Below are 72,089 nucleotides of genomic sequence, written 5' to 3'. Positions count from 1 at the left end.
CATTTTTAAAATTCTTCTTTTTAAAAACCTTTTTCATACACCATAACACAAAAACAGCACAGAACAGACACACAAATAATCATTAATAGTAATACAGTAAGTTAATTTTGTATTATTATAGGACATGATGTAATAATACTTAGTTAACTTAAAAATATTTAATGATTATTTGTACACTTTTACATGAAAAAAGTTTCAATTTAAATTGTACCCTGTTCAAAAATTATATTTAATTTTGTAAATAAATAGTAGTACATTAGTTGTAACATTTAGAAACTTTTTTCAAGTAAAAGTGCCTGTAGGAAGGAGGATGGTATGAGGAGGAGTCTTAGGGGAGGAGGATTGGTATCTAAGACTCCCGTGGTTATATGGCTTATGGCGATGATTCCACGGTTTTTTTTTAGATTATTGTATAAAAATTCTAATTGATAAAAATGAATCAATAATAATCATTTTGTTTACAAATGCATGAAGTTTAGAACATAATTCATTTTTGCCAATAACCATAATTTTATATAATTTGATCATGTCATGAAATTATATGAAATTATTGGTAATTTTTATACAATAAAATAAAAAAAAACAAAAAAAAATCAACGCGCCTAAAGTACATTGTATTATGACTAATAAAATGTACTTTTGACGGTACCCCTTGGGTGGTGTGAAAAACTGTCTCTTTATTCTGTCTCTCTAGTTCTGTCTGACTACTCATATTACCTGAAAATTCATCGAGGTCTTTGATCTCGCTTATCTTGTCCATTTTGTTGTTTATTCAATCAGTGAATCATCTATAATGATTATACTTTCTGATGGTTCTTTGAGTTCTTTGAACTCAATTATTCCCTAACTTATTTACACGTTATTAATAATTAACTTTAATCTTATAACTTAAATAAAATTAGAGGTAGATCTTCAATATCTGGTTCTCTTGGAACTGATACTTCTTACCTTAACCTAAACCTTAATTCTATTTAATATTATCCAATTTAAATCTATTTAATCATAATATGTTATAAATTTGTATTTAATTGGACTGTTAATGCGGCCTTATTTTACTACGCAATAGCGTTGTGAAAGTATGACGGTCTCAAGCCCGATAACGCAGAGAGCAGTCATGTTATTTGGTGGGGGGGGGGGGCGATGGGGGGGTGGTGGGGGGTTGGTGGGGGGGTTTTTGAGATTTTCGAAAATAACAGAAAAATGAAAGAATTTTACGTGTTTTGGTGGGGGGGCCAAGGTGGGGGGTGGTGGAGGGGGGGGGTGGGGGGTGGAGGGGTGGTGGGGGGGAGTCTTGCCAAAATGACTATGTAATATAGGAAGATATATATATATATATATATATATATATATATATATATATATATATATATATAGACACACACACACATACACACACACACACAATTGTAAGCCGTCAATTTTCACTATATAAAAGCGGTGTATAGTCAAGCAGCAGTTCACGTGCTCTTGAGGGCGAGCTCAACAGCTGCTCTGCGCTACGCACAGCAATGTGCGCATGTATAAGTATCTAGCGGCCGGCTCGAGACATGTTCACTCAAGAGTCACGACGTCCGCCAGTGTGCTTGTTTTGATATTTTAAAGCGTCCTCCGCTCACCACGATAAATTATTCGGATCGGCTTTTGAGGTATAACTATTATAATCACGTCATGTGGAATGACAGCGACGACGCGATGCAAAAAACTCTGATCTCGTTCGCGGATCGACTGCTCGCGGGTTTTATTTATCTTAGTGCAGTACAAAAAGTATCAAAATAGTGGTGCACGCGAATGATAGTGACGATATGATGTGTTAGTGTTAGTTTGTCAAGGAGCGCTGCAAAAGGGGGAAATATTTAACAAAAGCAATAAGAAGCTTTAGTTATCGCTTGGAGGTTATGTCTTGTTTGACTACTCTTACTGTTGCTAATGCTGCTACTGCTACTATACTGCGTCGATACCTTCTTCCTGGATGCATAGTCTGGATAAGGATGGACCATCATTGCTTGTACTGCTGTACTGCGATACCTACTTGTTACAATCTGTCGACGTGAAGATACACCATCGCTCAAGATCCACGACAGGTGTATATATATATATATATATATATATATATATTTATTCTTGCGTTTGTTATTTGTACCGTAGCTATTTTTTCAGCATTGAAATCAATAAGTATGTAATTGAGTGATATGTTTGTCGAGTTGAACACTTCACTTGAAACTGGATTCTCGCTATTTGGTGGTGCTGTTTAGTGTTTTCGGGTAGTTAAACCATTGCACTACGATCCTGAAGCTAAATTTATGTTGTCTGTTGGTGCTAGTTGATGTTGCTGACTACTGCAATCGCTTAAATACGATTTTGGAGCTGAATGCATCATTGCTTGGGATCACTGATTGGTTTTACTATCTTATTAAACTTTATAAAATTGAGTCTGCAGTATAAATTGACAGCAAACAGATCTTCAACTACAACTGTAATAGTGTTTAATGTTGTAAGTACATTCAAAATATTATAATGACTTGTTGTACATACATTATAGTATACTATGCAACAGGTACAGAAAGACTGTAATTTCAAAACGAGAGTGCTATAACGAGTTTTGAAAATACAGTCTTTATGTACAAGTTACACACGATATTTTATACCATGAGAGCCGAAAATTCACATCAAAGTTGTGATTTTGAGGTTAGAACTGTATAAAGTTAAAATTGTGTTATTTGATAAGGTTAGCAGTCAAGTACTAATTACATATTCTTAGTGCAACATTCAGTTTTGTATTTGATAATACTGATTTTATAAGTAAAAATAATATCTAATCAGAATTTCTTATCAGTTGCAGATACATTTTTAGAAATTGAGTCAACATCGCACCAGTATCAAGGACATAGTGTAATACATCATCGACAACTGCTGCACATGCAAGGCCAGCTGTACATTATCAACAATTTAGTAAGCGTAACATCAGACTGTGTTAGTCCTAGCGTGGCATAAATCTGCGGTATTTTCAGTTCAGAAAGGGATAATTACTTTGTCGTTTACCTCAGTATATGAATAGACAAGTATATAAAAGAAACTGTCAATTTGAAGTATCATAAGAGATACTTATTAGCAGATTTATTATATACTGAGGTAATGGGCAAACTAATTATAACTTTCTATACTTATGAATATAGTATAAAACAGTAATATGAGTCCAGTGAGATAAGTGGTTTTAATACTAATTTGTAAGTCTGACATTTTTAATATATTTTTCTGTGCGTCTAGGTGAACAAGCAATACTGCATTTGATGGTATAATTGTCTGCGGCATGGACTGAGGTACAACTACGGATAGTGGAGGTGTCGATGATGAAGCTATCAAAATCTTGCAGTCGTAAGGAAGCATCACTCAAGACTTTGTCAGTACTGCTTTACAAGTGCATCAATGTTTTTATTAGACACTTTGATAATTAATATTGTTTGTGAGTACAACCATTTTTTAATGTAATTTTCTGTTTGTCTAGGTGTACAATCAATTTTGCATTTGTTGGCATCATGGTCTAGTAGATGTAGAGGAGTAGGTTTGAGAAAAAAGGCCATATGTCTAATAATCCATCACACTGGATCTTAATAAGTGTATAAATTTCAGGAGCTATATGCTCTATATAATTAATGTAATTTCATGTGATTAATATAATTAATGTCTTTACAGGTACATTGGTTATAACATGCAGGTTATACGGATATGCAATCATGCATTGAGAGCATTGATTTGTCGCGCGCGAAATATTCTGAGGCGAATATTCCCGCTTTTTACGTGTGTGTTCGAGTTTGCAAGGAGTGAGGTGTGGGAGAAATAAAGAAGTCGATTGAGCGAAAATCGAGAGTATTTAATCGCGCTCAAATTGAGAGGGGAAAGCCGTGAGGCATAAAACCCCTCTCGAAGATTTTACAAGCTGCGAAGAAAAAGAAGAATGTGTGTCGTGTTCGTGTGTGTGTCGTGTTCGTGCGATTCTCAGAGAGAATCTTCGCTTCGTGTCAGTGGCGCAGTTCCACAGACTCAAGTCGGTAGCGCAGTTCTACCGACTTGCACGTTTCGAAGCGCGCGAGATACGATTCGCGGAACCGGGCGCGAGCCGAACGCGAGTAGCAGGCAGCGAAAGAGACAAAGGAGAGAGATTTAGAGAGAATGAGAGAGAGAGATAGAGAGAGAGAGAGAGAGAGAGAGAGAGTAGCACAAGCACCAGCACCAGAAACACTCGATGGACGTACGGACGGATTCGCAAGAGCCAAAGTGTCGTTCGATCGTTCGCTAGCTTGACTGCACGAGCTGTCAAGCTTGGCGTCTTATCGTCAACTGACTCGGCGCTCGTCCGGCCGCGCGCGACACGGGGCCGGCGGCGCTGCCGGCGAGCGCGGCAAGTCGCGACTCCGCTTGTTCAACTCGAGCACGGGAGATGGAGCCACATGCTCTACGTCGACCTCGCTGAGTTCGCTCGACACCGTTTTCACGGCGGAACTTACACCTCGGGTCTCGACGGAACAAGCATAGAAACTGTTTTTTCTTTAAATCATTTGTACAATTTTTATATAGTTTTAATTGTATTCTATTGTACTTTCAGATGAAAAAATATTGGCACGCCGTTGCAGCAAGGATTTATAACTTAAAGAGGATAGTTATTATTACTTGGAATTAATGCATTAAAACACCGAAAATGCATATGAACATGTACAGTCAAGACTTCAATGTCGTAATAGGATTTAATATAGAAAATCGATTTTTTTAAGTATGTCATAGTTTAGAGGGGTGTGGCAGGCTTTTCCAAGACTTTTTCCAATGTAGGGTATTTCCATCATTATTAATAATCGTACTAATTCAGTTTAAAAATATCATTCGCAATACGTGCGTAAATATTACGAACACTGTTTTTGGGGTTTTATCGTGCATTTAAGTATTCTAAAAAATTATTTGCTACCTTATGAAGTTATGTTTTAATAATATGTGCAAGTTTCACGTTTATTAAATTCATATAAAATGCATGGTTAAGTTTCACTGGAGTTTCATGCAAAAATAATTCGTGAAAGTCTTGATGCAATACTGGTGTCAGAGCAGAAAACAAAAAAAAAACTTAATATAATGCATGTTATTAACAGATTCAGCCCTGTAAGGTGCTTGTGTGTCATAAATTGTTATGATTTTATTGGAATTATAAAACAATGTATAATTAAAATATTAAAACCATTGATTTTAAGGTCAATCTCATTACTTTTTATAATCTTGAAAAAAGATAGAAGGACAAATATTTAATTAAACATTCGTAACCCTGGTAGAAAATAGTTGTTCGATCTAATGCTTATTAATTAATAATAGAGTCATATTAATAATTTATTTGAGCAGGCATTGATAATTTATATCTTTTTGTACGAGTTTTAAAATTGGATAACCGTTGACCAATGGATAGTGTAAAAGCGTGACGAAATAAGCGCGTCAGTTGATCAACGGTTGGCGGAACTGTTGGCCAAACTTCATAAAATTGGTCAATCGTTGGTGAATGGTTTGCGAACGTTTCTACCAGGGAAATGTTTCTAGTTTGGTAAATTTAAATGTAAACTTTCTTGCTATTCACAAAGCTAATAAAAATGGATATATACATTGTCACCGTTGAACCTGTTGATATTGGTTTATAGTAGTGCATGTTTAACATCATTTGTTTTTGAATATAAGAAAAAAAAAGAGAATATAAATAACTCAAATTTATATGAAAAAAATAAAATTTATATAAAATAATATTCAAAACTAAAATAAAGTAATAATAAATTATAACATAGTATAAAATTCTAAACGATACTCATAACCTAAGTAACACTTCTGCTCGGCGTGCAAAAGAGTTCTACTTAGGTCAAATGTATTATAATATACTATTTCATAATATCATAATATCATATTGCATGATGTATTGCACTTGCTTACATTTTATATTTCTTGTCATGCATGCTTTTCTGTTGTCCGCATGCTTATTCTACAATTATACAAAGAAATTATGCAAAGGAAAAGAAAAAAATAGAAGTTATGTAGAATAATATTCAACACTGAAAAAAAGGAATAAATTATAACATACCGTAAATATTAATTGCATAATGTATTGCACTTAGTTACATTGTGTATTTCTTATTATGCAAGCTTTTTTGTTGTCTGCATGCTTATTCTAGAATTACAACTTATTGTAGAAAAGTAATTATAAAAAAGATACGAAAAAAGTAGAAGCAAAATGAAAAACATAAAAAAGGGTAACAGTCTGAATATTTTAATAGCATACTGTAGTATAATTAATTAATAACATTTTATGTATTTTTAGTGCATGTTTATTATTGCATTGAAATTAAAAAAATTAAATGAGTTGAAAAGAAACGCAAAAAAAAATTCACAAAGAAAAAGAAAAACGATGAAAAGCCCAATAATAAAAAAAAGAAAAATGTATGCATAATATATACATATAACAGAAAATTTTTTTTTTAATTTATCACAAATTTTTGACCACGCATTATACCAAAATTTCATTGAGGTGCCATCTGTCGGCTTATCCTTCTTAAGACAGATGGTGCCACTAAACAGACGTAGCTATCACGTGACGAGCGGCGGAACCCATAATTCGCGTTTTCTGGCTACGACATCCCCTTAATGTATTTTTTAAATATTTTTTATGTATATATATATATATGCATCGCAAGTTTCCGGTCATATTTTTAGTATACAAGACGTGTTTCCGGGATTTTTGGACTTTTCCGGGTGTGCCCGGAAAAATATTATATGCAAGACAGGTTTCCGGGATCCCGGAAACAGCCAAAGTATAGTTTCCGGGATTGCCAAGAAACTATATCCGGGATCCCGGAAAAAATCTTCTTCTATTTCCGGGATCGCAAAAAATTCTGTCTAGAATCCCGGAAAAAATACTGTGCAGTTTTATAATGATTTGTTATGGTAAGTCATAAATTATTTTAACATCTTTTTTAATTATCAAACATTAAACTATTTTTTACTGATTTAGAATAATTTTTTTAGATGAAGGCCATATTTTATAAATATTATCGAATAAAATAAAGAGAAATATAGTTTATATTAAAATGTTGGAAATTAAATGGATTAAACTTTCTATTTCCATTGAATGCCTTGTTATCCACAAATCCAATGATTATTCTTTTGGGTATTTGACCGAGAATAACGTTGTCCAGTGTATCGCCAAGAATACCTCTATGCATTGTAAATGCCTTCACCTCCACACGATTGATTGGGTATTTAGCAGTGGCTTTTGTAAGTGCATTAGCATGAGCTAGTATAACACCTGAACTCATTTTAACTCGACGCACAGTGAAGCTTCCTTAATGCGTATAGTAAATTTATCATCATCTGTAAAATCCATCAAACAAAAAGTATCCTTACTCCTAACCAATCGTTATCGCAGTTCAACACCATTTAACAGAAATTTATTTTGATTAAAAACATCGCAATGCAAATGACCGAGTAAATCGACAGTTTTACCATTCTGGGTAACATACTGACGGTTACACTGACCAATATTTGCATTTACATCAGTACGCTTGGTATTGGGAGGCGCTGCCCATTTTCCAGGGGTATCCGCATACCAGAGTCTACTCGGGAGATGTGATTCCATACTACTCTTTGAATAATTTAACAGTGTTTCGATGTAAGCTCGGTAAGGATAAGCATTGTTTGGTGGTGAAACCAATTTTTTATTAAAGAAAACGTCTATTTGGTTAAATAGCGAATGTAACGTGTTATTTATTGCTGCTACCTTCGGATACTCTGTAGCTTTAGCTGCTTCTGTTATTTCAACATTTGGCTCTATCTGCATACGAATGCTTAGCATTGTGTGTGCAAGATCGAGATAATCACTACCAGCTGGAACGACGAATTCCAACGGTCCATCGTCTGTTAGCGAAGAAACTGGTTTATAATGTATAAATTGAGAGCTTTCCACCGAAGTCTGTGTAGGTGGTAATGTAAATAAATCTAATTCTGATTTCATGCATTCGCATGAGTGTAGAAAAGCCATATTAAATAATATCTATGTAGATCCCAAAAATATCGCTCACACTGCGTTGTTTTCTCTTCTTCCTTGGCTTATTCTTACCCGCTTTCTTTTTCGTAGATTTGCGAACACTGACACGGATCTTCTTCTTCTTCTTCTTTACACGGCCACTTTTACTGCTGATGCGCACAGCTGAACTGTTCTTGGACGATTGACGCTTCCGCTTTTTAGCGCGTATCTTATATCCTGATCCCTTCATCATAGCGGCAATTTTATCAGCGGCTTTATGCTTAAGATTTTTACCGGACTCACGCATGCGCATATTTACAGCTTGTTTAAAATTGCTTCCGTGATTTCCCACATCATCTAATACATGCATTCCTGCTCTGATAGCTTCTTTTCCAACGGCTTTAGCACCACTCGTAATGTAAGGTAAAACTCTTCGAAATAATCCACTCAAAAAGCTGCCGATTCCACCATGACCTCGCTGATAAGTTGAACCTGCAAACACTCGACGTACTCCTCCTCCACCATCACCACCATCGATTTGATCGGCATAGTATTCTGCGTAGTAAGCCATTTTTTTTCTCAGAGAATGCGCTTGAAATGTAGTGTTACGGTCAACGTCCCGTACTCGAATGGTATATGATTCCCATTTTCATCTCTTATATCTATTATTATATTCTGAAATGTGTTATTTAACAAAGGTAGATAAATTCCCGGTGCAAATTGTTTGACCACTCTCGCACCAAATTTATATTTTGAATTATCGAGTGTTACTATGCGCAAAAGGGATGCTTGAACGTCACCGACTGTGTACGGAATACAAATATCTGAGTAAACGAAAAATTGATCAGCTATCGCTCTTGCCAAACAACCAGGTCTGTTTCCTACCAATGTTGCATTTTTTTCGACTCTACAGATGGAATCATGGGTATAAATTCCTGATTTCTATATTTTTCATTCTCAAAGCCAAATATTCGTTTGACCTTTTCGCTCAAGCTGAAAAAAATGAGTTTCCTTACATTCACACTTTTTATGTAAATTGTAATAACCACTTTTTTTCTTTGCCTGTTCAATACGTAAGTGAGATTCAGGTATATTGTTTATAGCTTCTGTGAGATTGTTGAGATTCTCGTAAACACCTGGTGGAAATATGGCATCGTTGTGTTTGTCCTTTGTCCAATTCGGTAAATATTCAGATATGTCTCTCTTTCTTGCAACTGCTATTCTACGTGCGTTAACAAACTTTATATTACATTCGTGTTTCTGAATATGCATCATCGTGCATGGTATGCTGATTTCCATGAGAGCAACACTCCACTTACCATGCAGACGTACTTCGTGCGATAAGTGCGTGGTGAAGCAAGATGTTGTATTTTCAGAAAAATATTTCATACTACTGTTACTCGGTAATATTAAATAAAATTCGTCCTCAGCCATGTTTAAAGTGTAACAATTTCGCTTGCTTTAATCCACGAATTAAATTTATCAGAATAGCCAAGCCACTTTACAAAAACTTTTACACCACGTCCCCTACTCTTGATCACACGTTCCACTTTGAATTCCTTATTTTGTGACAAACGATCATCGCCAACTCGAGCTAGTTCTTCGGGATAAAAAAATCCGTCGATTATTTCACCTTCTAAATCAGTCAATTCATAGGTGAAGAGATTTTGACGACGTGAGACACGGGTAATCTTAAAGATCTCTTCACTGTAATTCTTTTCGTAACCTTTATCGAAGGTGCCTTTCAACCGACTGATGCGAACATGATCACCCACGCTGTATATATGTGCTCTAAACTTTTTTCTCTGACTAAGAGCTCTTTTTTCTAAATTTTTTCTTGCCTCAACTGCATTACGAATATTTACAACTACCGGAACCATTTTAGTACCACTATGCATAGTGTGATTATACGCGTAAACGATATTTTCAATAACATCGATATACCTATGAGTATTTTTGTGAGTAAAATATCTGAACATACGTTCTTTGAGCGTGCGATTTAGACGCTCGACGACGGCTGCTTTAACATCGGGATTACGTGCTACTCGAAAATTAATCTTGTGTTGTTTTATATAATTTTGAAAATCTGATCCGACAAACTCTTTGCCTCTATCAGTTTGAATAAGAATTGGGCGTCGCCCATCGGCTCTTTTTAAGATTTTGTCGAAAGCAGCTACAACACTTTTTGTACTTTTGTCACGTAAAGGCTCGACCCAAGCATATTTACTGAGAACATCTATGACTACAAGTAAATACGCAAAATTATCGTTATACGTTTTAAGAGATTGCATGTCGCACAAATCCATTTCCCAACAATCATCCACATTAGTGACATTGTACATCAATCTAGGAAATTTTCGTCTAATAGGTTTGTGTAGTGTGTATGCATCTTGATTACTTAACCATTAACCTCGCTTTTCTTCTTCTTATTTTTACCATTGATTCGTAACAGATTACGTGCACCAGCGTATCCAGTCTCGTGTCTAGTGTCAAAGTATTGATTTTCATAAGACATGTTAAATTTTATAAGCCAGCCACTTGTATGCTTTTGGCGGTATGGTTTGAAGGAATTTTGTTTAATGCACGTTTCAAACTTTCACTAATTTTTATCACCTCTGGATTACTTATTAATTTGGGTGGAGTGTCAGTTGTTGCTATAAAATTAGCTAATTGAAATCTTCCTACAGGTTCTTCAACAGGTCTACTCCGTACCACGTCTTCTAGTAAATCTAGAATATTTGAGTGTGGTGCTTTATCATTAATGCTAACTGAACCTGAATTATCCCATTTAATACGATGCGATGCTGATTTCCAATGTTGAAGCAATAAACGTGCTTTTCTCACATAACCCTTGGAAATGCTTGCAAGTATCGCTTCATCGGACAATGGACTCGATATATCTTCATTTTCATTCTCTACATCAAGTATATTTGCATCTGATAAAAGTTCCTGACGTTCCAAATTTTTAAAATGAAGATAACTTCTTAAAATTTGTAAATATTTTTGACATTTTTCACGTTCATCGGTGATACTTTTTGAAAAAAGTATATCGTGCATCTCAGCATCGAGACGACTTAAATTATCACCCTTTGTCTGTATCGTTGGCTCTAAAGCATTACTCGACTCTTCTACTATATGTTGTTGTTGTTGTTGTTGATGCTGTTGCTTCGTTACTCTCTCGTACGTTTCCTCTGGTACAATGACCATTTTACGAGCGTGCTCCATATTTTAATTTCCAGAGACTCCAAATATTTTTGACACAAGTGCACCTATAATTGGTGCAAGTAACATTGGTAAAAAAGCACCACCGTTTTGAATAAGGACGCGTTTCTTTTTTTTCCACTCTTTTTCACTGTTATTACTACTGGATTTATTTGATAATTCTCTCAAGACACTTTTATGTTTTTTTAACTTTGACTTGTGTGAGTTTTTTATTTTAACGACTCCGCGCAATACATTTAACACGCACTCGCATATGCTTTTAATGAGTTTTTTATCAGCTACACGTAACAGTGCTAAGCGCTGTTGACTATCTGCATGACAAAGAGCATTCAATACTGCAACACACTTTTTTGTAAAATGCTTTGGTAGGCATCCACTCCTTGTATCTTCTTCTTCTTCTTCTTCAGTAGCAGCAGCAGCACCACCACCTCCACGCTGTCTTCTACGCTGTCTACGACTATCGATTCTCGCAGACGCTCCTCTCCCTGCCATTGTTTCAATCAGACTGAAGCTTTAATCATAGAATCCTCTACTTTTATCGTAATTTCTTATTCTTCTTCGGTACATATGCGTAACTCAATTTATCATCGGGAAAAACAGAGGTACGGAAACGAAATTCATCCTCGGTCGACTGTTTCAAATCCAACAAAAGATAGCCATGAGAAGTTGACGTACTATCGAGATACGCTTCTTGTAAAAATTTTGGGTCTTCGGGATAGACTTGACGCGCTAGATATTGTATTTGCGAACGATCACGTGGAGTTTTAAAAATAACGAGGTAATTTGCATTTAATGAGATACCGCGTTGACCAGCTCCTTTGTGAAAAAGATTTTGTGTAATAAAAATCACACTTAAATTCTTATGATGACTTCCCTTTGTAAAAAAAACGAGAATAATGTTATTCGAAGATTCTCTCATTAAATCATCGATAATTAATAATTTTTTCTTTTCGTTGTCTTGAGAATAATCTGAAGGCTGAGGTAATCCCTCGTGAAATTCAACAATTTTTTTTCTACTCTCCCTACTTATGCCTCCTGGAAAAAAGTCTGTCTCATACGTAGACTGCCACTCGGCATAATAGAGTAATATCCGATCAAAAGTTACACTGCACATGAGTGGAAGATGTCGAAGAAACCTTTTGACAAAAGCTGTTTTACCACATCCCGTGGGTCCGCTAATCGCATATCCATTTCGCCGAGTACTCACACACACACATACACACGAGAGATTTTCCTTAAAGTAAGCTTATGGCACGCGGACGGTCGGCGGCGGCGCGGCACACGTAAAAATAAGCTAATTTTACGTGTGCTGAATCACAAGCTGTTATTACCGCTGTTTAAGCTGATATTCGTGTCCAACAAGCTAAATAACACCGCGAGTAAACTGAATTATGCGTTAAAATGAGCTAAATTTCCATAAGAAGCGTTCTCTTCGATGACAGAAGCTATACTGAGGATATAAAAATGTGTTAGGGATCTTTTAAATGGAATAATAAGGAAATTATATAAAAATTTGTGTTTATTTTTATTTACAATAAATACATCCAAAAAGTTAATTATTCTTATATCCAAAAGGTAGAGACTTACGTGACGTAAGGTATCGTCGTTTTATCAATACAACACAACATGTTTTCGATTCTTCACGCGTTACAACTTCATGCATTTTAGTTCTTCTGATAGCTTTGAATTTTAAGCGTATTTTACTACATTCATCATTCATTTTTTCAGATTCGTGATCTTCGTTTGCAAAGGCATCGTTAATCAAATTCTTAATGCTATCAAAATTAATTTTTACACCGTTTGAGAAGTTTAATGAGATACCTTTTACTTTACAACATTCAATTTTATCATCTTTATTGGGTGTTACAGCTGTGTAAGCGTAAAACTTTGGTCCTCCCGAAACAAAATGACTTATATACGTATTTTCACCATAACCACAAAGTTCATCTGTCATATCACCTAGTTTAGAGCCAATAAAAGGTTTATACTCATCCGAAGCATCGTCATGCGAAACAAATATACAAGAATCTGTGTTATAATAAAGAACACGATCATCCAACCTTCTCAAGTAATTATATAGTTCTAAACGTGCTTGAGCAGTAGTGTAAGCCGCAATCACGACACTCGTATGCGGGGCAGAAGTGACAGCCTCATCCTTGTATTGCCAATTCACGTACAGTATCTCATCATTAATTGCTAGTATATTATTAACATCTCTTTCCGGACAAGTAAGAAGTTTTAAAAGAGATTCACGTGATTTTACAACTTCAGTTTGTTTCAAATTACTCCGTTGTCCAAACTTACCCCAAAACGAATTTAAGCAGAGCTTAGCAACAGCTCGTAACCCTGAATTTTTTTCGATATTATTTTTATCCAAAGTTATACCCTCATCGAGTCTATACTGTTCAATGTATTGTAATTTAGTTGCTTCATCAGTACACCATGAGGGCCATCCGCTAGCCTCTTGCTTGATTTTTAAGAAAGTATTTACGTATTCAGCAAAAAGACCTCCGCTACCATCAATTTGATTATATTGTGTCATCTCATATTGCCAAATAATATAAATTTTCGTAATACTGTAACCGAGTTCATCAGCTTTACGCAACTCGTCAGCAACCCAGGTGCCCGTGAATTCACGCATTTTTGGGTCTTCGTGATTGCAGTCACAGTGCTGCATTTCTTCGCAGCATGAGCGGCAAAGAGCAAAAAGAAGACGTCCGTGCATTTTAATTGGTAAGAGTGGAATGTGCAGGTCGCGCGGTGGTAAGATACTACATTTAACTAATCCTTCAATATTGTTGAGATTATTGTTATTCCCCTGCGTTAATTCGTTGCAGTCTTCACCAATTAAAATTCGCGGATGTCCTACGGGAAATCGACCTCTTTTACACACGTACGGATAAAGAGAGCATATATCTGTATATTGAATTTTTTCGTTATTTCCGATCGTGTACTCGGTAACTATATTCTCCGTTCTACCTCCAAAAAAAGCATCGCGCGGATTCAACGTTATACGACTCATAAGAGGATGCTGTGTTACATATTCGTAGATTTCGCGATTCTCTGCTTTTATCCGATCAAAAGTACATTCCCATATCTCTCGAACTTCGTAACCCAGGGCTTTTATTTTTTGAATTTTCCGAAAAGTATTCTCGTACGACTCATCCATAGTTCTGCCGTATGACATTATTTTATCTCGTCGTTTATTAAAGCAAATAGGGCAACCGTGTGTGTAACAGCCTTGATATTCAAAGACAATACCTTTATTTGCATTCTCATTTTCCGGAGGAATATAGCCATCTACACGAAACCCTTCTGGAAGCATAAATTCACGTGCTCTACCCGCGTATATGATTTCCCGACCAATCTCACGTTCACACTGTAACAGCCACTGTATTGATTTTTGCGAATGATTATCAGCGCGTCGATATCCACCTGCTGGAATGATACCGATAGTTTTTTCGCGTAAGAAATTTTTTCTATACACAATGGAGCATGCAGAAGCTATGGTCGTTGCCTCTGTAAACGGACAAGTATTCCCGCACTTAATGAAAATTTTCCGAAAAGCCATGCATGCAAGTCTTAAAATTTCTACATCCATACGGCAATAATCGAGTATTTCACGTTGAAAATCAAACTCATAAGTATTTCGGTTCTCCTCATACCAAACTTTTCCCTCTCAGATGTCGACATGGCATTAGGCGCATAGAACGATGCTTCGGGTAAAACCCCAACATAATTTTGATTATCTAAAGTATTGAATAGATGAGGAAAATATCCTTTTTTGCTAGCTGGCGGTAGAGAAAAGGTTTGTGGTAAAGCACTTAATTTCATGTGAAAATAGTTTAAGCTATCAATAAATTTTGTTCGTCCGCATTGAAGCATAATTATATTTTGTCCCTTCAATATTACGTTCGGTACTATTGAGGTATTTTCAACGATTTCTCTCAAAATAAATTGCGCATCAAACCCACGAGAGTTATGAGCAATACAAATTATTTGACCGAAGGTAGTTTTCTCGCGTACTGTCATACCTATTAATTGTTTAATTGGATCATCGCGAAATATATGCTCTCTTACACCACACGTATGGCATAGTATATTTATATTTTCATCATCCATGCAATCATCGCAAACCTGTTGTACAACACATAGATTTGGAATGTGTATTTTTATCTCTGTATGTTCACGGTAAGCAGAATCTTGACGCGTCTCATTCGATTAATCTCTTACGATTAATCTGTGCGTTAACATTACGTCCAATGAGTTGAATATAACAGAGCTGATTTACATCATGTTTTTCGCGACATAAGTTGCACCAATTGATTCCACACTCGTACTTTGACTTGTAGATATTAATTCGTTTGCAACACATATTACAAACTTTTACTACATCGCATATTTTTTTATTATTTTTTGTTGTATGACCCATCTATTTTGTGACGGTCGAAACATATTTGTCCGTAAAATTCTCGGTTACATTCTACACACTTTATAATATCTATATTAGAATTACACGTTGGCGCACAAAAATACCTGTCACATTTGGCTGTGCATCTATGCTCATCTACGTATCTATAGCTTTTATTATAATGTTCGCAGAAAAAACGATTGCGTGCAGCACCGGTTAAATTTAATATTGTATCGAAATGACGCCTTTGCGCGTCGTACAAAAGATTTATAACGTCAAAAGAATTTGAATTTAACAGAGGTCTTCCATCGTAAAAGGGCGGTATCCACTTCCAAAAGATAAACTATTGTATATTACAATAGCGATATTTTTTGCAACATAATACCGCTGATACGTCTCTATTTCTCGTATACCACACCCGTTTGCAGGAATTACGACGTTTGCATTAATAGTAAGGAGATTTGCGCGCTGTTTTTGCATACCACGTATGCTATCTCTGACAATATTCCAAGTATCAATGGCTTCATTTGAAAATAATTTTTTATACATCATAAAAGCCTCCCCGACAATTAAAGCTCTTGGCAAGCATAAATTATCGTTATTTCTTATAGATACAACCGATCTCTGAGATAAGCTATCAACACTCATCCTCTTTCTACTTCCACCTCGGCCACCATTAGGTATATTAACAAGTGTTAATGTTAGAATAAAGCTCTCATCTATTTGAAAATTCTCATTACTCTGAGCTAATCCGCTTATTAAATTCCATAAATCATTGTAAAAAAATTATTTACTAATCGTAAAGATAACCCACCCGGGCCTCGTGCAAAATTTAAACTTCTAACGGAGACGCCAATCATGTCATTTTCATTACATAATGAAATTATATAAGAATAAATATCGCGAATAACTAACTCTAAAAAAAACTATCGGATTTATAGATCAATCCTTCGGTGGAGATCTTATTTTTAGCACAATACGTCTACCTTCTACTTTATACTTAGATATATAATGCGAATTTTGTTGGAAAATATCAAAACGATTACCAGGAGGCTGGATATCCTCATCTCCTTCCTCACCGACTCCTTGATAATTCATATTATCGTCTGTTTCGCTTCTCTCCTCATCCTCCTCGCTGATCTCCTCCTCCGCCTCCTCATTCTCCTCACTGGGCTGATTATCCTCTTGTTCGTAGTCAGACAAATCATCATTATTGCTGCTTGAATTTTCAATTCTTCTTCTTTGTCCTCTACCAACTTGAATAGAAAAATCACTTTCATCGGCCTCGTAATCCTGCGATTCTACAGAAGTATTGGTGTTCGAAGATGATGTAGATAAGGGAAAAATGGTTGTAGAAGAAGAACAAGATGAATCGTCAGAGTGATTATGTTCTGAAAAAATTGATTGAATACAAAATATTTGAATACCCTATTTTACACTTTCTTATTTTTAAATTATTCTTCTGGTGGTCCTGAAAAACTCTGTCCCAGGCGATTAAACACTTCAGGTAAATTTTCAGTGTCTAACAGTATGGAATTTTTATCTTTACAAGCATTGAAAAACCAACGTATTTCTTGTGTTCTTTGAACATACATGATACGCATGATATCTTGTTTCAAAGCCCTGGGGTACTTTGCAAATCCTTCGAGACCACGTCGAATAACTTAAATAATATTTAAAAATAAGAATTTATTTCAAGAAAAATGTATATTTAAATACAGCATAATACTCACGTTCATTAATTTGACGATCTCTTGGATTTCCCTGGTTAAAAAAATGCTCGGTGACCAATCCTCCGCGCTTCTTCTTGTGTACCGCATTTCTTCGGGTTCTACTGGTCGGGCCAAAAAGTCGAGGATTTGTTGCCGTCTTTTGACACATGGATGCTCCGCATACTCAATAATATTCTCGCTTTCATCAGCTGCTCGTTCCATCAAGCGCTGTAGAATATTATTAGCAGCAGCTGTTGGCTCTATACATGTGGCAAGAAGGTGGTCAACATTAACCATGCGCTGAGAATCCCTATTGGCAGGTACATCTTCAGCCTCTTCCGCTCTAGCATCGTGCTCATTCTGTGCTCTCTCTCTCTATTGCTTCATCTTCCTCCTCCTCCTCCTCCATCGCCTCATTCACCTGAAGACGCACCGCTGCAGGCGCCGCAGCCACCGTTGCTGCTGCTTCTCTCCTTACGGCTTCGCTCTCCTCCGCCCGCAACTCCTCTCCGTGTGCATCGGCAGCGCTCACCCCCGCCATTTCAGCCGGTACAAACTGTACATCGGCTACAGCATTCAGCGCTTGCGCTGCATCCTCCTCTTCCGTCTCACTTGCCTCTCTTTCTTCCACCTCCACCTCCTCCTCCTCCTCCTCCTCCTCCTCCTACTCACCTTCATCCGATGACGTAGGTTCAACATATTCACTTGATGTGTATTCTGTAATATTATCATCATCTTCATCAGAGGTTATGTCGGCTAACAAATTTTCTAACGCTGAAATGTAAAACAATTTTATGTTAAAAATACAGAGCTTACTTTTTATAATAAACGTTATATGTATTCGAAGGTAGTGATGCATACAACACATGAATATTAAAATCTCTTTGATGTCGAATGAATTAAAACAAAATATTAACCGATATTTGATTACACATTTTTTTAATAAAAAAAAGCAAGAAGTATAGTGAGAAAAACAGTTGTTTAAAAAAGTATTCTCACTGTCATAGAATATAGCGGATGTATATTCTTTGATTTTATAATTATACGTTATATTACTGTAATGATAAAGAGATACGCATCGCATGCTATGTAATATGACAGATGTAAGAAGCTAATATCCCTAGCGCTGAAGCAGACGACTTGAAAACACTAGCCGTCATACGTAGCAGTCGACGCGTTCTACGGCAAGAGCAGACGACACTGCGTTACGAATGTGTGTATGCGCGCGCGCGAGTGAATGAAAGAGAGCTTGTAGCAGCAGTAGCAGACGACGCTATCAGCTGTGGCACCGTTTACCTCGTTGCCAAGTACAAATGCTGTTTGATTTTTATTAATGACAACGCGATATAGTGCAGAAAAATTGCAATCAATAAATATGTACTCACCATTATTCTCCTCGAATGCTGTCATTAACCGCGTCAACACAGGTAAATGCGCAAAATTCTGTTGCATACAAAATTCTGCTGCGCATCGCACAAAGTTGCATTTTTTAAAAATGTGTCTATGAAGCTGTGCAATTTTCCGTGGCCCACAGCATCGTAAAAGACGTGAAAACTCGCGGCATAATTGGCACGCTACCATGCGTTTCACGCGTAGACACCAGCTTCTTGTAAACCTGCGTCTAATAACACTATTTGCTTGAAGATTGCCCGCGATGCGAAGCACTACACTGCGTAAAGATTCCTCGGCTACGTTATACATGCTTGCGAGCTCTTGATTTAATGCAACTACTCTCATGACTACTGAGCTCCTTAGGTCAACGTAGGGTTTATATAGTATAAAAAACGTCTTGCTAGTGGGGGGATGTGTGGACTCGCGCAACAGTATAAAGCACAAAAAATAACATCCTGTGATAAGTTTTGCCTCAGCTTTATCATTCGCGAGTATCAAAATTTCGCCGAATGTCACTTACACGGTAAGAGGATCGACTGATTAATAGGTATTATATTACCTACGCTCTCGTGGGTCTAAGATGCATAACAATCTGAAATAATGATACCGTCGACGATTCTCGCACGATACAAGGCAGCTGAAAGCAATGCTCTATCACATTTAATAGCATTCGACTTCCTGTGCACGCGATGACCATAGCGATTCTCATACAAGCAGTATCAAATATACGGCTCCGAGAATCCACGTGTTAATTACATTTGAGATTACTCTGAACCGTTGTTTTGTCACACTGATCCATTTTTTCCGCGCATAGGTATCGACTGTAAAGACTCTTGCCGCCGAGTAGATACTAAAAATATCAAGTTCACGCTTAGAGCAGTCGAGAGTCAAAGATCATGCTCTTTCTCTCTCTCTCTCTCTCTCTCTCTCTCTCTCTCTCTCTCTCTCTCTCTCTCACACACACACACACACACACACAATCGTAACAAAAGTATCCCGTGTTCGTCGAGCAGCAAGCAGTATCAAACATGTATAGTTGTTTTGTCACACTAATTCATCTCCGCTGTATAGGTATCGCCTGCTAAGACTCATGGCGACAAGTGGATACTAAAAAATATCAACTTCCTGCGAAGAGCACTTGAGAGTCAAAGGTTATGCTCTCTCGCGCTCGTAAAAAGTATGCGTATCCGTCAAGCATTTCGCTGCACAACGCGTCAGCCAGCTCGTTCGGGTATCGGGTGTACGAGCACACGTGCGGTATCGAACAATAATCAGCACAAGTCTAAATTTTTCTCCTTCGTCCCTCCTTCTCCTCCTAGGCCCTACAGATGACTGCTTCGACTACAGTTGTCAATTCCAAGTTGATCGTAGTTCCACTAGGATGTCTGTGAAAAGTGTTGTTTTACGATAGTTGGAGGAGAAAAGCTCTCTCCTAAAATCCTACCGCGACACGTATGCTGCGCTGTATGAGGAGCGTGAAGAAATCAAACGCACGCTGCACATCATGAAAAGTTCACCTTCCATCCGCCCCGTCAATTACTACATCCCTAAGCTTGGGGATGTATGTGAAGTGTATGCGTGGGTGATGAAGCGGATGACCATACGCACACGGTGGACGTACTGCACGGAGTGCAGGGCGCGACGCTGTACGACGTGCAGCAGAAGAGAGCTGTGGTGTTGCAGCGTAGGAACAGAGAAGAGGGAGGAGACGGAGGTGGTTGCTGAGGAGGTGATGCAGCAGCAGGAGGTTAGTTAGTTAATAAGGTGAATATCTTATGTTTGTCAAAATAAATTAATTATGTGTATCTTTACACAGGTGGTGCATGCCGATGAAGATGCTGCTATGCTAGATCTTGTGAAAAGAGAGGAGCAGCAGGAGGAAGCGGAGATGCAGCAGGAGGAAGCGGAGGGTGATGAAGTCGATACGAAGATTGATATAGGCGAAGAATTTTGTCAGTTCGACTCGCCTGCATCTCCCGACAACATAGCTGACAGGGGAAAGCTTGTCATCGTGAAGATAGAGGTGAGTGCTGAAGAATAGACAATCGACGTCGTATCGTGAAATTTTGTGTTTATGTGCATGAGTGTATAGTGAACGCGTAAGTTTTATCATTAATTATATTTACCCGTGTGTGTGTGTGTGTGTGTGTGTACCTAGATTAGTAATTAAGAGTAAGGAGTGATGTGTGAGAGTGTGTGCGTAAGAGAGAGAGAGCGTGTACGTAAGAGAGAGAGAGAGAGACAGCGTGTGCGTAAGAGAGAGAGAGAGATAGAGAGAGAGGGAGAGAGAGGAAGAGAGAGGAAGAGTGTGTGCGTAAGAGAGAGAGAGAGAGAGAGAGAGAGAGAGAGAGAGAGAGGAAGAGTGTGTGCGTGAGAGAGAGACAGAGAGAGAGAAGTAAAGCTTGTGCGTGAGAGAGAGAGGGAGAGCGAGAGAGCGTGTGCGTAAGAGAGAAAGATAAGTAAAGCTTGTGCGTGAGAGAGAAGGAGAGATGGAGAGAGAGCGTGTGTATAGGAGAGAGGGAGAGAGAGGAAGAGCGTGTGCGTAAGAGAGAGAGAAGGAAAGCTTGTGCGTGAGAGATAGAAGAAGAGAGGGAGAAAGGAGAGCTGGAGAGAGAGTGTGTGCGTGTGAGTAAGAGAGAGAGAGAGAGAGAGAGAGAGAGAGAGAGAGAGAGAGAGAGAGAGAGAGCGCAGTGTAAGAAGCTAGTGTCCCTCGTGCATTAGCAGACGATACGATTGTGCGTGTGGGAGTACGGTTCGAGATGCCATAGTGCACGGACGTGTTTTTTTGCAGCTAGTTTCTTGATACTTATAAATAACGGAATTCAGGCAAATACTTGACTGGCGAAGAAGACGAAACGGTGTTTATACGTCCAAAGGGATTAGATATAGAAACTTCTGATTGCTGAAACCAAAAAGGCCCGCTAAAGCGGGCGCAACCCCCAACATAACCTGCACCTGCGTGTGCGGTTAATCGAAAAAATGGGAGATCACCCACAAAATCTTCCGAGAGTGCTAAGACCACCTCGGACGTATGCTACTTCTGGCCTTAAGCTTAATAATAGGCATAACACCCGCGTTACTACGAAAGAGTCTATAGGCGAAAACAAAAATGGTCTGAATCCAAAGAGGAACTCACTGATACAAGCAAGACTTAACCACACTAAAAGTTCGAACAACTTAGATCAAATTAACACAACAGCCAAAGGTGATGACCTAAAGGATACAAAAATGGAAACTGAAGACATATCGCTCGAAGAAATCGAAAAGATTATCCATACACCAAATGACAATAAAACCCTAATACAGAGTCAACCGACAACAGAGACAAACACGAGCAGCTTAGACCAGCGCAATCACGAATCCCAGAACACGTCGCACGAAAACTCAAAAGCTGACAGTGAAAGGAAGAGACCTGCCGAATTTAGATCGCCAAAGTCATCATCCCCCAACAATCAAAGATTCAAGAAAAAACCTTACAACGACAATGCTAGAAAAAATCTATTCAATGACCACTCTTTACCGACCGATCCCAATGATAACAGAAATGATAAAGATTTACCATCAGAGTACGACATTAACATACAAGGACCATACAAAATCTACCTACAATCAATTGACAATGATAGACTAGATGCTATAAAGATTGCTAAATCCCTAATTCCAAAAATTGAAATCAAAGACTCCTTACATGAAATAAAACAATTAAGCTATAATAAAGTTTGTGTTATAGCCAAATATAGAAATATAGCCAACCTTATCTTAAACTTGACAGATTGGAAGGATCTAAAAATCCGTGCGTTCATCCCAAACCATCTGCTTTCAAAGCAAGGAATCATTAAGGGTATTCCAGTAGAAATAACTGATGATGAATTAAAACAGTTCATCGAATTAGACTCTCCTTTTGGTCCACTCCAGATCACACACACACGAAGATTCACGAAAAAGATATACAACAAATCAACCGATAAAGTAGATATCCTCCCAACAAAAACAGTTCAAATAACAGTGAAAGGACAATTTCTACCGGCAGAGGCTAAGGTCTTAAAAGTAATTTACCCAATTGAAACATACTACCCGCAAGTAAGACAATGCTACAGATGCTTTAGATTTGGTCATATCAAAAACAATTGCAAAGCCCCAAATGAAAGATGCATCAGATGCGGTGAACCAAAACATACAGATGGAAATGAATGTCCATACATTAACACACAACCTACATGTTTACACTGTAAACAAAACCACCTCCCAATTGACAAAAGTTGTCCTGCAAAAATTGAAGAGCAAAACCTAAAAAACATGGCAACAGATCAAAACATTACAATAGCCGAATTAAAAAACCAATTAAGAAAAAAGCCTGCGTATAACAAATCACATTTTCCAACCATTGGTAACTCCTCACAACCAACGCAAGCTCAGACAGACACACTAAAAAATACCATGTATGCGGATAAAGTAAAATCCTACTCCAAACAGCCAAGGAACCATCCTACTCAACCTTCAGTGGAACCAACAGATAGGGGGTCTACCCAATCAGTAGGTCATAACCATCAACTCACCCAATCCCCCTCTCAAAAATCAAAAAACAACAACTTTACTCCCAACTTTAGATTGGCAAAACAGCACACGGATTGTTTGTCATATGTAAATGGCAACACCAATCTAAAAATCAAACCAATCAATCATAGAATGACAGCGAAAGACTTTTTTGATCACAGTTATCTTCAAGACACTCATGATAATTTAAATTTCACACCAATAGAGGAAAAAATTAATTATATTACTGAAATTATTAACGACTTACCAATAACTGAAATCCGAAAAATCTTAAGACTAACTGAAAATAGAATCAATCACAGGGAACAACAATTAAAACAGTCAAATGTACTGTTGACACAAGTCCAAAATACCTATAATGACGCAGTTAATGAAACAGATAATTTAAGCAAAAAAAATGATAACACTAATGAAGAATCAAGCTCCACAGAGCTTTAAACAAACACGTAAATCGAACTAATAGCAATTCCATGCTTATAAATGATTTTCGACATCTAATTTTCAATCTTAAATTATAATTAAAAAATGGAAGATACAATTCAAGGTAATCCAAACAAATGTAAAATCAAAAACAATCTTAAAATCCTTCAATGGAATTGCCGCTCAATTTCAAATAAAACTGATTTCATCAAAAATATAGCCGACAACTACGACATAATTCTTCTCTCAGAGACATGGCTCTCAGACCAAAAAAAATTTACAATAAAAAACTTCAATATGGTAAGAAGAGATAGAGCAGAAAACAACAACAATTTAAATAAAGAGCATGGTGGAGGAGTCTGTATTCTCGTCAAATCAAACCTAATATTTGAAGAGTATAAACCATTATATAACAGCCCGGAAAGTTTAGAAACAGTTGCTGTCACAGTACATCTCAACAACGAAGAAGAAATATTAATCAGTTCAATATACAGAGTTCCTGGAAAAGTTACCACAGCGGAAGAATGGTACAAATTCTTTCAATCAATTGATAAAATCAAATATAAAATAATTGGTGGAGATTTTAATGCACACAATTTACTATGGGGATCAACAAACAACTGTAAAACTGGAGAGAATCTTTTAGAAATTATCGACGATAAAGACCTTATAATTCTTAATGACGGTTCAATGACCTACTCCAAAGTAGTTAACAATAACATAACTTTTTCTGCTATAGACTTAACAATAGTATCATCAGACTTATTTCTCCAAAGTCACTGGAAAACCCTAGACGATAAAATGTACAGTGATCATTACCTAATTGAAATCGAGATTAACAAAGACATAAAAATATGCCCTACAGCATCAAGCCATAAAATAAAAACAAAGTCTATTAACTGGACAAACTTCAACCTACTAGTAGAAGCTATAGTTGACACTCAATACCCTATAGACCAATTTCATGAATTTTCGAATAAACCGATAGATGAAAAATATAACATACTAATGAATATTCTAATAAGTGCCATAAACGAACTAAAACCTAAACCAAAAAAGTCACACAACAAAGAAAAAATAAATGAAATAAACAACCCCAGTGATGACAATTCTACAATGAATAACCATCCATGTTATAAAGTATACTCCCCTTTAATAACCGATAACAGAACCCAATTTATTAAGAATAAACTAAAAGCATCACATATACCTCAATCAATAAAACCACCTTGGTGGAATGAGGAAGCCGAAGAGATTAATAACACCAGGAAAAATCTAGAAAAAAGCCTGAAACAAAATCCATCGTTGGAACAACTCAAAGAACTAAAGGACTATGAAATAGAATCAAAATTCAAACTAAAAGAAATTAAATTAAACAGTTTTAAGAAATATACAGAAACTAAACTGTCTAGAGAAGCCAACATAAATGAAGTCTGGGAAACCATCCATAAATTTAACGAAAAAAAAGAAATAACCCAATATACTTAGACTCAGAGACAATAAATAACATGCACCAATTCATCTCAGACTTTTGCCCGCAAACAGCTTCTTATAATCAACCCCCAGGATCTATCGAAAACATAGAGGCCGAAATAAATAGTGACATCGACAGTCCATTTAATTTAAAAGAACTGACAATAGCGATTGAGTCATGCAACAAAAAATCTAGCCCTGGGTTAGACCAAATAGACAACATTATGCTCAACAACACTCCAAACAACTATAGAGCGCTGCTTTTACACACCATAAATGATATAATTGCCAGCGGAAGGTTTCCACGAGAGTGGAAAGAATTCCTGGTAATGCTACTACCCAAAAAAGAAAAAAATAAATTCAGACCTATCACATTAGCTCCATGTATGCTAAAACTAGCCGAAAAACTCATACAAACCCGATTAATCTACTACCTAGAGAGCAATGCACTCTTACCCGATTCTCAAAATGGCTTCAGAAAAGCTAAGTCATGCGCCACTAGTATTGCTTATCTAATCGCTCAAATACATAAAGCTTTTATAGAAAATTCGCATATTATTACATTGCTGATAGACATTAAGTCTGCTTTCGACATGGTCAATCCGAATATGTTACAAAATATACTGGAAGATCTTAAAATACCAATTAAAACAAGAACATTCATATTCAACCTAATGACAAACAGAAATCTCTATTTTAAAATTAATCACAAACTAGTGGGACCCTTCTACAGACACATTGGAGTCCCCCAAGGCTGCGTTCTAAGCCCGACCCTCTACCTCATTTATGTTATCTATCTCAACCGACACATTAATCCTAAAAACAATATCATACAATTCGCAGACGACACAATAATATTTACAAACAATAAATCTGTAGAAGAAGGCCTAGCTACATTACAAAACAACACAAGTGAGATTATCAACTTTTTCCAATCCATAGGACTAGATATAGCTCCGAATAAAACACAATTGATCATCTTCTCCAACAAAAATATAGATCCCAACATATCTATCACCATAAATGGACATAAAATTAAAAATGAACAAGCTGTTAAATACCTTGGAGTATGGCTCGACTCCAAACTAAACTGGAATACACACGCACAAAATCTTATTGAAAAAATACAAAAAACTATAAATATTATAAAAGTCTTGAGAACGACTTGGTGGGGAGGACATCCTCAAGTACTCCTCAATGTCTATAAAGGTTTGGTTAGAAGCATCACCGATTATAACTGTTTCTGTATAAATATCAAGAATCCAAAACTAAGAGAAAAAATCAACAAGCTACAATACAAAGCAATCAGATTGGCACTAGGATATAGAAACTCTACACCTATCAATGTCATGCTGGCAGAATCCAAAGAAGTCCCCATAACAACCAGAACGGAGTACTTAGCAGACAAACTAGCGGTCAAGATCATATCAATAGAATCAGATAGACTTTCTAACATGCTCTGCGAATTATTTGTCCTAGCAAGAAATAAAAACAAAATTTTCACCGTAAGCTCTTTCCCTTTATTCAAATCATTTATACACTACTTTTATCACAGAGGTCACTTTATCAAAAAATTTAACTTACCACTTCCTTACCCATACAAGCTTGAAACAATGCTAAATGACAAAGAGGACGAGATCATCTCAATAAAAGAAGGTTCTATCATACAAAAATCAGAAAACCCCAATACTGCATTTGAGGAGATGTTTTATAATAACCCATCCGAAGAAACGGTTGACTTTTTTACTGACGGTTCTAAAACAGAAGACAAAAATCACACAGGAGCAGCAATTTATTCACCATACAATAATCTCGAAAAAAAATTCAAATTCAACAAAATTGCATCCATATTTACAGCTGAAGCATTTGCTATTTTACAAACACTGAAAATAGTACTAAACAAAAATATAAAAACTTCCAGAATTTTTACTGATTCCCAGTCAGTCCTACAAGCGATTAAATATTTCTCCCCACTAAAAACAAAAAATATGTCTTATCTTATTCTAGACATAAAAAACCTATTATACGAGATTATAAACAAAAAACTAAAACTGAAAATTTACTGGATACCCGCTCATAAAAACATTACAAATAACGAAATAGTAGACAAATTAGCTAAAGATGCCATTACAACAGGTGATCAAGTTGACCTAAAACTTCCATACACTGATATGTTTGAAGAAATCAAAAAAAAGGAACACAAAAGCTTCAGAAAAAAACTAGACCACGAAAAAACATACAAGGGTAAACTATACTTCGAAAATTATTATGAAGATACTCCAAAACCCTGGTTTTATAAAACCATTGCTAACAGATATCATATAACAACAATTAACAGAATTCGTTCAAACCACTACTCTCTAGCAGAGAGTCTATTCAGGAAAAACCTAACCGACTCAGAAGAATGCAAATGCGGATTCCTCACAGAAGATTTAGATCACGTTATAAATGAATGCCCGCTCTATATTAAAGAGAGAGCATCCCTACTTAAAAAATTAAAAAAAAACAAATCAACAATTCCTTTAGACTTGAAAAAAACATTTAAAATGCCTAACAGCATAGAAGCAAAATTTCTAACAGAATTTTTCAAAGCCTGTAATTTAGCTTTATAATCAAAAATTTACACATTATGTAGATGATTTCACCTGACTTATTCTATAAGATGTAACAGAAAAACCACGGTGCTGATCAATAATCGGCCTCGAGATACCTTACTGCCAAACCAAAAACAAAATCGCCGCCAACTACAATTATATTTCACTGCACTTGTTCGAAGATATTTTCACTTGTATTACCGCAACTTGTTGCCAGATGACGCCACTTTTCAGAGATAGATCCGAAAAAAGACTTTTTTCTCTTTTTCTCGTTCTATCTCTTACCCCTACTCCTCCAGCCCCTCCGGGCCACTGCCTCTCCATTTCATACGTTTCTTGGCGCTCGGTGACGACACATCGTGAACATGGAGCAGGAGAGAACAAGACCTAGCGTTGTAAAATTAAAAGAGGAAAAAGAGAAGGAATTAAGAGAGACAGAACAGCGAATGAACGATCTCTTAGGAGAACTGGAAATGATGGAGCAATTACCGGCGGATGAGGCTTTGACATATGAAGGTAAGTAAAAAGAAAGAGAATTAGACCGATTCTCGATGCTAAGTCGAGGACAAAAGTCAATCAAAGAAAATGGCCGATTCTCGATTTCAAGTCGAGAACAAAGGCAAATGAAAATTTAAAATTTTTTCTTTTTGCTCTTGCAAAATGACCGATTTTCGATTCAAAGTCGAAAACATGGCAAAAAAAAAAAAAAAAAAAAAGTAAAATAAAATAGTTGATCTCTGTTGCAGAGATTCTTGACGCTCAAAAAGAGAATCAAATGGAGGATGGAGAGGTTAAAGAAGAGAAAGATCAAACGAAAATTATCGAGGAGGAAACAAAGGAATTCCTGGGAGAGAACCCATCTGAAGTTGACCAAAAGAAGCTTTTTTTAATAAAGACAGTAGCTGACAGAGTTAAAGTCTGGTCAAGAAAGGGTCTGGCAAATAAGGAGGAAAAACAAAGGCTCCTAACAGCGATTCCTAGAAAAAATGATGAAATAAATTTAGAGGCTCCAAAGCTAAATGAGGAAATTTCAGTCAGTCTAACACAGAAAGCCCTAATAAAAGATGGATTTTTTAAGGAGTATCAGGACCTCTCAGGCGCAGCCTTGTCAGCGGCTTCAATAGCCTTGAGCATGATCTTAAATGATAAGAAGCAACCATTGGAAAGAGAATCTCTTCTAGATAATTTGGGTGGTACAGTTAGACTGTTGTGTGAATTGTTTTATCAATTAACTAATGCGAGAAAACTTTTCATAATGGGCAGATATAACGACAACATACAAAAAGTAGCCAAAAATACAGAGTCCACATCATTACTGTTTGGTGATGAATTTAAAGCAATTCTAGAAAATGCTAAATCTATGGAAAAAGCTGTTAAGGATTTGAAACCAAAAAATAACAATTATAACAATTATAGACCACCTCTAAGTCAGAATAATTATAATACAGCTAACAACAACAATAACGCTTTAAACTGGAAAAGCTCCCCCTCCAACCGTGGGGGCAGGGGGGGCTACAAGAATCAACAACCTTACAATCGACTAGGCAACTCAAGATCATCCAATTCCAGCAGCTCTTCGTACCACAGGACGTATCCAGCAAGGAGATTTTACACACAATCCCAACCTTACCAGCAGAGGAGACGATAAATTCAGTTGAAAATGTTAAGGTAAAAACAGCAGGAAGACTAAAATTCTTTATTAATAAATGGAGAGAAATTACTGATGACAAATTTGTATTGGAAGCGATAACAGGTTATAAAATTGACTTAGAATTTAAAGTTTTTCAATTAGAGCCTAATTACAATTTAGATACAGATAAGAAGATTCAGAGAGAATTAGATATAGCTATAAAAAAATTACTAACCTCAAATACTATAGAAACATGTAAAGATGTTGAGGGACAATACTTATCTTCATTCTTTTTAGTTCCTAAACCGGATGGTTCATATAGATTTATTCTGAACTTAAAGAAATTCAAATTTTTTGTTAAAAAGGAGCATTTTAAAATTGAGGACATTCGTACGGCAATTAACTTACTAAATAAAGGTGATTTTATGTGTAGGCTAGACCTTAAGGAAGCATATTTTCTTATACCAATTCATGACGAATACAAAAAGTTTTTAAGATTTAAGCATAAGAATCAGTTATATCAATTTAATGTTTTGCCTTTTGGCTTATCGTCAGCTCCTTTTGTGTTTACAAAGATAGGTAAACCAATTGTGAATTGGTTAAGAAAGAATGGAGTAAGAGTAGTTATTTATTTAGATGATTTCCTAATTTTAGGTAGATCTGAAGAAGAATGTAGTAAAAATATTAGGTTAACAATTTATTTGCTTATATACTTAGGTTTTATTATTAATTGGAAAAAGAGTGAAATCGTTCCCAAACGCTTATGTAAATTTTTAGGTTTTAACATTAATTCAGCTGACATGACATTAGAATTACCACAGGAGAAACGGGTTAAGATCAGAGAGATGATAGATATTTTATTGAAGATGGAAAGAGTTAAAGTCAAGGTTATAGCTAAATGTATAGGTGTTTTGGTGGCAGCATGCCCAGCCGTAGCCTATGGATGGCTTTATTATAAGCATTTAGAACTAATTAAAAGAAATGCTTTAAGATCTAATTTTAAAAGAATGGACAAATGGATAACCTTATCTTTAGAAGCAAAAGAGGAGTTAAAATGGTGGCAATCACAAATATTAATTGCTAAAAATAAAATAAGATCAAGTAACTTTGATTTGGAGATATTCTCTGATGCTTCCACGACAGGCTGGGGAGCCATTTGTGGTAATAAAAAGGCCAATGGTTTTTGGAATAGGGAAGAAAGGGAAATGCACATCAATTTTTTAGAAATTAAAGCAGCCTTTTTGGCTTTAAAATGCTTCGCTGCCCATAGCCTTAATAAACAAATACTGTTAAGAATAGATAATATTACAGCATTAGCCTACATAAATAAGATGGGTGGTATTAAACATAAAGAGTTACACGCTTTGACCAAAGTAATTTGGGAATGGTGTATTGAGAGAGAGATTTGGATTTTTGCTGAATACATTGCTTCTAAAGAAAATATTGCTGACGAGGGGTCTCGAATAACCAATGTTGACACAGAATGGGAGTTAGCTAATTTTGCTTTTCAAAAAATAGTTAAAGAGTTTGGTTATCCTTCAATAGATTTATTTGCTTCACGTGTAAATCATAAGTGTAAGAGATATTGTTCTTGGGATAGAGACCCAGATGCTCAAGTAATAAATGCTTTTACAGTTTCCTGGAAAGAAGAATTTTGGTACGCCTTTCCTCCATTTGTATTAATTTCTAGAGTGTTAAAGAAAATTAGAGAAGAATATTCGACAGGTATTTTAGTTATACCTCTCTGGACAGTTCAACCTTGGTTTCCAAAATTCAAAGAGCTCCTCATCAGCAAATTAATCATTTTTGAACCATCATTTAATCTTTTGGCTTCACCTTGTAGGAAACTAACGCACCCACTGGCCTCGGACCTTACCCTGGTGGCAGGAGTGTTATCAGGCAGAGCTTTAAGAAAAAGAATCTGGAAGAAACCACAATAGATATTATGACATCTTCGATAACAGAGAGTACGACAAAACAGTACAATACAAGTCTCCAATATTGGTGGAATTTTTGTAAAGACAAGGAACAGGATCCATATTATGCAGAAGAAGATATTGTTATTAACTGCCTGACAAAGAAATTTAATGAAGGAGCAGCATACGGCACCTTGAACACACTCAGATCTGCTATATCCTTGATAAATCAACATGACAACTCAAATAGCTCATTAATTAATAGATTTTTTAAAGGCGTATACAAACTAAGACCTACTGCACTAAAATACTGCAGTACGTGGAACGTGGATGACGTGTTAGATATGTTAGAGACTTGGAGTCCATTAGAATCTTTAAATCTACAGAATCTCACTTTAAAACTAGTCATGTTATTAGCACTGGGGTCAGCATTTAGAGTACAATCACTAGCTCTTATTAAATTAAACAATATAAAGAAATTACCTAGCGGAATAGAAATAAGGATTTTAGATCTCATAAAAACTTCAAAACCAGGAGCAGCACAGCCATATGCCTTTTTTCCTTTCTTTACAGAAAGGACATCGCTGTGCATTGCAAGAACATTATTATATTACATGCAAGCTACTAAAGATATTAGAGGTGATACACAAGAATTATTTATCTCTTTCAAGAGACCATACAAGAAGATATGTTCTCAAAGTATTAGTAGATGGCTCAAGACAGTCATGAGAGAAGCTGGTATATCAGAAGAATTTACAGCCCATAGCACGAGACATGCATCTACATCTAAAGCTGTAAATCAAGGATTAGATATAAGCATTATTAAGAATGCAGCCACCTGGTCAGAAAAGTCCAAAGTTTTTAGTAAATTTTATAATAGACCAATTAAGGGTAATGAAAGAAATTTTGCTGAGACTGTTTTTTCATAATAATTTTTGTTCTAAGAAAGAAATTTTATAATGAATTTTAAGTAGCATTATAATATTTATAAGAAAGAAGCTTAAAGGCTGATTGAACTAAAGATGTTAGTTATAAGATGTTACATTATTTAATAAACTTTTAATGAGTTGTAATTTAAATAAAGAATTTGAAATGAAATAATGTTGTGTTCTCTAAACATCTACAAGTGAAAATATCTTCGAACAAGTGCAGTGAAATATAATTGATGATTAAACGAACTTGCAAAGTGAAGTTCGATCACAATTATATGAACAAGCTTGTTCGAAGATATTTGAATCCCACCCATTATTTTAAAATAGTAGTGGGCCCAACCCCGGGATTGACCTCGCGCTTCTCTAAACTCAATGAAATGGAGAGGCAGTGGCCCGGAGGGGCTGGAGGAGTAGGGGTAAGAGATAGAACGAGAAAAAGAGAAAAAAGTCTTTTTTCGGATCTATCTCTGAAAAGTGGCGTCATCTGGCAACAAGTTGCGGTACTACAAGTGAAAATATCTTCGAACAAGCTTGTTCATATAATTGTGATCGAACTTCACTTTGCAAGTTCGTTTAATCATCAATAACAGACCATAATTCAAATTATTACCGGGTGATGGCAGCACGAGTCTAACTCATTGCCAAGAAAAAAAAGAAGAAGAAGAAGATTGTGCGTGTGTGTGTGTGTGTGTGCTCGCGTAAGTGTACGTATGTGTACACATGTGTGATTGGATTTATATTGTTTATGATAATTCGAATAATAATATTTTTTATAATAAAAACCATTATACATTGTAAGAAATGATTTTTTTATTTACTAACTTGGTGTGTGGAGACAAATGACATCATTACTATTGTATCCTTATCTTATCAATGTAAACAAATAATTTAGTTAAGGTATTGTTTGTTTACATAAATAATTAAGTAAAACAAACTTATTAAAATACAAGGGTTTGAAACCACTCAAAAAGAAGAAAAAAAAATCAGCACAAACAGAAGAATTTATTGTTCATAAAGACTGCAATCCAAAGAACTGTAAACCACTAAATTTTCAAATCAAGTTAAATGAAGAAGAGTGGTCAAAAATTAAACATTCTGAGGTGAAAAAAAATAGATTAAAAAAAGGTTAGACTAATATTGTGTATAAAAAAATATGGGAAAAAGAAAAGTTGCCATGCGCCTATAATTTTAAAAATTGTTATGTAGATATTGATCAAAGTGTAATTTTTAGCGGATACTGCACTGATTGTAAAACTAGCATTTATGGAAAAATGCATGATCAGAAAGATATGTCAACTACACTATATACGTTTGAAATAAAAACGTATGCAACACATAAAGTTTTACACACAAAAAAAAAGAAAGCTTGCATTGGATGCTCGAATTGAAGCAAAAAAAATCTTATTATACAAACATGCAACTGCTTACAAAGAAGATATACGAAATGAGTTAATGCTAAACTGTTCTTATGAACCAGCAAATTTACACGATTCAAGAGTTTATGAAAAAGCTAGGCAAGAAGCAAGGAATAATGATATTCAGTACACACCTTCTTTAACTATAATGTGTAAGTTTGTCAGAGAAAAATGTGGTGTACGAAAAGTTAGTTGGAACCCTTTTTATGTTTTTTATTGGACTGATAAGCAAGTTGAATTTTGGAATAGAATATCACATTTGAACTTACCTTTATCTCTTGATTCAACTGGTAGTGTTGTTAAACGAGTTAAATATAAATCAATTGTGAAAAGCAAAACAATATTTTACTACGTAATTGTCGTAGGGATTGAAGGCAAAATTATTCCCCTTTGGCAAATTATTTCTTCAATCCACCATGTTCCTGTTATCGAAGAAGGTTTAAAAAGATGGATTGAAGAAAGTAACGCAACTATCCCAAAAGAAATGTGCACTGATGGAGCACCTACACTTCAGAATGCTATTACTTTGGCCACTAGTAACTTAACATTTGTCGAATATAATTTACAGTGTTATAAAATTTTGATAAAAGAATTGAGTGACTTGCCAAAGTGCTTTTATCGTTCTGACATTTTTCATCTGTTACAAACGTTGAACCAGTGGAAATGTTTTAATGGATTTGATAATGATATTATTCAGTTTTACAAAAGATGTATAGGATTTATGAGTCAATTGGATTCGATTGTTGAATTTAGAAAAGTAACTTTAGCAGTTTTTGTTGTATCAATGTCCCCTGTAACAATAGATAATTCCCCATGTTATAACAGTTTACGATTCCTAACACAAACTTTGAGAACGTATAATCTACCAGAAACTGAAACACATGAAAAATTAATTAATTCACCATCAATAACATATTATAACAATGAAGAACCTATTGGAGAATGCAAAAATGCATTATCGTCATACATCAATGACATTGTGGTAGAAGCAAAATCACTTTGTTTGTCTCATGAAAAAGTTACGGATAAGCCCAACTTTGATCATTGTGAAAAATTTTACTTAATGTTCCAAAGTCTTGGCGAAAAATTTCCTTCTTGGACGAACACCATGATTCCATTCTTCAAGTCTCCAAATAAATCTTGTGTATCTGCAAGATCAGAAACATATTTCAAAATTAAAAAGGAACAAGTACAAAAACCTTTAACAGTAATAAAATTTATGCTAAAAGATGGATAAAAAATTAACTCTTTAATAAAGTATGGGTTTAGCAAATACAGAACACATGATCATTTATCAGCAACTAAGTTGATCAAAAAATCAGAAGATGACCTGTTTGATTTATCAGACAAATTGCAAATTGATAATTTAGCTAACTGTGAAGTGTATGATAACCATTGTTCTTTTAATAAAAGATTTTTGATTGAATCGAAAAATGAAATTAAAATTAAAGAAGAAAAATATTTAACTGATATTAATATACATGAAAAAATGGATGTACAAAAGACTATAGCAGAACAAAATTTAAATGAGTTTAATCAAAATAAAGAAAATGAAAATTTAGTCACTTTTGAAAAAAGTATTATTACAGGACAAGATGTTATAAATACATTAAATCAATCCAAAGAATATGAAAATGTAGTAGCTATTGAAATGTCTGAACAGATTGAAGAACAGAATTCTATACTGGATAAATCAAGTCAATCTGAAGAACATGATCATTTAGTTAGGAGTGAAGTAGTTGATGAAATTGATTCTATAGTGGATAAATCAAGTCATTTTGAGGAACTTGATTTACTAAACTTACCAATAAAGAATAATCACAATCAATCAAGTTTACTAGAGATTAATTATCTTTGATGACTTAGTAAACTCCACGCCAAATCCATTTGAGGAACGAAGTGTTGTACTTAATGGAATATTAATACCTACAAAAATATACATCATTAATAAAGAAGAAAAAGAATTAAAATTCATCAATACATGTGCATTTGATAGTCTTCTTGAAATTTCTGTTAATATGTACTTGCAAAGTTCAAGTATTAGAACTATGTTTACACGTCTAGATACTACGTCTTCAATTAATTTTGCAAGTGCCATACTAAATTATATAAAAAATTTTGATTTAGATCAATTATATCAAGATAGGGCAACAATATTACTCCCACTTTTTAAAGAAGTAATTGCTGTAGTAAACTGCCGAGTTAATGTAAATAACTTGTTCAAAGCATTATTTGAATCATATAATACTTATACTATAAGACATTCTAATTGTTGTTGAAAATACCTCCATGATATCCACTTTTATCCAGAAAAATGTTACGAATACTACTACATATTTAAATGACATACCTAAGGGAATGATTATTAAAAAGCAAATGTATCACTTGCGTGGGATTGTTGAATTTGTGGAACCATTAAATGGAACATTACTGCATTACGTTGCTTATTGTTATTCAAACGACAAATTTTTCAAATACAATGATATGATTAATAATATTGAATTAGTGCAGAGTAACCCACAAATAAAAATTGCTTTGATTGTTTATAGTTTAGATTAAGTGCTTGATTCAGTTTCTTCTATATTTATTATTTATCTCGAGAAGAATATTGATGATCTCAAATTCATTTATTTACTTGTTCAAATAAAATGTAAAAAGTACTAATAAAATCCAAGAGTTAATCAAATTTATATTTTATTTCTTTATTTATTGTTATAATTTGTTTTACTCCTGTTACCTATCAGCACCTTGCCATTTTTTCCAGAAAAACTACACCAGTAACTAAAAATATACGTCTGAATAATTGCTAAGATTATGAATATTTGTAATAAGATTACTTCAAATGTATTACTAATTTCAATAATTTAATAATTTTAATATACCTCAAGTAAATTCCATATATCTTGTGCAAAATATCAGTAAAATCACCCATCGTGTTCTAAGTAGACTTGAACTCTAAATGTTGTTCTCCTATAAAAAAATATAGCCTCATCAGCGAAATAAATAAATTAAAATAAGGAACGAGACAATAATTATTACCTAATAGCTTTTGTGTAGTTCATAGAGATGCGATGCGTTCTTCCTAATAAGTATAAGCGAGATGTCATGATGCTTCTTTATTTACCCATGAGAAGAAATTAACATTCTGAAAAGTTGAGAGGTTATAAAGCTAAGAGTATGCTTAGACCTACAGTACTTTCACTTTTACTTTCAGATGTACTTTCAGGCATATGGCCGGATCTGATCTTGGAACTTTTTTTAGAGAAGCGCTTTTTATTTACCTCCTCTTCATCTCCCATTGAAGAAGGCCATGTGAATTTTGGCAGAGCAAGTTTGTCTACAGAAGCGCAAATTAAATCCTTGTGAACCTCGAGGCCAGCTTAATGTGCTGCTACCAGTTTAAAGCAGCGTAAAACTGCTTTCTGTTAAGTGTGTTACTTTTAGCACCACTGCAAATATCTAGTATCTACAAAGAGTACAAATATAATTATACATTTTTGTAATAGTAGAATAAAACAACAACACAACACGTATAGTAAAAAAAGAGCAACAGAACTCAGCAAGCAGCAGGTAAACAGAACAGGGAGAGCAAGACAGAGAATGAAAGAGTGAGAGAAAAGGTATAGATGTTTCTGTACCTGGAGGGTAACCTCGGAGGGCAGATTAGCAGACCTGAGAAGCTTGCCAACTTTGGCCGTGGGCACGAAGTCGGTGTCGGCGTTCTCGCAGCAGTATAGATGAATATATCGCCGTAGTACACTGCGCCTGTGTACCTTTGCTCGGGCGTCGTCAGCTGCAGGCTCGACAAAGCCATATCGTTTCCCAATCGCCCATCGGCCTCGTCGCCTACCTTCCGCACACCTGTTGTGTACCACCGGCTCCGAGTAGCCGATTATACCGACCTCCTTGCTCTTTATTTGTCTAATCTTATCCAAGAGTCCTTCTCGCTCTCCGGCACTCACTACTCCATTTGCAGAGCCGCACTTCACCAGCGTAACCTCCAGCTGATGCACCAGACGACACGCTCTAGCTTTGGACATACACACACGGCTTTCACCTCGCTCGTCGCGGATGGCTTTTCTTTTTCTTTCGAGTAGTCGACACCTTTTTGATTATCTGCTGGCCGGCCGCGTATGTCTGTTGCGGGGTGAGCTCCGCACTCAGAGGTTAGAGCATGAATATTTCTAGAGTTGCCAACTGTTCTGTCGTCTGCTCTACGGCGTCTACGCCGCACGTAATTATGCAGCTATAGCTGGAATATGGAAAATCATATTTATTCAGAAAATTTACATTTTCCATAAAAATCATTAATGTTATAAAATTGCGCAGAAATTTGCAGACGATTGAGCCTAATTACGTATCTATAAGATCTCTGTAGCACAAGCGCAAGTCGTTTTTATCCGAAAATGGGTAATCAAATTTGATTTAATTTTTACTGATAAATAACAAATTGCGCGAGTAAACTAAATAGTTTTGCAAACTCTGCAGACGATGCGCAGTTTGCCCATATTTTTTAAATTGTTGTATCCTAATATTTTCCGCCAAGTTCCGGGAGCCACAAATTGGAACCTTTTATTACGTCATTTTATGACGTCATTATTTTCAACAGGTTGTACTTCTAAATACTTATACTCTTAAATACACCCCCCCTACCCCAGCCTACAAAAGTATATTTTTTTTTTAAATAAACAATATTTCAATCTGCTCCAAACTGCTCCAAACTGCTCTACATTCATATAATACTGCTCCATAGTAATTTTTATCGGCTCCGCTATAGTTAACTGCAAAATAAGTAAAATTCATTTTGTCAGAAATGAGCTGACTGAAGCGCGCAGGCGCGGATCTCATTCATTGCCGTATTGCCGGGATAAAGTTTAAATTAAGGTAAAGAATACATGTGTTACAAACTAAGTTTCTAACGAAATAAATTTTTTTATTATTATTTATTGCCAATGGTGTTTAATGAAAACGTATTTTATTTTAGATTCTGCCTTAGGTGCCACTGTATTAACTATAAGAAGGAGATTTTTAGTCAAAAAATCTGTGATAATCTAAGAAATAGCGATGGTAGTTTTATAATACTTCTTATAGTTAATACAGTGGCACCTAAGGCAGAATCTAAAATAAAATACGTTTTCATTAAACACCATTGGCAATAAATAATAATAAAAAAATTTATTTCGTTAGAAACTTAGTTTGTAACACATGTATTCTTTACCTTAATTTAAACTTTATCCCGGCAATACGGCAATGAATGAGATCCGCGCCTGCGCGCTACGAGCTTCAGTCAGCTCATTTCTGACAAAATGAATTTTACTTATTTTGCAGTTAACTATAGCGGAGCCGATAAAAATGACTATGGAGCAGTATTATATGGATGTAGAGCAGTTTGGAGCAGTTTGGAGCAGTTTGAAATATTGTTTATTTAAAAAGATATGGCTGTATCAAAATTAAGATAATTTATTTTTTTTCCCAAATCTTTATTGATTTATTTCATTCATTAGAAATATAAGGTGGAGCAGTTTAATCTGGCGATGTTTTTGGATAGAGCTAATTAAAATACATCGGTCAGTATTTTTATTATTACAAAAAATATACTTTTATAGGCTGGGGCAGGGGGGGTTCGCTACCCCTCACTATTCCTTTTTACGTGTGATAGCCCTATGTACTTCGTCATATATTTTATAGCTGGCGAAGATAATAAACAATTCATAGTGCTCTCTACATTACCGACGGTGCAAAATTTGCAAGGTTACGGTTAAGGAAAAGTATTATTTGATGCGCGTTTTTTTTTTGTTAGGCATAATGTTAATAAGTTACATCAACGATTTTCTGTGAAAATAAAAGAATTGGCCAAAATGACAGATCGGCAGAGTAATTCTAAATCGCCAAATCGGCACGATTCAATTTCGGCACTCGACTTAATTGATAGTTTTGATGAAGAACATGATGATAGGTAAGTAAATAATGCTGCATACTGATAAGCATTTATATTCTAACACTGTTAATTAAAATTTTTACCCACACTCGATTAGGATGTAGAGTAGTACGTAATATAATATATACAAAAGAACTACATAAAATTGTACAATAATGGGATATATTATAATACGTATTTTAGTACATACATTTTGCTGTTCTTTAGTATATACTATTATGCGTACTGTAGTACGTTTTATTGTACTTACTCAGTTGACATACTATTTAATCTTACTTATTGTTCTTAGATATCTAAAACTAAAAATTCCTTCACTTTATTTCAACAAATATAACATTTCTATAAGTCTGAATATATTTTCAGCCAAAATTGGAATTTGTTACAAAAAGTACATGAAACTTTCAGCCAACAAAAGCATGGAAAGTTTCGGCACAGTCGAAGGCAGAGAAAAAAAAAGAAGGAACTAGAAAATTGTTCTCAAATAAAACACAGAAGTACATTGGATGCTGTAATTTTTAATGAGATGTGTGATAAAGCTGATAAAGACTGTGAAAATGAAGTAAAAGAGGAAACAGTTAAAGAGGGAAATCGAAAAAGTAAACGTTCATTTAAATTATTGAGAACAAATGAACGAGACTCAAAACATGATGTTGCTGGAGTTAATTATTATGAAACAAATAATAAACATTGCTGTTTACTTCCCAAAAATATCAAGGTTTGCATGGTTTAGTTTTTTAGTATTTGAAGGTTACTCCCTATTGGAAAATGTCAGATGATATTTAGCTGATTATCAGTTCATATTCATCTAATAATTATGCCAAAACAGCAGCTAATCGTCAGGTGATAATCATCCTAATATTTGCTCCAATAAAAGAATAATTGCGATTATACATCGAAATAATCGAATTGACATGCTCTTTTGCTGTCCATTCGTATTTGTATTATGTTATTTTGTATTCAAAATTTTTTTGAATTTTAATCAGTTTGTCCCTTTTTGTTGAGACAAGTATATTCGTAAAATATAATGATTTATTTTCTTTTCTCAAGTGGAAAGTAGGGATGATAGTTTCAATAAATACGACTGTTACGCCAAAGCAGGATTCCTATGAACATAGATGAATTTCTAACCTCAAAAATAGATCTTTTTAGCTATGGCAATTCAAATGTTTTACCCATCCTACCCTCAAAATGAAAAAAAGAAGTAGTATTCTGTTATTCTCCTATTGGGTGTTTGTTTTTATGTGCAGTTTCTGCAACTTATGTAAGGACTCCAGCTCAAAATGTAAAAAGTTTGAACATGCATTGCATGTCTTATAATTAAATAAAATGAAAAAAATGAAAAAAATAAAAAATTTGTACCTCACTGTCAGATAATAATCAGCTGATAATCATCAACATGTAATTTGACATAAACACACATTTACAATTATCAGCTTTAATAAAAATATTAAGTAGAGTGATTTAACAGCTGATTACAAGCTGGTAATCAGCTAAATGTCATTTGACTTTTTCATTAGGCCTGCATCTTGAATGTTATTCATAACGTTTTATACATAGTTTACTTCTTATACCAATTCTAATAAAAACAAAAAAGAAAACCTATAGTTTGCACAATTAGGATACCAGTGTTATATAAAAGTGAAATCGGAACCATTGCTATTTGACTTACACATCTACTACTATTTTAATTTCCAATATCAAAAAAAGTTGAAGATTAGTCTAGGTCTCTAGAGAATAGTACACTTTTTATAAATTTTATTAATTGCATTATTAAGAAATCGCTTAGAATTTTTTAGAAGAAGAAAGAATATCTTAGAATTTTTTATTTTTATTTTTATTTGCTTATATTACAAAAACTTTAGGTAGAACCCATCGAACTTACAAGCAAAGAGTTGAAAAGACTTTACTTTTTATTTTTTTGCTGACATGCTTCAGATTGTATAAGTATTAAGTATATAAGTAACTTTAGTCAAAGTAAAAAAAAAATAGATTCCTTTTGATTAAACAAGAATATTTAAATTTATAATTAAAAGATTTATTATAAATTTGCACATAACTTCACTTTATTTCATGCATTTAATAGCTCTATCATGATATTATTATTTAATAAAAAAAGCAAAAACACAACTCATAACACGGTAAAGCAATATCTAATTCAGCAGCGAATTAGACAAGTAGTTTCTGCACCTTAGTCTTATTAACTTTGTTTGAACATTTTACCTTAGCTAAAAAGAACACATTTTTTCTATTTGTAGCACAAATGATTTTTGTATTATTTTTGTTACATTCAAGTGTTGAACATTTTTTTTTATTTAATATGAAATGTCCCAATATTACAAAATATTTTTAAATGTTTCATAGGTTGAAACTAGAAATAGGTTCCGATGTTTGTTGTCGAAACCAGTTGATGATGAAAAAAAAAAAAATAATATTCCTCCTGCACAAGTATCAGTTGGTGCTGCATGCAGTGATGACTATACATATGATGAGCCTACTTCTCCAATCTCCAAAAGCTTAAAAGAAAGAGAAACTTTTCATGACACATTCTCTTTTCTCATTCGATTAGTAAGGAACATATTAAGTTTTGTTTAAAAATCCTGTTTCAACATTTAATCTTTACTTTATGTACGTTTTGTGTTACAGGGAAGTACAGATAAAGATCGATTCTGTCAAAGACAAATAAGTCAAGAAGAAACAAGATGGCAAAACGAATTAAAAGATTTAATATGGCTAGAATTGCAGGCTTACAGAGCTGATATGACACCAATGGCAATGGATGAATATCTTTGCAAACAACGAGAAGCTGTTGGGGCACTTTTACAAGAAATCATGGCATACAGGTTAATTTTTTAATCTCCCTGCTAAAAATAGTCCATAAAAATTGATGAGACCTCTTATCAAATTGAATGGTAAGTCTTAATCACGATTTTTGGAATAAAACTCGATTAAATGAGATTGGGTCAATGGGAATCGATTAAAATCTATAGAAAAATCAGTGGATTTTAATTGCTGTTTCCATATATTTATTTCAATTATTGTTTTTCATATAGAATTGAATCAACTTCTATTGACCCTATCGAATTTAATCTAGTTTTAATGCGAAAATGGTGAATAAGACTTACCATTCAATTCAATAAGATGTCTTATCGATTTCAATATACCTCTATGGACTATTTTTAGCAGGGCTTTTAGTAAAATGTTATAAATTTAAAATATTAATACATCAAATTCAATGTACTAAAAATTATCACAAATGAAAGTAAATGATAGCTTGATATTACTTCTGTTATCTTATATAAGATATATGTATAAAACGATTCAAAGGTGACCCCCATGTTACCACTGGGCATGCACTTGCAATGAACTTGCAGTGACATTTTGTTTTTGCAAAATAAATCAATATGATATGATGTTTGCATATATATACAGCAAAAATAGTAAGTCAGTTGCTAGAGTTATATAACATACTCATAATAGGCTAATATTGTTTTGAAACATGTTTAAAGTGTTTAAACACATGTCTCATTTAGAATCTACTGTATATACATTTTACTAAGAATGGTATTGATAACCATATACACCTAGAAAGTGAAGTGACTGTAGCTGATGCTATTGTTGGCATTTTGAGAAGCCCCCATTAACTAATTTTACATTTTAAACAAATTTATTATATTTGAAAATTTGTTCTGAATGGATCGCGCGATTTGTCTTGCGATTAATCGTGAGATTAATCACGCAAGTGATTTACCATCCGGATTTTAACACCTAAATTGGCCACCTCGCTAACTAATTTTGCATTTACAAAAATTTTATTTACTAAAAAATTTATTTTATATAAATCGTGCGATTAGTCAGGCGATTAATTGTGCGACTAATCGCGTAAAACGTTCATAAATTAATGCGATTAATCGCATGATTATTCCCGCGATTAATCACGCGACTCATCCTTTTACTTAAATCTTTTTGGTAATAATTGTGTATCTAGTTTTCCCATTGGTTATTGGTATATCATATTGTTATATATTTCTGTATTATAAAAAAAATTTCGCTGACGCGGCCGCCGTTTCAAGAATTGTATCCCTTATTTACTCCCCCTCAATTACTCCCTTAGTCATACTTCTATAGTAAAGATCCTTTCAATTATTATTTACATACTTGCTGGGGGGTACCCTCCGCTCGCTTAGCTCGCCAACTCCCATTTTTTTTGTTTAAAATGTGGAACATATACTTATATTAAGTAGGAATTGAGTAGCAGTTTTTTTGTTATACGTAGCATATGAATGACTTACATATGTATAAGTATATCGTAAGTATAAGTACCCTGGTAGAAAATCACCCATTTAAAATGACCGTAAAGGCAAAAACTGGCTAAGTAAAATGTAAAAAAACTGAACATTTTAAATTTCCTAAAAGTAGCGATATCTTGTGCATTTTTTATGGGTGAGAATCTACACTATATTAAAATTTTATACTTGGTCTATTTTATAAAAAGCCTCCAAAACTCGTAAAAAGAAAAAAATTAGATCTATTTTACAGTAGAAATGTTCTTTGAACTTAAATCATTCAAGTTACAAAAAAAATATCGAATGTATCAAATTTCAATTAGTTTTTAGCAATAAAAAAACTTAAAAAATGTCCGTCCGTCCGTCCGGATTTTTTTTTTGCATTTATTCCACAAAACTTAATATATTTTATAAATAAAAAACTATTTAATGCTATAGACAGGTATATATGATAAAAATATACATTCCTACTAAAAAACATTTTCAAGATTTGGTCCAAGTAAATTGGAAGCTGTTAAAACAATTTAAAAAAAATAGATGCAATTAATTAATTTTTTTTAAATATTTTTGACAGTATGACACACACACACACACACATATGTAAACAAATAACTTTGAAAAACAATGACGAATGCTATATGTATTCGTGCATATCATAAGATATCATCAGTAAATTTGGCCCAGATAAAAGGGATGCTGCGATTAAATATTTGTGCAGATATAATTGTTTTTTCAAAGTTATTTGTTTATGAATATGAAATGACGATTTATGTATTTATGCATATCACAAAATGTTATCTGCAGATTCGATTTACATAAAAGGGATGCTGCAAATAATTACTCGTGCAGATATAATCGTTTTATTAAAGTTTTGTGTTCGTGACATATAATGACGAATGCTGTAAGTATTCATTCATACTACAAGATTAAATCTACAGTTTTGGTCGAGATGAAAGGGATGCTGCAAATAATTACACAGACCCAATAATTACATTTTTACGGGTTGAGTCCGAATCTGGCATTCGTTTAACCTCAGCACGTCGGGTTCAAGGGCATTTGAAGGTCAAATTGCAGAAATCAGCAATAACCAATACAAGACATCTATCTGTTAAGTTTTGGGGGGTGCTGAATCCAAATTCGGTATTTGTTTTTCTCCATGAGGTAAGTTTGAAGGTCAGTTCAAGGTCAAAGCTGTGTACTCTAGGAAAAATGAATTTTTGACTGCAGATTCTGAAAGAGCGGGAAATTTTACGTCGAGATAGATATTCAATTTTTTGAATAAATATAAATAAGCCATTTGATATAAGCTACCATTTTTGCAGCAGGTTAAGTGACGGAAAAACAATAATAAATAATAAATCCAACTACACTGCATGCGCAGCTAACAAACGGTCCTAACATTTGTCTGGAGAATAAAGAGATGATTTGAGCATTCGGGAATTACACGTCCAATTATTTTGAAAATGAAACAGTTTTTTTGAATAGTGTTGCGGCGCCGCGGCTTCGTCTGCTTTTCAAACTCGCCTTCGTGGCGCTACCGCGCCACTTGATATAGTGGGCGTAAAATGCACTATTACTTGTACCCCTAGAATTAGGAAATAACGTTCCATACACATGCAAAAAGTTGATTTTCGTAATTTTATAAATAGATAAAATTTAGTTGTTAATCTTAGAATGACACTTTATTGATTGTGGAATGAATGCGGAATGCTTTAATGCATCTATTTTCGAATACAGTTTTACTATTTAAAAAATAATTTTCAATTATAACAAACTTAGAGTATTTTAGAAGTAAACCTAAAAGAGCAGCATACCCTAATAGTAGAGATCTCATTTGAGATCAATCAATATACATTTCTTTTTACTAAAAAAGCTTACTATTGCACATCATTCATTAAGATGTATAATTTTCCATTTTTCCTGAATCTGTGGTTGCAAATGAAAAACCAAGTCTGTAGCGACGTAGTGTTAAGTTTAATGAATCGTTCTACCGAAAGAAAAATTCGATAGGACTTTCTGTTTTTCTAGAAGTTTGGAAATACAGAATACCTCGTGGCGGATTTGGGAAGCTTTTGCGCCGACATCCCCTTGAGTTGGAGAAAAAGCGTTACATTCAACCTAAGAAATGGCAAAGAAAACTGCCCAGTTCTTAGATTTCATGCCAAAAACTTGCCTATTTTAATAGTTTATTGTCAATAAACGCATTGGGATCGATGTGCTGCTACAACAATCAATTTTTATTCAAATCGATTGAAATTTAATGACAAAACTGCAGATAAATAACATTTCATGAAATGGTTACATAAATGTCGATAAAAGTGTATGCCTAATTGGCGCATAAACCGGCATGTCGATTGAAAGCGATTCAATATGATAAAATTTTAATCTGTGGAATTGGAGCAGTTGATTGGTTGTTGTTGGCGTCGTTTGAATCTCACGCGCGTTAGGCGTCAATTGACTAACCAGAGACCCCCGCGAGCTATGCTGGCTACGCACCCCCCTCCATCAAGCCTGCTACAAAACCACCTCTCCCGCGGGTTCTTGTTCTCTTGTTCCGGCGCCTCTGTAGTGGTAAGGTCTAATCTTACCACGCGTCAGCGAACGTAAAATAACTACTATTGAATTTATACACTAACACATTCACCTACACATCAGCGCAAAATTATATTGCACACAATTAGTAAACACACATACACCTGTAATTAAGTTTGAGAGCAATAAATCTCCTCTTCCCATTTACCACGTGTCGTTCCATCGCTTGTACCCTCTCTCTCACCATCGAGCCTCTCGGCAAAATTTAAGCATAAGTGCCGCGTTACTCCTGCTATAACAAAAGCGGAATCACGTATTAAACGTTGGTACTTTGAGTCGGATCCTCATGGTGGAGAGAAAAAGGAGTGACTCGTGAGTGTGTATAAAAACGGCTTCAAACTCTGGAGTGCGCAAGTTTCGGACGCGGAACTTGCAAAGCCTAAAATCACGCGCGTAAAATGGACTCGTTACGTTTGCCAATGGGACTTTCGCCGTGCGAGCGGAAAAGTGCGGTAAGTTTTCCACGAAGATAGCGTATGGGTGAAAAGCGCGGTGATCTCCCTGGCTGGAATCCCGCCACCACAAAACCTGCATCTAGACGAGATAAATGTCACAGAGAAGTTGCGATTTCGTCAAGGCCAGGACGACCTTCGCGCCAAACTTCCGCCCAGGCTGCAGAAAGTTGGCGTTCGAAAATCCAAATTTGAACTTTCGCGCCGAGCAGCGCCACCTTTTTGCACGTGCTCTACGCGCTTTGCGCACGCCGAGTTATTGCGCTCGACACCGGCTAGTGCTGTCTCACCACGCCGCCGTTTGTTAGCGGTGACTTAACCTTCAAGGTTCCTTTTGTTGTTGCTGAGGACATTGCTGGAGACGAGACTGCCTTGCTGCTTGTACAGGACTTTGGGAGAGGATAAGTACTCGACAATTTCCCCTTTAGCTGTGTCGCTAGTTTGTGGCTACTGCAGTAGAGGTAGTATTTGCTTTTGGCTTGGCTTACCGCTCTATTATGGCAGAAAAGCATGCTTGGACGGGACTCCTGGCCTCCCAAAGGGCATCCGACAATGCCATAAAACTGTGCCTGACGAACCTCAACAAGCTGGGCATGGAGCTGGCCACAGCTGACGTAGTGAAGAACCACCTGTTGCAGCTGGAAAACTACTGGCACACCTTCTTCGAGAAATACCAGCAGCTCTACGCGTACTATGAGGAGCTCGTCGTGGGCGACTACTTCTTAAATGATTATTTTTCAGAGATCGAGCAGGACTACCTCGACAGCAAGGTGGAGATGTCCTCCAGACTGGCTACGCCGATCGAGGAACTCCACGCTGGGGCAGCCTATCAATGACACTTAGGGCTCACACATTAGGGTGTCGACTACAGACTCTTCTCTTCCCAAGCTGGCGCTGCCAAAGTTCACTGGCAAACAAGATGATTGGGAGTCCTTCAAGGAGTCCTTCACGTCCATGGTCAAGGATTCGCCCACGCTGACACCAGTGCTTAAGCTGCAGCACCTGGTAAGCTGCCTGGAGGGAGAGGCCCATCGACGAATAGAAAACATGACCATCATGGGGTGAAACATTGAGGTAGCCTGGAAGACCCTCAAGAGCAGATACAGCAATTAGCGACTACGCTTGACAGTCCAATCGAATAAGCTCTTGAGCATGCCTCCGGCTGCTGGCAAGTCTGTGGCTGAGATCACTCGCCTCATGGACACTAGTAACCAGTGTATCAGGTTACTAAAGAACCTGAAGCGACCGGTAGAGACCTGGGACGACTGACTGGTGCAGCTTATAGTCTTTCGCCGGGACCCAGAGACACGAGAGGTTTGGGAGAAGTCTCTAGAGGGGGTTTGCACGTTCCCCACCTTCAAAACGCTAACTAGTTTGTTGGAGAATCGCACCAAGTTCCTGAACGCTGCACATTGGAATGATCATCAGCAGCAGCAACGCTCCAGGCGGGCGAACTCCAATTCTCAAAGCTTAAAACAACCTGTCTCACGGTCTAAAACTGTTATAGCAAACCTGACCAGCACGCCGTCTTCCAAGAAGACTCCCAACAGGGGGCCACCCTGCGCCATATGCAAGGTTGACCATTACATAGGCTACTGTTCCACGCTATTGCAGAAAGGTCAGGCTAAGAGATTGGAACTGGTGGAAAATGCCAGGTTGTGTCGCAATTACCTGCGATCTGACCACACATCAGCTATGGGCCCGTACAGGAGCCGTTGTCGACACTGCCAAGAGCCACACCACTCAGTGTTACACCCGGAGGGAGCTTCAGACAGCAGCTCACCGCCACCAAAGGGTGAATTTCCACCACCTGGACCGACTCCAGGTCTCTCCAAGGTAGGATCAAACCAAATCAACTCGCATTCTACTTCTTTGGGACGTACCACAATCTTGGGGACTGCCCGAGTGTTACTGCAATTAAGGGAGGGCTACGTACTGGAGGTTCGGGCCCTCATTGACCCCTGAAGGCTCTTTTGTTTCGAAGAAGGCTGCTTAAGCTCTGAGTCTCTCACGCACATCATACCACACAACAGTGACTGGGGTGACGGGAGAAATTACTGCCACTTCCTCGACTTCAGCCCTTCTCTCTCTCTCTCTCTCTCTCTCTCTCTCTCTCTCTCTCTCAGCTCCAAACGAAACACTTCCTTGTGTATTATATTTTCAGCTGTAATCCTGCCTCGCCTCTCTGCCATGCTGCCTTGTCACACAGTTTGTCTAGAAGGACTGGTCATGGCCGATCCTGACTTATCGACTATATATTGGGAGGCAACTTCTACCCAGCTTTGATCCTCGAAGGCCTACGCAAGGGGTACCCAATGTTCCTGTGGCTTAACAGACCAGACTAGGCTGGACACTGACCGAACCAACAGTCGAGGGGGCCAGCTCATCGCATCCGACACTCCGGTGTTTTTTCACTGGCACCTCCACGGCCGATCAGCTAAGACGCTTCTGGGAAGTAGAGGGGGTCACCATGTCCAACCCGTTAACCCCATAGGAAGAGGAGTGCGAGCGTCAGCTCACGCACTCGAGAGACAAAACCGGGCGCTATGTCGTGAGGCTGCCATTTCGCAGCACCCCTGTCACCCCGGATTTTCGACACACTTTGCCGCCTACTGTCAGGGGAAAGACGTTTAGCAAGAGACACCGAGCATCAGCGAGCGTACTTGACCTTTATGTGGGAGTACAAAGAGATGTGGTACATGGAACGCGTACCCAAGCCCACGCACGACGACAACTGCTACCTGCCGCATCACGCAGTCATCGGCCGTAAATTGAGGGTGGTATTCGGCGAGACACTTAACGCCTTCCTTCACGCCGGTCCAAAACTACAACTGGCTATTACCACGATCATCACTCGCTAGCGCCACCATCGCTTCGTGTTTACCGCTGACATAGTCAAAATGTTTAGGCAGATACGAGTGCACGAGGATGATTGCACTTGGCAACGGATTCTCTGCAGAGAATCACCGGAGCAGCCGGTTCAAGATTTCTAGTTACTAACGGTCACCTACGGAACCGCCTGCGCTCCGTTCCTCTCTCTACAGGTGCTGCGTCAACTGGCGAACGACAAAAGGACCGCATTTCCTCTGGGCGTTCAAATCCTTGAAGAAAACGTGTACGTCGACGACTTCCTCTTTGGGGCAGAGACGGTCGAGCTCGCCCTGGCCGCCAAACAAGAGATAGAACGCATTCTGGCCACAGCAGGAATGCAACTGTGTAAGTGGGCTGCAAACTACCCCACGCTGCTCCATGGTGTAGAGACTATGGCTATTACGGACCTCCATCTCGACGGCAATGACGTCGTCTCCACGTTGGGTCTGCTCTGGTATCCCGGCTCAAGTGGCCTCTAGCTCGCATTGGGACCCTGCATCGAGGTCCGGACGGCTTTGCCAGAGTGGCAACTACGACGGCGGGCGGCAGCACTGAAGATTTTTCTAGATGAACATTGGGCTGTACACACATCAATTACTCTAACACAGTACACTCGAACACTCACATTTACCCGGTCGCTATGCGTTAAACCTTAAATATTAATAAATCCTCGTTGCTGTCATTTTTCGTTTCAACTAGCTAGACGTGGCGTCGCTACTATTCAACGAGGCGGGAGGATGTTGACGCCGTTTGAATCTCGCGCGCGTTAGGCATCAATTTAATAACCGGAGACCCCTGCGAGCCATGCTGGCTACGCACCCCCTTCATGTGGGTCAAGGCCGCTACAAAACCACCGCTCCCGCGGGTTCTTGCTCTTTTGTTCCAGCGCCTCTATAGTGGTGAGGTCTAGTCTTACCACGCGTCCGCGAACGTAAAAAAAAACCACTATTGAATTTCTACACTAACAAATTCACCTACACACTACGAATTTTTACTCACCATCGAGCCTCTCGGCAAAATTTAAGCATAAATGCCGCGTTATTTCTGCTTTAACAAAAGTGGAATCGTGTATTAAACAGTTGTATTTAAATGATTAAAGGACACAGTACAAACTCTACACAAAATAATTCTACACAGGAAATAACTGCACGGAAAAATTGTACACCGATATTTAATTCACGTAAATCTCCTACACACATTTTCGGTAATTTTACTACACCGCAAAACTCTACACAATCGTATAACCTATTGTTGTCAACAATGTATAACAGTAGATTATATAATTGTGTAGAGTTTTGCGGTGTAGTAAAATTACCGAAAATGTGTGTAGGGAATTTCCGTGCAGTAAATATCTGTGTAGAATTTTTCCGTGCAGTTATTTCCTGTGTAGAATTATTTTGTGTAGCGTGTAGGGTTATTTTTGTGTAGAGTTTGTACGGTGTCGATTAAAGTAGATTAAATTTCAATCGATTTTGATTTGTGATTTTCAACAGGGCGCATTCCATAATCTATCATATTTTCGTATTCGATTACATCATTTCTTTTTGTTTTTGCATACCGCTCCGGCATCTGTTTTTGTGAACGTACTGTAGCTGTAATCACATCTCGTCGAGTCGAGACAAGTACAATACATTACGTAACACAAAAAACAAACAGAAAGCGACTAATTCAGCGCAATGGTCCACAAATTGCAGCGGAAGCGTCGTTTTCCAGCAATATTGATGCGAGCTCAACTAAAAACATTGCTTCATTTTTCCCGTCCGGGTATGCTCGGCATTAAGCTATTACACTGTTAAGTCACAATTCCGATCTATAATTAATTATTGAATTTTACTTACTTGGGTTTAACTGCTAGGGCTGGAAACTCTGCTGCTGTTCCGTAGTCAGGCTTATACAGGATGGATATATTCAATAGAAAAACACTTGTAGTTGATTGACCTTCACGATTTATTCAAGATAAAGTTCTATAGGTATCGGGATCGCGACTTAAGCCCGGATAACTCTTGTCGACGGATAGGAGCGTCGTACAAGAGTCCAGATCGAGTGTATAATTACAACTGGTCGCTCGGCGTATACAGGGGATACTTATTAACCTCGCTGATCTACTTATTAATCTGAGTCGTCAGATTTCGGCTTCGTAACGATTCCGTTGATATTGCTTAAATGCAATACGTCGCAGGACGTCACATCAACGAGCGCGCGCGAGAGCGTTTAGCAGTATCTGGGCCATATCACCCGGCGAGCGACTCGACCTCTTGCATTCTTCAAAGACTTTTGAAAATGCAGCCGAAAAATGCGTATCTGCTGCTGCTTCTGTGGACAGTTGCCGGATGCGACGCGGTGCTCTCGATCCTGTTCAACACGAAGAACGAAGCGGTGTATCATGTGCCGATCACCCTGGAGAACCGACTAGAGACGCCGATCCCGGTGTCCAACACTACGATCCCATACCTCTTGCGATTTTATTCTATTATACGAAAACTTCGCCATCGCTGCCGCCACTGGTTCATAAATTTTGTCTCTCAATTAATGTCCTTCAATTAGTGCCCCTCTATTATTATATTTATTATTGTCCTCGATTACTACTATTAGATTGCTCGATTTAACATGTAGAATGCAATAAAGAACGATAGCGCCTATTGAGAAAATCATTGCTCTGCCTTTGTGTATTCTTCAAATTCGATTCGCAATTCTTTTGTTAAAAATTTATAACCAAGAAAAATTGTTTATTAAAGTGTAAAAGCTTCTACAAAGCACAACACAAGCTTTTTCTTAGCTGCTTTTAAAGAGTTCATTGTTTGTTTTTAGGGGTTTTCTTTATTTATCTTCAGAAATAAATCAACAATCACCTTCCTGAGTGTTCCCCGAGTCCGCGCATACATAATTTAGTGGGTGTTTAGTTGTGATCTCGCGGATATTTGAGGATTTCGCTCTCGCCTCTGTGAGCCTCGTGTTGACGTAGTGTGTGATCGGCGGAAGCAGCAGCGCCGGGCGTCCTGAGACGAGTTCTCATTCAGGCTGTGCATCCTAGTACTTTCCGTACTATCGTCGGGATCATCATTATCAGCGAGTTGGCAGCCCAGAGCATTGCTGGCTAGGAGTAGAGCGCCCGCCATCTTGTTTCTCCTCCCCGCCTCGACAATGTCCGAGCGTTGCCGCGCTGTGCTCTAGCTGCTGTGGCTTGCTGCTGTAGCGGTCTGGCGTGCCGTGTCTCGCGAGTATCGCAGCCAGGTGAAGTGTTCCCCCCCCCCTCTCTCTCTAGGCTATTTCTCTCTAAGGTTGGAATAGTCAAACCTTTGAACTTGCCCTTGAATAGATTTAGTGCAATTGAATTAAATAAATTCTATGCATCAGTAGCAACTTCGCATCCCCTCTGCTATGTAGTTGCATCTCCAACTCAACTTGCCTCACTTTACCAAAATATTTGATAAGCTTGTTACTGTAACGGTTTATCTTTCCCCAAGAGACTGGATAGTCAGTCGGTTCCAGGATCTGGATAGGGGAAAGAGGCAAAAAAAGAGTCTGCTTTTATATTCTTAACAATAATAAAATATATTTCCTAATTAAACAATAGCATTTGGAATCACTTGTTAAATCCCGGCTCAAACAGAAATCAATTATGCGTCTCGTTAAAAATACTTCGCCTTTACAAGTAAAATTGTTCAAACTAACGCGGTTAACAAATCACAAGAATATATACGCGATTTCGTTACAATAATGATTAGGCTGACGTGGCTTCGGTGTATCGGTTCGGTACACTAATAACAAAGCTATTATGTTTACAACAAAATTATAGATACCTTTTTTATCCTTTTCACATGCAGAATCAGCCAGTATTTTTTGGGCGCCAGGTCCGTTTTGAACCCAGTTAATGTATGTATATCGCACGGGCATGCTCTTGTCTGTGAGCCTGTGTTTAAGTCACATAGACATGGTGCATACATAATATCGTCGCTCTGTACAAAGACTAGCACAGTTCAAATTTTCAAACGAAAACTAGCACAACTCATGATTTGCCGCGAAGAGTAGCACAGTTCAGAAATGCGATATAAGACTTGGAAATTGAAAAAGGCCTTGTCACAATCCTAGTCCTATTTGATTTTAGGAAAGCATTTGACTCTATAAGCCATGCTGTTCTCCTCAGAAAAATGAGATACTTGAATTTTCCAGACAAAACTATCAAATGATTTCTTTCTTATTTATCTGGCCGCTCGCAAGCTATCATTGACACAAATGGTGTTTCAACTGAATTCCTTGATCTTATGTCAGGTATTCCTCAAGGCTCAAATCCTGGTCCTGTTGCGTTTCTAATATTTGTAAACTCAATAGTAAACACATTACTTCATTGTTCTAACTCGTGTCTGCTATTCGCTGATTACTTCCAAATTTACTTTCAATGCAAGCTAGCTGATCTACCCGATTGCATCGCCCGTCTGACACAGGACGCAAACCAGGTCTCAGCCTGGGCCTGCAATAATGGTTTAGAGTTGAATACTCAGAAAACCCAGGGCTTTATTTTTGGATCTGTACAAAACCTTATGCGGATATATACAGCTATATTGCCACAGTTGACTGTAAATGGTACTACTATCCCATTCAGTAAATCAACGAAAAATCTAGGCGTAAAACTTACTGAAGATCTATCCTGGAACAGCCATATTTATTCTATTTGTTCACGTGTTCATGGTGTTCCAAATCACCTGCGCTTTAGGACATATTATCTATCAAGTAGCCTCAAGAAGCAGCTCGTAGCAGCATTAATCCTTCCCCATTTCGACTACGCTTGCACCGTCTACTGTGATCTCACTGGATTCCTAGACCTAAAATTAGCTCGGCTACTTAATGTACTAATTATATTTATTTTCCGGCTACCTCGTGACGCTCGGTTGACCCCGTATATCGCCAAGATAAATTGGCTTATTCCAGAAAAGCAACGAAAGTATTTTTTGGCTGTGATACTATACCAAATATTAACGACTTCTAAGCCACCGTATTTAACAGCGTTTTTTTGCACCCAAGTGAGAGCATTCGTCGTTCGTAAAGGAATAATCCGTCTAGTTTTAATATACCTATGGCTACGACCACAACTTTTTCTAAAGGTTTTAGTATGCAAGCGATGCGATTATGGGATTCTATCCCATGCACCATTAGAATCAAACCGTCAATCGCTTCTTTCAAAGATGCTTCATTCAATTACTTATTGAATTCCTAGTGTAATCCACTGCGTCTTAGTCATTCCTAGTGTGCAAACCGGATGTATTAAACTGTCCAATACCATACTTATGTATTATGCGTATTATTTTGTTATGCTGCGTTAGTTATTTCCTTATACTTTATTCATATTATTCTAACTAATCTCAGTCTCTATCTGTGAAAGCCACGTCATTATATTGCTTCGTATTTTGCACAACAAAAAAGCAAAAATAACTTAGCTGAGCATATTGCACCACCAAAAATTACTTTGTTATTGCGTTATATATTATAAATTTTGTTACAATAACTACGTACATTATTATGCACTCTGGCATACGGTCCTGCTGGGCCTTGCCAGAAATAAATCAGCATTCAATCAATCAATCTCTCACGCCTCTTGTGTCTTGCTCTAGGTGTCGAGCCGTTGTTGCGCACTGGAGAACTTTTTCGATCTGCTGTACTGTGTTTGTTGTTGTGAAAGTTTCGTGGTGTGCAGCGCTCCGTTTGAGGACGGGCTTGTGTTTACTTAATTTGTCTGGAGTAAAATGCAGTAGTATAGAGAGCAATGTCTCTGAACGGTAGCTTCTCATCCGCGGGTTCTTTCGACGGTCGAGTTATGCCAATTGACGATTATCTCGTTACGAAGCGTATGCCTAGATTGAGTCGCTGCGCCGGCTGCGACTTAGAGGACTGTGATAGTTTTGGACAAGGTGACATTAACTATATAAATTGCAACCATCGTTTCCACGATAAATGTGCTGGGTTGGCGGGTTTTGTTAAGTGTAGTGACGACTTTGACAAGGTGGTCTGTAAATCTATGTTTCGGACCTTCAATCTCCGTTTTCACTACACCAATGGTTGTCAATAGGTCAGGTGTTCATGCTTTGGTCCTGGTGTCGGTTACCGTTGGAACATCTGAGTTAGCAGTTGCAATCCCTGCCCTCGCCCGGACTGTGGTATCGGACGACAGATCTGAAGAGTTGAAGAGGTAGCTGCAGGGAAACTACACAAGTATCAGAGAGTCCTTGACCGGTATTGATAATAGATTCGTGCGCCTGGACTCTCAGCTGGACCGGGATAGAATTGAGACGTGTGCTATTCGGGCGGAAGTGGCTAGGCTGATGCGTCCGGGGATGTCTTTACATCTGCAGCTGATGATCGGGCTGACGTTGCTCTTGCCTCCCTCGATTCTGCGTCTTAGGTCCAAGACCAGCTGTAACCCCCGCGCGTAACCCCCTTCTGTATGACGTGTGCGCTACCCGTTTGCCACGGCGTGGCGTCGGCCTGGTGACGCTCTCAGCTAAGATGGCGGCCAGACTTGCTACGTGAAGTCGGGCCTGGGATGGGGCGTCTACTTGCGCTAGTGCCGATGCTGCTCAGCTAGAACCGCCACAGCTACTCCCCCGCCAGTGCCGAACGTGACCTGCGTCCGGAATGAAACGGTTTACCTTTGCCTGTGGAGGAATGTGGCGTCGGGGCATGGCTGCAGAGGAGACGTTAAAGGCGCCAGGGCACTGGCGCTCGATGGGTCGGTGCAGATGGTGCTGGCGCTGGATCCCTCTGTATCGAAGGCCCTGCCTTGGCCAATGATTGCGCGGCGTGCACGGGTGCTGGTTGTGCCTGCGCCGATGGCGTGGCTGCTAGTCGTGCCTGCGCTTGGCGCGCGGTTGCTGGTCATGCCTGCGCTGGACGCGTGACTGCTGGTGGTGTTTGCGCTGATGGCACGGCTGCTGGAGGTGCCTGCGCGTCTGGCGCGGCTGTTGGAGGTACCTGTGCGGCTGCTGGAAGTGCTGGCACTGCTGGAATTTCGGCTGCCTCCAGATAGGCTGGCTTGAGCGACGACGTGGAGATGGTCTTGGCCATGCCGTTGATGTCGAGGCTTCAGGTACCTGGAGGGACGCCTTCACACCTACCCCAGCCCACGCTACTCCCGGCACAGTCAACGGTCGCAAGGACGAGGAGTGACACGTTTCGGCCGTCGACCGAGTAAATAGGAAAACTCGGAATATACAAGGTGTTTCATTTTAATCCGACCACGACAAAAAACTACGGAAAAACTAATTTTAACGAAAAATGACCTGAACAAAAGTTGAAGGGGGTAAAGGGGGCCAGCGAATGACACAAACACCTATGACCTTGAACTCGATTTTCAAGGTCATTTGAGGGTAATTGTAATTTTTTTAAATAGGAACCTCTATTTTAGGCCTTGGAATCGGATAGAGCGGAAAAAATTACGTCGCAAAGGATATTTTAAGTTTACTTTGGTGACCTTGAGAAGGTCAATTCAAGATCAAATAACAAAAAATCTGCTAAACAGCTGTTTGTCTGGTTTTATTTTACTGATGTCGAAAGATGACCTTGACAAAAGTTGAAGGGAGAAAAGAGGCCATCTAATGACACCAACACCTATGACCTTGAACTCGATTTTCAAGGTCATTTGCAGGTCATTGTATTTTTTTAACGGGAACCCCTATTTTTGACCTCGGAATACGGAGCAGCGGAAAAAATTACGTCGGAAATGACATTTCAAGTTTGCCTTAGTGACCTTGAGAAGGTCAATTCAAGGTCAAATAAGAAGTATCAGCCTAAGATTGTTTTCCTTTCAATTTTTTCGTAGAATTATCATTTTGTTATTGTAATAAACATTAAGAGAATAATTAACTTAAAATGTGATTATGCTTTGCTGAGTTTAAAGCCATTTTGTAAGGTCAAAAGTGCAAAAATGCAATATCAAATGTTATGTGAAGTCCATATTTATATCCTAACTTTAGCGTTACCCAGGAACAACGAAGTGGACGTAATAGGATTGTGTTCCCTTTGGGGTGCTTGATTAGAGTGAGTCCCCTTGCCTCTCACTTTTCGGGGTGCTTAATTAGAGTGAGTCCCCTTGCCTCTCACCTTGACTCCAACGATTTTGGTTATCTATCTGCCTGTACTAATGCGGATTAACATTCGACCAATAATGACAGTTGTGTCGGTTAAGCTCTCCATTGCTTTTAAATTTTGCTTCATCAGAAAACATTACGTATTGAAAAAAGTGACGATCATTAGCAATCATTTGTCGTGCCCATTGGCAAAACTGTAGCCTTAACCTCATATCAGCAGGTGTGAGATCCTGAGTCAAAGTAATATGATATGGATGATAACGTTGACTTCTCAGTATTCTCCAAGCAGTAGCCATAGGTATACCACTTTGCCTTTGAATTTCACGGGTACTAACGTGGGGATTGAAATGAACCATTGCTAAAACGACCATTACACGAAGATCATCTTCGTTGTAATTACGACGTTCTCTAACCCGTGCTAGTTGCCCTTGTTGAGCTCTACGGTAAATCTCACGAATGGTTGTATGACTTGGATGTCTTCTATCGGGATATCGAATTCGATACAAGGCTGCAGCTTGTCGATAATTACGTCTAGATTCACCAAGAATCAATAAAATATCAACCCTTTCAGCGGCTGGATAATCAGCAATTGTTAAAAATTTAGAACAAGTTCAATAAAAAATTTTGTTTTTACCAAACTGAACAAATTAGATAGCTTTCGATGAGTAATAAATTTTAATAGAAAAAATAAAGGTCAATGAATGAAAAAGAGAAAATGTTAAACAAATGATATTTGATTAGTTTGGCTAATCAATAACTATTCAATAACTAGTAAACTATTGAATACTAAGTGTAAGTAACAATGAGTAGAGGATAAATTCATATGAACAGAGATCTCTTATTAGAAAAATTGTCTATTTCAACAATGAGTCGCGAGAAAATTCAACATGAAAAATCATCTTTAAAAAAATGGTGGTGTCTTTGGGCAGACTCACTCTAACCCTTTCGTGCACATAAGCGTTACAGCTATGGTGCGGGGAAACTGTTTATATTTCATAGGGTCCCGAGCCACGCTGAATCCGAATCCGAGGTCAGATTTTGAAAATTTAAGATGGCGGATCCAATATGGCGGACGGGAATGTCAAAAAATCGAGATTTTGAAAAACAAAATTTTTTTTCGTATTCTACGTGAAAACACAAATAGAAACTGTTCTTGGTATTTTTTCGATATCTCTCTTAGTTCTTGAGTAAAAAATTCATAAACTTTGAAAATAACGCAGACTTATTTACCGTCTATTCCGTTCGTGCACATAAGCGTTGCAGTCACATGAGTAGGAAACTGGTTATGCTCTAAGGGGTCCCGTGCCGCGCTGAATCCGAATCCGAGGTCAGATTTTGAAAATTCAAGATGGCGGATCCAATATGGCGAACGGGAAAGTAAAAAAATCGAGATTTTGAGGAACGAATAATTATACTGTACTCTGTGTCGAAAAAACGAAAACAGGAATACATTTCTATCTGAGATTTTTCGAAAATTATATGAGGTAGGAGATAGGAATTCTCATATCACTGGTCAGGCTGAGGTTCAATTGAATCGTCAGCTGCATAGCCTTAACTCTATTAGTTTCAGTGATGATTTCACTTACTTACACTCAACACCACGTGAAGGTTGGAGTTCGGACTTTGATGAGTTCTTTTTTTTTTGTAGTTTTTGAAATTTTTATATTTTTTTGTGTATTTTATTTGATTTTTTTGATAATTTTTAGATTTCTTCCCTTCGTTTTTTTAATTAGTGTTAGAAAAAGATTCAGAGATTGACGTCAATTTGAGTATACTCAAAATAACTTGGATATATTCATATTATTTCGAATCTCTGAATCTTTTTCTGCCGTTGTAATCACCAATCAATTGTTTCGCTAGCTGTATTCTAAATGCTAATTGATCTTCACACTCACCTTCCTTATAACATTTGTATAGAATATAACAATTGACTATAGCCATATCTATATAATAATACATTATTGAATGCCACCATTTTTTAGATCTTCTTTCTATCATATATACTTCCCTCAATTGATCAAACCTATCTACACCACCCATTATTTTGTTATAAGCCTGGATCGTAATTGGACAAAATATAGGAAGCCGAGATTCATCTTTCAGTTTCCGAGTGATCTCGACAGTTTCCGTAGGATTGAAAGCTGACGTCAACACTGTGACTGGTTTCCTGTCCATCCATTTGATCGCAGAAATACCTTTTTTGATTCTATAATTGAAATCTCCTCTTTTCATTTTCTCCTTTGCTTTCATCATTTCTGGCAACCCTTTCCTGTTGTTTCGAACTGTTCCAACTGAGTAGATGCCTTTATCAAGAAGCTCTTCAACCAAGTTGACGGAAGTGAAAAAGTTATCGAAAGCTACCAAATATCCAACCCCCAGAATATTCGATACTAAGTTCAGAACTACACGTTCTCCAAGTGGATTTTTCGACCCATCTCTTGCTTTTCCAGTATAGACCTCAGATTTGACCACGTAACCTGTAGATGAGTCAGCCAAACACCAGACTTTGAACCCTCGTTTTATTGGATTCATTGGCATGTACTGAATAAAAGAGGACCGTCCCGAGAAGGGGATCATTGACTCATCTACAGAAACGGTCTTTGAGGTGTTATAACTCTTATTACTTGTTTGGTTGATATGATCGATCAACGGTCTGATTTTGTGGAGCTTGTCGTAGTTAGGGTCAGTTCTTGGGAGCATAGAATCATTATCATTAAAATGTATCATTTCCGTCAGTTTAGAAAATCGAGTATAAGGCATAATATTTGCAACACAATCAACTTTGAGAAATGGATCTGAACTCCAATAATTTCTTACTCTTGGCAATTTGTGAATACCCATCAGAAGCCACATTCCTAAGAGAGCTGAAACTTCTTCGTTATTCGTATCATGCCAATTCTTACTCTTTTTTTGAAATGCATATTTATTAGTCTCAGTTACTACACTGTCTAAAAGCGAAGTCGTGAAAATTTGAGAAAATAAAAATGATTCGACATTTTTCTTCGGTATTGAAAGTATGTTGATAGTTGAAGATGAATCAAAAAAGTCCCAATCTACACCAAAATTGCCTACATTTTGAGTCCATTTTAAATTCAAAGAATCACTGTCATCATTTTCATCCAATTCTGATGAATCACATTCATCTGCATCGTCAGTGGATTTATCTGAACTAAAATCCGACTCTTCGGGATTGACTGGAAGATTGTCTTTTTTGCTACGGGCTCTCTTGGCCATGTTTATGAAAATATATTCTAAGTTTTTTTTTTCGATAAGAACTCAATTTGATCAATTGATAATCTTAATTGCAACACTGACACTCGTCATTCGTTACAAAAATATTGAAACGTTATGAAAATCCCGAGGATTGCACTTGACACTGAATATTGAAAATGCGTTGCTAAACAAGCTTTGTAAATTTGTTATCCAATAACCGTAAGACGAATTGGAGAAAACGAAGATAAATGTTATACAATAGTCTGAGCAAAATGCGTATTATAGTTATTCAGTCGAGTTGACGAGAAGCGTAATTATCCAATACTATGAACAAAATCAAATTAGAAGGATCGGAATAAATTCACAGGGAGAAAGTTATTCTGAGCATGAAAATTACATCATAAGATGAAATCAGTGTTCTTGCAAATTTTTGACGCCTACTAATCGCTGAATTGAATTTTTTCAAAAAACTGAAATGAATATTTATTCAAAGTAATGAATCAGCACGGCATTCATTAGTGAACATCTAAAAAATGCTCAGGGCATTTGTGAAAAGGTGCATGGAAGGTCTACTATGAATGTGTAGAAGATCTTTCTTGCATTGCCGACGGTATGTGCTACAACTAAGACCGTATGCGCCATATTGGATCCGCCATCTTGAATTTTCAAAATCTGACCTCGGATTCGGATTCAGCGCGGCTCGGGACCCTATGAAATATAAACAGTTTCCCCGCACCATAGCTGTAACTCTTATGTGCACGAAAGGGCTAATCAAGCACCCCAAAGGGAACACAATCCTATTACGTTCACGTCGTTGTTCCTGGGCAACACTAAAGTTAGGATATAAATATGGACTCCACATAACATTTGATATTGCATTTTTGCACTTTTGACCTTACAAAATGGCTTTGAAGTCAGCAAAGCATAATCACATTTTAAGTCAATTATTCTCTTAATGTTTATTACAATAACAAAATGATAATTCTACGAAAAAATTGAAAGGAAAACAATCTTAGGCTGATACTTCTTATTTGACCTTGAATTGACCTTCTCAAGGTCACTAAGGCAAACTTGAAATGTCATTTCCGACGTAATTTTTTCCGCTGCTCCGTATTCCGAGGTCAAAAATAGGGGTTCCCGTTAAAAAAATACAATGACCCTCAAATGACCTTGAAAATCGAGTTCAAGGTCGTAGGTGTTTGTGTCATTCGATGGCCCCCTTTACCCCCTTCAACTTTTGTTAAGGTCATTTTTCGTTAAAATTAGTTTTTCCATGGTTTTTTGTCGTGGTCGGATTAAAATGAAACACCCTGTGTGTGTGTGTGTGTGTGTGTGTCTATATATATATATATATAAAAAAGCGTTATTTCCGGGCATGCCCGGAACTTCTCTATAGATAAGAGTTGCTTCCAGACTTCATCTGTTATTTCCGGGCCTCCAAACAATACCTACATACGCGCTACGTTCAGTCAAACTAAAACATTTAAATTTAAGGAAACATTTGTAAGTTAAATAATAAACTGGATAATACAAACAAATGTAGTTTTACAGCATGATGAGTGTGAACCACAAACCGAATCATGATCACCAAGAGAATGCTGTAAACATTACACGTTGAAAAAATTTGAATTAAATATCTTTAGTATTGCAAACCGGATAATGACAACACTATAAGAACACATCTTTATCTATGAATTTTCGAAAGAGTATATAAAGTACCAAATAAAAACAAAAAAAACAACTACAACTGCACGTATTGACGAATTAATACAAAGACTTCAAAAATGTAGTAAAAAAGGTTGCAAAAAGTATCATGGCTCCATTAGACTAGATTAAAAAAACTTAATCGTTAATATGTATCTCGGGTATCGAAAATCGGAAAATAACGACATTACAAGATCAACGCCAAAGTAACCGGATTGGAATAACTGTACATTTACTGCGCGTTTCCACGAATAAGAGCAAAGGCTTTTCAATAGTTTTCAATGCGCAGTAATAATGTCTCTAGTTTTCAAAATAATGGGAAAATTTATTAGAACTCAATACACTAGGTAATGAAAAATCAGGTTTTCTATCTTGTGTAACAAAAACCGGATTATAACGACATTACTGTAGCTGCGCGTTTTCGCGAATTAATGCAGGCTTTTCAATAGTTTCGTGTTTTATATTTTACGCAGCCAAGAATGGCTCTCAAAGTCAAAATACTTTATAGACGATTGAGTTATCTGTCTTGTATAATGAAATCCGGATTATACCGACTTTACAGTAGCTGTGCGTTTTCACGAATGAATGCAGTCTTTCCAATAGTTTAGTATAAAATATTTTACGCAGCAAATTATTATATTAATAAGCAAGATAATCAATGGATAAATGGGTTATTTATCTTGTGTAACAAAGACCGGATTATACCGACATTACAGTAGCTGCGCGTTTTCACGAATTCATGCAGTCTTTTCAATAGTTCAGTAAGAAATATTATATGCAAAAAAGCATGGCTCTCGTAGTCAAGATAATTATTAGACAATTAGGTTATCTATCTTGTGTAACGAAGACCGGATTATAATGACATTACTGTAGCAGCGCATTTTTACGAATTAATAAAGTCTATTCAATAGTTTCGTGTCTTATATTTTACGCAGCCAAGAATGGCTCTCAAAGTCAAAATACTTTATAGACGATTGAGTTATCTGTCTTGTATAATGAAATCCGGATTATACCGACTTTACAGTAGCTGTGCGTTTTCACGAATGAATGCAGTCTTTCCAATAGTTTAGTATAAAATATTTTACGCAGCAAATTATTATATTAATAAGCAAGGTAATCAATGGATAAATGGGTTATTTATCTTGTGTAACAAAGACCGGATTATACCGACATTACAGTAGCTGCGCGTTTTCACGAATTCATGCATTCTTTTCAATAGTTTAGTATGAAATATTTTACGCAGCAAATTATGACATTAGTAGGCAAGGTAATTAATAGATAATTGGGTTATCTATCTTGTGTGACGAAAACAGAATTATAACGACTTCACAGTAGCTACACGTATTCACGAATTTATGCAATCTTTTCAATAGTTTAGTATGAAATATTTTACGCAGTAAATCATCGCTCAAGTAAGCAATATATATCATAGAAAATTGAGTTATCTCTCTTCAGTAGGCATGATTATTAATAGACAATTAGGTTATCTAACAGGTGTAACAAAAACCGGATTATAACGACTTTACAGTAGCTGTGCGTTTTCACGAATTAATGCAGTCTTTTCCAGAATTTATTGCCTACAGCCATGAATTGCTACGTTCATCGTTTCGCACTAAGCTTCTAATAAGCGTTTGCACTTATTGAAGACCACACATAGCTGGTATAATAAAGTCGGTATATTTCGGTAACACCATATTATTAAAATGTTGACTAGCAATAATATGATTTTAAAATGTCGTTATATTCGGATTATTAATACACAAGATAGTTAACTTAAATGTCTCCATTATCTCAAATATTAGATTTATGTTTTTCTTTATTTAATATTTCTCACGTAGCAATTGAGAAGATTTTGTTTTGATTGGTGAAGCCGCGCAGTTGTTATTTTGCAAAGTTGCCATGATCAGGTGACTTCGCTTTATTTAGAATTCACAAACAAAATTCTTCAATATCCAGTTTATCAAGCGCTGATATTATAATATTAACGTTTCTCTGCATACCCCAGAATTTATTGCCTACAGCCATAAATTGCTACTTTTATCGTTTCGCACTAAGCTTCTGATAAGCGTTTGCACTTATTGATGACTACGCATAGTTGGTATAATAAAGTCGGTATAATCCGGTCACACCATATTACTAAAATGTTGGCTAGCAATAATATGATTTCAAAATGTCGTTATATTCCGGATTATTAATACACAAGATAGTTAACTTAAATGTTTTCATCATTTTAACTATTAGATTCAAGTTTTACACCGTAAAATCTTGTTCACTAATCAATTAATAAGACTTTGCTTTGATTCGTGCTGCCGCGCAGTTGTTTAGTCGCAAAGTTGCTATGATCAGGTGACTTTGCTCTATTTAGAATTCACTGGAAGAATTCTCCATTATCCGTTTTATTGACCTTTGACATTGTAATATTAACTTTTTTCTGCATACTCCGGAATTTATCCACCTACAGCCAATTATTGCTACGTTCATCGTTTTGCACTTAGCTTCTAATAAGCGTTTGCACTTAATAATGACCACGCATGGTTGGTGTAATAAAGTCGGTATAATCCGGTTACACCATATTATTAAAAAGTTAATTAATAATCATATGTTTTTGAAATTTGGTTATATTCCGGATTATTAATACACAAGATAGTTAACTTAAATGTTTCCATTATCTTGACTATTAGATTTAAGTTTTACAGCGTAAAATCTTTTTCTCTAATTAATTTTTAAGGCCTGACTAAGCAATTGATAAGGTCTGGACGTAGTTCTTATACATAGAAAGTGAGGCTGAAAATAACGCTTATACATAGATGTGAGGCCTGTAAATAAGCTTATATATATATATATATATACTAGTGGGGCTCCGCCCCCCTGCTCGCTTCGCTCGCCAACCCCCTATTGTAGTTTCTGTGTGATTTTATCTTCAAAATTTTATTTTCATGAACTGATAATTATGTTCTGGATGGTTGAAAATGATCGATCTTATTGTATAAGAAAACCTGTTACTGGAAGTAAAAGTATTGTTTAACATTGAACTTCTACTATTAATGGCATTTAAAATAGTTTTAGCTAGTTTTTGAAGTTTTCTGACGCTTGAAATTCATCATTTGAATTTATATATATATTTTTTTTTAAATTAATTTTAATTTTTTTTAATGTTCTTAATGTTTAAATCTTTGTGCCGCAAAAGGCATCTATAAAATGATAGACTTTTCGAGTTGCGCGCCATTGGGAGACGTGAGGTGATCCTGAAAATTAAATTATTTGGAAAACTGTCTCTTTATTCTGTCTCTCTAGTTCTGTCTGACTACTCATATTACCTGAAAATTCATCGAGGTCTTTGATCTCGCTTATCTTGTCCATTTTGTTGTTTATTCAATCAGTGAATCATCTATAATGATTATACTTTCTGATGGTTCTTTGAGTTCTTTGAACTCAATTATTCCCTAACTTATTTACACGTTATTAATAATTAACTTTAATCTTATAACTTAAATAAAATTAGAGATCTTCAATATCTGGTTCTCTTGGAACTGATACTTCTTACCTTAACCTAAACCTTAATTCTATTTAATATTATCCAATTTAAATCTATTTAATCATAATATGTTATAAATTTGTATTTAATTGGACTGTTTATGCGGCCTTATTTTACTACGCAATAGCGTTGTGAAAGTATGACGGTCTCAAGCCCGATAACGCAGAGAGCAGTCATGTTATTTGGTGGGGGGGCCAGGCGGGGTGGTGGGGGGGGGGTGGTGGTGGGGGGGAGTCTTGCCAAAATGACTATATAATATAGGAAGATATATATATATATATATACACACACACATACACACACACACACAGTCACACACACACGCGATCGTCATCGATATACAACCGAGCGAGCGTGGCATCTGCTGCTAGTTTTTATTATTGTTGAAAGCATTTTTCTATACATGATCTTCAAGGCCTTGGTAACATTCTACAGGTAATTTTATTGTATTATATCTAAAAAAATTGAGTCTACAGTTTGATATATTACGCAACGAAATTACAGATAGAAAAGAACTGAGATCAATCAAACAAAGTCAAGTTTATCATATTTAATCGTAATGAAGCAAGGAGCAACTCTCAAGATAATTACTACGTAACTTGCCATGCCCGTTTCACTTAGTTTATTGGTGGACAACTGAAATTTTCTTTTTATGTATTAAAACGTCATACAAACACCATAAGTACAATAATGGGCATGCAAGTTACGTAGTAATTATCTTGAGAGTTATTCCTCGCTTAATTACGATTAAATATAATAAACTTTCTTTAATTGATCTCAGTTCTTTTCTATCTGTAATTTCGTTGCGGAATATATCAAACTCGCCTAACCTTTTACTTTTTCAAAAGTTATTTTTTTTTAGATTTTAATCCTTTTTGTAATTTTTTTGAGTATTTCATATTCGACGTCGTAAAAATAAAATATAAGCATCTTTAACCCTTTGACCACAGCTTTTTTGTAACATTTTTATCACTAACATGAAATCACTAATTCTTCTGATATACACCTCTTTTGAATTATTTCTACACCTAGACACCAAAAACCACGGTGCAAACCACCTAGACCTCGTCATCGGCCACCCTGTACACCTAGACACAGCGTTCAAATGATTTTTACACCTAGACACCAAAAACCACGGGGCGAACTACCGAGACGTCGTCATCGGCCACCCTGTACACCTAGACATTGCTCTTGAATGACTTTCACTCCTAGACACCAAAAACCACGGAGCGCTTCACCTAGACCTCGTCATCGGCCACCCTGTACACCTAGACACCGCGTTCAAATGATTTTTACACCTAGACACCAAAAACCACGGGGCGAACTACCTAGAATAGGACGCCGCAGTAATATTTTTTTGTATGTAACCCCGCAATGATATGAGGAATGTGAGGATATGTAAAAAAGGTGGAAAAGCAATTCCCTATCATTTTTTATGCGCAGCTAAGTTCACCGTCCTTTCACACTGGAGGCGGATAACTTCACCGTCCTTTTACACTGGAGAAAAAGATAATGATTTGAGCAAATCAAATACAAGATTGTTTATATTATATAAATGACAGCGTTTTTTTGACAACTTCTATTAAAAATCACTGATTCGCACACGAATGTAATAATATATAAAAATTATTTAGAAACAATTACGGAAAGTATCGTTTTTCTTAAAAGTAAAATCTCGGATACCAATATAGAAGTAAATAGTGTCGCAGGCGCCAAAGCTTCGTCTGCTTCTCAAACTCGCCTTCGTGGTGCTACCGGGCCACTTGATCTTCCACAATATAAAATAGCGTTAAATTTTGACATTGGCCTATAAGCTAATCGATACGAGTAATATTGTAATGGAAATAAATTTTTATCATTATTTTGATTTTGTTTAAATATAGGATTCCCTCCTATATATCCGTAAGGAAAGTTAGACCTACTTCTTTCGGAGGATTTTTTGGATAAACACAAAGATCATAATCTAATGGTATCCCTCCATTTTTTTAAACAATTAATATACGTGAAACAGAATATAACAATATATCAAAATATATCAGATTATAACAATCACTAAAATTTACAAATGGGGGTTGACAAGCGAAGCGAGCAGGGTAGGGGGTGGGGGTACCCTCCTAGTAGTTATAATTAATATTTGTTATAATAAACCATGGTAGACATGTATAGATCAGTCAATTAAATACAAGTTTTGGCATTTTACAGATTTGATGCTGCAACAATGCTAACTAATGAAACATCCAAATTAAATTCTTCTGGTGGTAAAATTGATGTACAGTTATGTGGTGGATGTTTGTCTATGTACTGCCAAGACTGCACTTGTGCTCAATCTGAAGCTTTAAAACAAGTAGAAAATTTGTTAACAAGACTTGAAGCTGCTGAAGCTCTCTTTCCATCATTGCAGGCATTTTCTCTGCAGTATCCTATGTATAGAAGTTCAAATTTTACTGGACGTATAAAAGCAATGTGTCTCTGGTATAACATGACTAAAAATCATAGACTTAAATTGATAATCTTGGGAAGACTGCTGACATTACTTCACCGAAATAAGAAACTAGATGATTGCTCTTTATTGGATTGTACATTTGGGTATATGTATACTATGAAAATACTTTTAGAGATAATTTGTGATTTTTTTATTTAGGTTCTGAGCTATATGTTTAATGACTTTTTTTTCATGTGAAACATCTTTAGCCGCGCCTTGGGGTGTGAATCGGATCGAGATGTCCAAGTGCTAATTATAGCTGATATAGCTCTTCTTTTCCTCTTGCGCGTTTCGTATACTGCACGCTGTATTCGTTCGAGTATTCGTTCTGTGAACAATTTACTATCAGCGCCACTTTTGCAGCAAGACTAAGTATTGTTGGTTTACTAAAGTACATTGGCTTATATAGAAAGTCATCCAAAACAATTTAGTAAGAAATTACTATCCCTGCTAAACCTATTAAAACCTATGACCGATTAAAACGGATAATAAAAAACTATAACCGTATTGAATCTGGGAATCTTAATCTTAGGTTTTCGTATTTAAAATGATTATATCATTCATAATGGATATCATATTCGATTTTAGTCGTACTTAATCGTTATTAACAAATAATACGATTGCAACCAATTTGAGTAGATAATCGTTTTGAGATTAAAAATCATAATCAGTAGAAATCGTATTTAATTGTAGCAAGTAGTATCCAGGCACCATGGAGAAAGTAAACAAAACTGACCTTGACCCCTCACCCGTACCAGTGAGAGGTCAAGGCTGAAATTGTTTACTCTCCATGGTGCCATTTGTACTTTGGAGAAAGTCCCCCTCCTCCCTCTGGCTAGAAAGTGCCTCTGAATTCTCGAAACACTTTGGAGAGAATCCCTCCCCTCTTTTCTATCTATCCAAAGTGCCTCTGATTTTTCGAGACACTTTGGAGAGAATCACTCCTCTCTTCTCTGTCTATCCAAGGTGCCTCGAATTTTTCAAGGCACTTTGAAAAGCGACGGAGCGACGGAGCGACTTTTGTATTGTTACCGCTCCGACGGTCAGCAGGTCACTGACGAGAATTTTGTCAGCACCAAAACTTTATACACACACGCGCGCGCGTGCACACGCACACACGCGCTCATACTGTTTAAAATTATGTGTGTATATATATATATATATATATATATATATATATATATATATATATATATGTATATATATATTAAATTTATGCACTAAAACTTATACACTAATAATTCATTGTTTTTTTTCACTGTCCTAAACTAACTCGTCCCGTTGGCAATGTAGTAGATCTGTGTTGCAATCTGGTCATAGCCAGAGCCCGCACAGATCACAACGCCAACACCACCGCACGCATTGCACCACAAAAAACCGTCCACAGCCGAAGCAAAAATCTTGATTTTTGCGCGGAAGCTCTACACGAGGTACCAGCAAATTGCGTTGCTCAGCACGAGATAGTTCAGCAATGTACGCGATCTGGCGCTTCCGCACACGTCTGATTTTCTGCTGCATTCTGTTGACGTCTCGCCGATGTTTAAGCTGAAGCAGACGCTGCCTTGCACGCCACAGGTGTTTACGGTCTCCAAAAAGCCGATGCAGGCGGGCTTCTCATTCCGGATCCCTTGCAGGATCATATGGTTCGTCTGCTTCGATATCACTACTACTGATGCTGCTGTTGCTGCTACTGCTGTTTCCTCGGTGCCTTGGCTCGACGTCGCTGTCGACGCTATCAACACCGGAGTCGTCAGCCATTTCGACCTCTGGCTCCTCCTCTTCTTGGTCACTCTGATTTTCTTCCTTCTCCTCCTCCATTTGGTCTTCATCATCATCTTCAGCATAGCGTAAAAGCTAGATTCGCGCTGCTTTTTCCTCTCCCGCGTCATCTTCGGCCTGAGCCTCCGCCTGCTTGGCCATTACCTGCGCAGCATTTTCTTCTTCTTCCCGGGCCTGCCAAATTTGCTCAATATCTTCGTCGTCAGCGACGTTGATCTTCAGATCCAGGTACAGCGGTTCTGGCAACCCATACGCACCAGCAGCAAAATTGACGAGCGGTGCCACGTTGATTGGGCTGCTGCTATTAATTATAGCAACAACCTCTTCGTCGAGCACGTCATCCTCGAGACACTGAGGTAGCACAGGGTCGCGCGGTGATGGCGAAGCAATGCGGTACCGGTAAGCCACGCGCACGTTTATTTCGGCAACACTAAAGACACGCATTTCTAATAAAAAAAAATTTCGCACATGATTATTACTCTGAGAGAGCTGGTCAAGGACTGAAGAAACTGCGCTGATTTTCGCCTCCCACCAGACACTTTTTCTACCACTTTTTAGTTTAAAAAATCCTTGCATTGGCACTTTATGTCAAAACCGTGAGACAGAAGTCACCAGTTATCATCTTCATATCTTATATTTCGACTTAGTGCATCTCAGATTTATTAAAAAGTGTAAAATGTGCGGAAACTTGATCTCTAAAATAATCAGATGACCAAAAAATATCTCGAGTGTACGTGAGAACGGTATTTTTCGCTCGCAGCCACGATACTCAGATGCACTTTTTACGCAAAGTGTATTAATTTGGGAGAATTAATGTCAGCATATGCATCTCGCACTCTCTTTCTCTGTCTCTTATTATTTTGCTCTGCGACCAGTACGTATATACGAAGTACAAAGCATTTATCCGACAATACAATCGATATTATATCGAGATTTACCTATGACTAGTACGGACATACAAAGTACATTAATTAGTTTTATTTTGCGTACATTATATTGTACGATTGCAAGTTTACAGCATTACAAAGTAAGAAAAGAAATAACAATAGATTGAGGTATGTTTAGTGTGAGTGTGGCGATAGTGAAGGTGGAATGAGCGAGAAAGTAGGTGTGTGCGTGTGCGTGAAGTGTGTACGGGTAATGTGCTTTCGAGTTGAAAAAAGTGTTCCTTAGCAAGTTTTCTGAAAGTGATGGTGGATGAAGTGTTTCTGATGTGTGATGGCAGGTTATTATATAAGTATGAAGCGTTGATATGGAACGAGTTCCTCAGCGTCTCTGTCGTGAAAGCAGGAATTTCCAGAGGTGTCACCTCTCCCCTCAGAGGCCGGAGTGTGACTTGGAAGTGTACGACCGAGTTAATCATTTTACGTAGGAAACAAGCTGTGAAGTACTTCCTGCGTCCGGCAGCGGTTAGCCCCTGCAGCTCCCGCCTGTACGGGGAGATGTGCTCACCTCT

The 72,089-nt window shown here is 36.9% G+C and overlaps 6 protein-coding genes and 1 long non-coding RNA gene across 8 annotated transcripts; 5 read left to right on the top strand and 2 right to left on the bottom strand.

The window, feature by feature from the left end:
* Window positions 1–18,044: 18,044 nt before the first annotated feature.
* On the bottom strand, window positions 18,045–19,312 carry LOC116417116. Its single transcript, XM_031928361.1, has 2 exons — window positions 18,766–19,312; window positions 18,045–18,154 (listed from the first exon to the last, which is right to left on the bottom strand). Exons 1-2 carry the CDS (start codon window positions 19,115–19,117, stop codon window positions 18,045–18,047), a joined length of 462 nt encoding a protein of 153 aa, XP_031784221.1. The 5' UTR covers window positions 19,118–19,312.
* Window positions 19,313–20,321: 1,009 nt separating this feature from the next.
* LOC116417105 lies at window positions 20,322–20,950 on the top strand. The gene is made up of 2 exons (XM_031928328.1): window positions 20,322–20,519; window positions 20,589–20,950. Exons 1-2 carry the CDS (start codon window positions 20,358–20,360, stop codon window positions 20,811–20,813), a joined length of 387 nt encoding a protein of 128 aa, XP_031784188.1. The 5' UTR covers window positions 20,322–20,357; the 3' UTR covers window positions 20,814–20,950.
* A 4,304-nt stretch (window positions 20,951–25,254) lies between these two features.
* Window positions 25,255–27,831, top strand: LOC116417115. The gene has a single exon (XM_031928360.1). The coding sequence runs from the start codon at window positions 25,255–25,257 to the stop codon at window positions 27,829–27,831; it is 2,577 nt and encodes an 858-aa protein (XP_031784220.1).
* A 325-nt stretch (window positions 27,832–28,156) lies between these two features.
* LOC100121360 (kinesin-related protein 10-like) lies at window positions 28,157–29,586 on the top strand. The gene is made up of 2 exons (XM_031928326.2): window positions 28,157–28,329; window positions 28,560–29,586. The coding sequence occupies exons 1-2, from the start codon at window positions 28,179–28,181 to the stop codon at window positions 29,459–29,461; spliced, it is 1,053 nt and encodes a 350-aa protein (XP_031784186.1). The 5' UTR covers window positions 28,157–28,178; the 3' UTR covers window positions 29,462–29,586.
* Window positions 29,353–32,453, top strand: LOC107981893. The gene is made up of 2 exons (XM_031928327.1): window positions 29,353–29,481; window positions 31,287–32,453. The coding sequence occupies exon 2, from the start codon at window positions 31,389–31,391 to the stop codon at window positions 32,286–32,288; it is 900 nt and encodes a 299-aa protein (XP_031784187.1). The 5' UTR covers window positions 29,353–29,481; window positions 31,287–31,388; the 3' UTR covers window positions 32,289–32,453.
* A 3,974-nt stretch (window positions 32,454–36,427) lies between these two features.
* Window positions 36,428–38,006, bottom strand: LOC103317004. Its single transcript, XR_004227375.1, has 5 exons — window positions 37,345–38,006; window positions 36,988–37,172; window positions 36,746–36,851; window positions 36,589–36,676; window positions 36,428–36,487 (listed from the first exon to the last, which is right to left on the bottom strand). It is a non-coding gene; the product is annotated as an uncharacterized LOC103317004 (long non-coding RNA).
* A 924-nt stretch (window positions 38,007–38,930) lies between these two features.
* On the top strand, window positions 38,931–69,277 carry LOC100680152 (mitogen-activated protein kinase kinase kinase 4). 2 transcript variants are annotated; one of them, XM_031928330.1, is made up of 6 exons: window positions 38,931–39,657; window positions 40,006–40,359; window positions 42,006–42,209; window positions 42,288–42,484; window positions 68,575–68,958; window positions 69,064–69,277. In XM_031928330.1, exons 1-6 carry the CDS (start codon window positions 39,565–39,567, stop codon window positions 69,224–69,226), a joined length of 1,395 nt encoding a protein of 464 aa, XP_031784190.1. In that variant the 5' UTR covers window positions 38,931–39,564; the 3' UTR covers window positions 69,227–69,277. The 2 variants fall into 2 exon arrangements, with proteins under 2 accessions (XP_031784190.1, XP_031784189.1); XM_031928329.1 differs by having other exon boundaries at window positions 38,939–39,662; window positions 40,008–40,359.
* Window positions 69,278–72,089: the final 2,812 nt, after the last annotated feature.

Source organism: Nasonia vitripennis, assembly GCF_009193385.2.
Source record: "Nasonia vitripennis strain AsymCx chromosome 4 unlocalized genomic scaffold, Nvit_psr_1.1 chr4_random0006, whole genome shotgun sequence".
In the NCBI taxonomy this organism is placed as follows: domain Eukaryota; kingdom Metazoa; phylum Arthropoda; class Insecta; order Hymenoptera; family Pteromalidae; genus Nasonia; species Nasonia vitripennis.
Note: the sequence above shows the minus strand (reverse complement) of the source record. Positions and strands in the feature narration are given on the sequence as shown.

Excerpts from the sequence above, each read along its gene's own strand:
- LOC116417116 (XM_031928361.1), bottom strand. The coding sequence starts at position 19,117 with ATGAGAGTAGTTGCATTAAATCAAGAGCTCGCAAGCATGTATAACGTA. Across the intron at positions 18,155-18,765 it reads AGCATTCGAGGAGAATAATG|CGTTAGAAAATTTGTTAGCC; the intron begins GTGAGTACATAT and ends TTTACATTTCAG.
- LOC100680152 (XM_031928329.1), top strand. The coding sequence starts at position 39,565 with ATGACAGATCGGCAGAGTAATTCTAAATCGCCAAATCGGCACGATTCA. Across the intron at positions 42,210-42,287 it reads TCTCTTTTCTCATTCGATTA|GGAAGTACAGATAAAGATCG; the intron begins GTAAGGAACATA and ends TTTGTGTTACAG. Across the intron at positions 68,959-69,063 it reads TTATTGGATTGTACATTTGG|CCGCGCCTTGGGGTGTGAAT; the intron begins GTATATGTATAC and ends AAACATCTTTAG.
- LOC100121360 (XM_031928326.2), top strand. The coding sequence starts at position 28,179 with ATGGAGCAGGAGAGAACAAGACCTAGCGTTGTAAAATTAAAAGAGGAA. Across the intron at positions 28,330-28,559 it reads TGAGGCTTTGACATATGAAG|AGATTCTTGACGCTCAAAAA; the intron begins GTAAGTAAAAAG and ends TCTCTGTTGCAG.
- LOC116417105 (XM_031928328.1), top strand. The coding sequence starts at position 20,358 with ATGAAGCGGATGACCATACGCACACGGTGGACGTACTGCACGGAGTGC. Across the intron at positions 20,520-20,588 it reads AGGTGATGCAGCAGCAGGAG|GTGGTGCATGCCGATGAAGA; the intron begins GTTAGTTAGTTA and ends ATCTTTACACAG.
- LOC116417115 (XM_031928360.1), top strand. The coding sequence starts at position 25,255 with ATGCACCAATTCATCTCAGACTTTTGCCCGCAAACAGCTTCTTATAAT.
- LOC107981893 (XM_031928327.1), top strand. The coding sequence starts at position 31,389 with ATGACATCTTCGATAACAGAGAGTACGACAAAACAGTACAATACAAGT.